At 40.7% G+C, this 72,089-nt stretch overlaps 1 long non-coding RNA gene across 1 annotated transcript; it reads left to right on the top strand.

The window, feature by feature from the left end:
• Positions 1-17,019: 17,019 nt before the first annotated feature.
• On the top strand, positions 17,020-46,932 carry LOC307057248. The gene is made up of 3 exons (XR_013811050.1): positions 17,020-17,151; positions 34,219-34,344; positions 46,731-46,932. It is a non-coding gene; the product is annotated as an uncharacterized lncRNA (long non-coding RNA).
• The last annotated feature ends 25,157 nt before the right edge of the window (positions 46,933-72,089 follow it).

Here is a 72,089-nt window from a genome sequence, read left to right as displayed (position 1 = left end):
CCTGTGTCCCCTGAGTTGGCAGGCGGATTCTTAACCACTGTGCCACCAGGGAAGTCCCTGTGTACACATTTTTTTCCTCATCATTTAGATGGCAAGTGAAGCATAGTCCCTGGCACATAGGCTCCATTTGGTTTTAAGAGTGAGAGTAACAGAATAACCACAGAAATATCAATCAACAAATCTTTTTTAAAACGTTTCTCCACAAATTCAGTGGGGACAGCTCCTCACTGCAGCGGTAAGACTGCTAGTATGTGGAATTCTTCCGAGGTGAAAACTGATCATTGAGAGGCAAAAGCCTTCCTTCCTCTCTCCCATCTACCGCCCATCGGGACCCAGGAGTATAATTTTAATGCACTACACTTCATAACACCAACATCCCAACTGAGAGTTCTGAGGCTGGGCCCACTGGGGTCCTGGTCACATACTCAACCCTTCTTCTTGCCCTACAGTGGCCCTACCTTAGTCATTTTAACATCCTGTGCTCTGTATCCCTCTCCTTAATAACCCCCACCCAGAGCAATACACACACCGTTGGTATTTATCAACGGTATTGATACCAATGCTGTTATTCAAGAGTGGATTATTGAAGGCCTGCTATGTGTTTTCGCATAAATACCAAGGGTGTATGTATTGCTCTATGTGGAATCTAAAAAAAAAATGGTACAAATGAACTTATTTACAAAACAGAAATAGAGTTACAGATATAGAAAACAAACTTATGGTTACCAGAGGGGAAGCGGGGGCAGGGATAAATTGGGAGATTGGGATTGACATATACACACTACTATATATAAAATAGATAACTAATAAGGACCTACTGTATAGCACAGGGAACGCTACTCAATACTCTGTAATGATCTGTATGCGAATAGAATCTTAAAAGGAGTGGATATAAGTATACGTATAACTGATTCACTTTGCTGTACAGGAGAAACTAACACAACATTTTAAATCAACAATATTCCAATAAAAATTTTTTTAAAAGAAATGTTTAAAAATATATATTCTGTAAGTCTTATTCACAAAGGTATAATATGGATAAAATAAGAATTATTAAAATGATTTCCTAAACTGAAAAAAAATTTTTTAATAAAAAATGAAAAAATCCCTTAAGAGCACTCATAAATGAGCAACCCTCCTCAAGGAAAGAAAGTGGGTCACTCACAGAATCCCTACTTTCAAAACACTAGTGAGATGATTATCTCACAGTGTTACCTCTAAAATCTACTCCCCAGGATAATTCTCTTTCATAATCAGTTATAAAATATTCAATGATTTTAATAGACTATTCTTAATATACTTTTTTTTTTTTTTTTTCAGTACGCGGGCCTCTCATTGCTGTGGTCTCTCCCGCCGCGGAGCACAGGCTCCGGACACGCAGGCCCAACGGCCACGGCTCACGGGCCCAGCCGCTCCGCGGCATGTGGGATCCTCCCGGACCGAGGCACGAACCTGTGTCCCCTGCACCGGCAGGCAGACTCCCAACCACTGCACCACCAGGGAAGCCCCTTAATATACTTTTTAATATCAAAGGTCTTTAAGATCATAACAGTGACCTCATCTCTTCCAACATCACTCTGCCTTCTTATATTCGTTCTCCCCACTCCCGTGAAAGACAGGGAGGAGGTATTTCACAAAGTCCTGCCCTGTCTCCAGTCACTAGAAGCAACTTTGGGGACTGTGTGTAGATGAGAAAGATATGCTTGTGGACACTCACCAGGGTGGTGGAGAGGACCCAGCAAGGACAGCGTGAGCATCTGCCCACTCCACACTCCAGCAAGCCCAAGACCAGCCGTCAGCTTGGCTGTGCTGTCCAAGTCAGCAGACACTAGCCACATGTGGCCACTTAAATTTAAGTAAATTAAAATTAAATAAAATTTAAAATTCAGTTTCTCAGCTGCACCAGCCACATTTCAGTAACTCAGTAGACACATGTGGCTAATGTTTCCATATTGGCCAGTGCAGACACAGAATATTTCTGTCACCACAAGAGAGACTAGAACATTCTACTGGACAGTGCTTGAGGGTCCACTGGGCTGCTCACTGATGCTGCTCTCCAGCCAACACCTAGGGGGCTTCATAAATGGTCACAGCCTGCTGGAGCTGTGCTCTGTACGTCCCAGAAACCCAAAGAAAAAGTGGGGATACAGAAATGTCACACAAGGTTATGCCAAACCACTAACAAGACATTGTTTTAAAGGCATTCTTTAACTAAAATGAACAAAGAAATACACAACTTCCTCTTACTTCAGGGAGTTCTGTTGAAGTCCTCAGCTTTCCCAACTCCATGAGAAACTTTTACCCAGAATAAAAATGAGACTTGATCCTCATCTAGATTCTAGTAAAAAGTAGAGGGAGAGGGAACAAGAGGCAAAATTTTTCTGATCATTTGTTCTGAAGTTGGCATCCTTTGTCTTATTTTATGAAGTTCGTTTTTATTATCATTTTGTATCAAAAAAGAAGGCAGAGGCTTTTTTTCCCTTTATAAAATATGACTCCAAGGTTCCAATGAAAGCGTTAAAATACTTACATGCCTTAGATTTATCACCAGGCAAGTGAAGTTGTTCAATAATCTGCCTCTAGGTAACACAGCATACAATTTTTCAGGTTTACTGAAACTGCCATCTCTCTAAGATCCAAGAACAAAAGAAAGTTGCTAATAAATTTTAAATTTCCCACACAGTGACTTTGGAGAACATAAAATTATGAGAGGAATTAAATTCAAATTCCAAGCTGCTTCCTGAAAGACGAGCTGACCTCCCGATAGTCTATGAAACATCTGTTTTGATAAGAGATGTACTTAAAATTCCCCGCATGTCATTTTCAAGTTACTACAAAATATAAGGCCGCACCAGCTGCAGGGATAAGCGGAAGAGGCTGTTGCTCAAGTGTCGGGAAACACTCAAGATTTTAATGGAACTCAAAACTCTATCATTTGCATATCGTGATCCCGGGAAATAGACTGAACAGAGACTAAAGTCCCATCCCTTCCGCAAGCGAGAAAATTCTACCGCGATCTTGGTATGTTTTCCCTTACTACCTTCCTGCTAAGGGGCTGTGGTGTGTTTAATTCTCATACGTTTTAACCAAATGTCCTCTCCTCGTTATTTCTACCCCTGCAAATATTATCCATCTGCAAGGACCAGGTCTATTCTCACACTCTCCATGAAAGCTGTTTCAACTCTTCTGGCCCATACATTCCTAATTCCCCTCAAACAGCTGTAGCAAAAAATAAAGGACCCTACAACTGCCACTTACTTGTGCGCACTCTGCTCTGACAGGCCAATCTGATCTCCTTCCTCATGCTTATGGATCAGCTCCCGTTTCATGGCTTTTGCAGACATAGTGAATTCCCCCAATTATATCTTCAGCCCAGATCTCTCCCCTGAACTCATAGTCATACCCTCAACCACTGACTTCCTGTCTCCACGTGGAAGCCTGATAGGCATCTCAAATGTAAGGTGTCCCAAGCTGATCGAGTCCTCCTCCAAACCTGTTCCTCCTCAGCCTTCCCATCTCAATACATGACAGTCCCACCCTTTCAGTTATCTGGTCCCAAACCTTGGAACCATCTTGGACTCTGCTTTCTCACTCATGCCCCACATCCTACCCTTCAGTAAATCCTGTCTCCTCCACTCTTTCCAAACAGACAAAGAATGCCCCTTTACACCACCTCTACTGCAACCACCTGGGTCTAAGCCAGCACCCTCTGGAATACTGCTGTAGCCTCCTTCAGCCTTGCCCCCTCCCTCCTATTATTGATTCTTACAGTAGCCAGTGATCTTTTCAATCATACATTTAATCAGGTCATTCCTTGGTGCAACTTCTGCCAATGGCTCCCCAACTCACTCAGTCCCAAGAAAGGAAGGAAGGAAGGAAGGAAGAAAGAAAGAAAGAAAGAAAGAGAGGGAGGGAGGGAGGAAGGAAGGAAGAGGGGAAGGAAGGGGGGAAGGAAGAGGGAGGGAAGGAGGAAACATCTCCCAGATAACTTCTAAAGGCTCTGCCTGATGGAAGGGCTGCCGCCTCATGTCTCTGACCTTTTACTACTCTCCCCCCAGCTTATTCCACTCCCATCACTGGTTTCCTTGCTGTTTTGAGAGCCAGTGACTTCATGATGCCACCGTAGCACCTTTGCATTTCTGCCTGGAAGGCTCTTCCTGCAGAGGTCCCCAAGGCTCTCTCTCTTACCTGGTCTAGGTGCTCACGTGACACCTTCACAGCGGGGTCTCCATGACCACTATATTTAAAGTTGCCAACTGCCTCCCACTCACCTCTGACATTCCCTCTCCCTCTTCCCCACTTTAGTTTCTCCACAGCACTTATCACCATCTGGCATACTGCATATTTTCTTATTTATGTCCTTATCTCCTGCCCCTACCCCTCTAGAATGTAAGCTCTATGAGGACAGGGATTTTTGTAAGTCTTATTTACTGCTTTAGCCCCAAAGACTTTTGCTTATTATTTCATTCACTATTGTGTTTCCACCTTGAACTGCGATTGGCATGAGTTCGTTCTCAAATATTTCAAGACAGAGAGAGAAGCCATTCCAAGTTCTATGAGGACAGTTCCCATGTCTTACCCTTTCTTTTTATATCTTTGGGTAGGGCCCAGAAAAGAAGTACTTGTTGCTTAATTATTCCCGTGTTTGCATTGGCAAGTATAAAATATTCAGTCATTCAAATTTGGGGACACGTTAAATGTAGACAGTGTTGAGGCAGTATTAAAAGATATAACTATTTTTTCAAGATTTCAAAGCTCTTCAAACTTAAAGCTCAATAAGAGAGTTTCTTCAGTGCTGCCAAAAAAATGACACAAATACCTGCCCAAAAAAGATGGGAAAGGAAACCTTAGTACTGTCATTTGTTGGGTAGATTACAGCAAATAAAATCAACTTCAATGCCAAGCCCCAAAACAAGTCATTTGAGTTTTGTCATTAGCTTGATTATTAAAATAAGCAAGTGCTTTTCATAAATCAACTTCACTTTGCCAAGTGGTGATGCTGGTAAAGCCCTAGACAAATTGGTAGGAAATTACAGATATTGGAGGAAAGCAACAGAGAAAGGAGGAGACTTCCCCCCTCCTGTTTCAAAAGAGGATATATACCCTATCATCTCTTTTCTTTATTGAGCTATAGCTGATGTACAATATTATATGGTACAGGTGTACAACATGGTGATTCACAATTTTTAAAGGTTATACTGTATTTATAGTTATTATAAAATACTAGCTATAGTCCCTGTGTTGAGCAATATAACCTTGTAGCTTATTTATTTTATACATAATAGTTTGTACCTCAATCCCCTACCCCTGTCTTTCCCCTCCCCCACTCCCTCTCCCCACTGATAACCACTATTTGTTTGTTCTCTATATCTCTGAGTCTGTTTCCTTTTTCAAACAACTAATCTTTAACAAAGGAGACTTACTAGCCAAGAAGTCTAAAAAATGCCTAGGAAGACAATCTTTCTACACATCCAGAGTACAGCCTATAAAGCATCAACAATCAAGTACAGACCAAATGCAAACCAAATTCTTTTTCACATAAGATGAAGTTTATGCTGAAAGTTTTATGGAAATCAGCATCCCTAAACTGACTTTACATTCCAAAGGGGGAATGCTGTAACACGCCAAAACAAACCCTACTTAGTGGTTTTAAGGCACTTGGGTTCAGTCCCATAGAGAGCATCTCATTCCTATGTGAGAAGACTCGGGTCTCCTCCAAAGTTCATTGAGCTTCTGTGGTACAGAACCAACTACATCTGTTCGGCTTTGTGAAATCTGTGCAAAACTTTCTGAGTAGAATTCTTTTATCTGAGTACCTTTCGAAGCAGGAAAATGAACATTAAACACTAATTAGCATCATGTTGGTGGGTTATAAAAAATTTAATTGTTAAGAAAAACAGCCTTGTATGGTAGGTAATGGTTACACTACTGGAATGACAGTGGTGACAATTAACAGGAAGCACTGCTCGTTAACTAATCTGTTCATTTATTCAGCAAACACTGATGGACTAGGGAGAATGTCTGCTCATCAGATATCTGCTGAGCATCTAGTCTGTGCCAGGGCTTGCAACGCGCAATGAACTAAAAGCTCTGTTCGTATGTTTAAGGGAAGAGAAGAGGCAGCCTCTAAAAATAAGAAAGCTGAATTCAAAAATCTAGGCACAGCGCAGCTTGGAATCCTTGTGGAGACAGTGCAAGGAGGTGAGGAAAGTCTTATGAATCAAGCCAATATGATAATATGTATATTATCACTTGGGAAAAAAATAGTTACAAATTGTTCACCAAATTTCAAAACTCAATTTAGAGTATAAAAATATAATTAAATGCGTACAACTAATTCCAACTTTTTTAACAAGACAAGAAAAACTAAATAGGAATATTGATGTTTCATCAGAGATAAGCCTGAATCCAAATAACAGAACATTTGACAAAGATTCTTAAAATTTTGAAATAAGGGTGGAGGATAGACAACCAAACTTTAGAAATAGTGTAACATGTAAATTTAATTTAATTGTAAAAGGGAAATTATTATCATATTTTGGCTTTTGTATCCTAACATTATCTAAAAAATTATCTCTTTAAAAATATATCAAGAAAACTGAACTCATAGCCCACTGAAAGTTGTCTGCTATAGGTTACCTGTAGAGATTTAGATTATTCTAACTGCAGAGAATTCACGAAGTACAATGATGACAATATGAAAAACAGGCATTGTGAATACTTATTCTTTCTAACCCAGAGTTACGGCCTGTTTCCCGCCAATCCCCAACAACCTCTGAAAGGGGAGCTATTTCAGCAAGAGGCGGCACAATCCAGACCCAACCACGCTGTGCCCTGAACTTCTGTTGCCATTCCCTCCTCAAAACACTCCCACTTTTACTAGCTCCTCGTCCAGCAAAGGGTGAATCTGGCAGGAGCCAAATAGAAAATCCAAGATTGGTGTCGGTGAAGCGATGTGTGATAAACGTCTTCTGTAATCCTGAAGATGAAGGGAAGAACAGTGCACATTTTGTATTCGTTCAGTATTCATCTTTTCATATTTATGCTACAGTCCTGTGATTAATTGCACTGCTTTGCTCAGAAATGCCTCTGTCAGAATGAACAGTCGTTTATAAATTGTTCCTTTATGAAATATTATCCCCTCTCTATTAATAAACGTTTCAATATTTTTGTTAGGGTGCGTGCGTGTGTGTATTTGGGGAATTCATTATTTGTGTTTTGACTCTCTGTGACTTTATGTAGTCTAAAATACGAAAGTTAAGGGAAAGTGCATAGCTTGCAAGTTTGCGCTCTCTCAGTGTCTTCTTAAAGTAGACGCAGGGATTTTCTAACAGAGTACATTTTTTAAAAATTTATTTATTTATTTATTTATTTTTGGCTGTGTTGGGTCTTCGTTTCTGTGCGAGGGCTTTCTCTAGTTGAGGCGAGTGGGGGCCACTCTTCATCGCAGTGTGCGGGCCTCTCACTGTCACGGCCTCTCTTGCTGCGGGGCACAGGCTCCAGATGCGCAGACTCAGTAGTTGTGGCTCATGGGCCCAGTTGCTCCGCGGCATGTGGGCTTTTCCCAGACCAGGGCTCGAACCCATGTCCCCTGCACTGGCAGTCAGATTCTCAACCACTGCTCCACCAGGGAAGCCCCAGAGTACATTTTTGATCAAAAGGTTTATACAACATAAAAACTCTTCAAGATAAGAGGCAAGGGGCTAGCTAGAAAAGAAACAAGAAGAGAGACATACTATGTAACTGTAGATTCACAGAATTTAAAACCCAGAAGGACCTCAGACAAAGCTAGTCCAATATTTGGTGTTGCACAGAACACTGACCCAAAATATGCACCTTCAAAATGGGTTCCATTGCCAAACAGGTTTGGTTTTCACCGAAGAGTATACCACCTTTCAGGTATTTAGAATGATCATTCACTTACTAAAAGTTCTGAAAAGTCTTGCAATTGAAAAGCATTTAACCCATTGTTTCCCAAACACTTTTTTTTTTTTTTTTCCGGTACGCGGGCCTCTCACTGTTGTGGCCTCTCCCGTTGCGGAGCACAGGCTCCGGACGCGCAGGCTCAGCGGCCATGGCTCATGGGCCCAGCCGCTCCGTGGCATGTGGGATCTTCCTGGACCGGGGCACGAACCCGTGTCCCCTGCATCGGCAGGCGGACTCTCAACCACTGCGCCACCAGGGAAGCCCTCCCAAACACTTTTGACCATTGTACTTTTATTTCCCTCAGCATCCCAAGGAACCAGTGTCTCTTCCTGCAGATCCTGCTCTAGAAGTGCTGATCGTGTAGTCATTTTACAAATGAAGAAACATTCAAAGAAATTAACTGGCTTGGCCAAAATCCGGTAAGGAATTGGTGGTTGATAATTCAGCAAATAGCCTGATGAGAGTTTAGATTAAAAGTGGGAAATAAGCAACGATCCCAGCATCTTTCTTTTCCACCCATACCTCACCACAAAATCGTTGCCTCTTCTGTGTCTCTGTCTCGGTCCCCTTGGAGACTTAGATTCCCTCAACTTTTAGTTGCCTACTTGCCCAATACGCAGCTGTTAACCAGCTTGGATTCATTCATCAGCCAGCACGTGCTTCCCCTGAGGGAAGCCTTTTAACAGTAATCTTTTAGACTCTACAGTTGAGACTATGACTCAGCACCCGAGTGGCCCTAATGGAAGCTGCAGCAGGAACACAGCTGATAACTTAAGGCAGATAGAGCTTTGTGGCTCTCCTCAAATTTATTTCTGTATATTTTAGGGCTTCCTCAGATTAAGATCGGAATCAGATAGGCCTGGAAAGTTTTCTTCAATTGGTTATAAAGCAGGTGATCCTTTCCCTATTGTAAGTCCTCCAGCTCCTTCTTTTCTGTACTCTTTTTCTTCTTTTCATTTCCCATGTTCAACCTTATTCAGGACACTTCCAGGAGAGATGTGAAACCCTCCTGCAATGTCAAAACCTCCCAGAAACTGTAGGAAATGAGTTTACCCACTTGCCTGCAATGTCTTCTAGGTGCTACAGCATTCAACATTTCTTGAATTTGCTTGGCCTAGCTGAAACTTACCCCTTCTAGCAAAGGTCTCTCTGACATAGTTCCCAAGCTGAGAAGAAAGTACCATTACAAACAGTACCTCTCTTTAAATTGCTATTCCATTATATGATATGCATTGCCTTTCATTTAGAAAGCTGAGCCTCCGAATAGCTTTGATGGGAAAAATATCTCTTGCATCCTGTTGATTTTTACTAGCCTGGTTTGGCTCTACCAAAGAATAACACTATTGGCAACAGTAGAAAATGAACTCTGAGTTATTTCTCAGAACTGGGTGGAGTTGATGCTGATCCAGCCACATCTCACCTGGTGCCCCCAAAACAACATTTTAAGTCAGCTGGCTGTGATTCCAACCTATGACAATGGAACAGGAAGGAGAATCCTGGCTGTTAGAGACTAAACAGATCTAGCCTTGTCTAGCTCTCTGCTTAAAAAGTATCAGCCCGAACTGTGTGTTGAAAACTCATGCAAAGAGTTTTCAACAGCCAAGAAGGACTTTGTATATCTTTACCTATATATGGCAAGTTTGATATGTTGTCTTCTATTTTATTCTATTAAGGATAAAGATCAAACACATTGAACATATGCTATATACATATAGCTAGGTAGCCACCATGTAACCTAGAGAAAAAGAATGCTACCAAGGTAGTAAGAAATTACATATGAATAATTAAATCTGGGTGATGGGAAGAGAAATGATTATTTTCTTCCTTGAACCTTTCTGTTGTTTTTTGTTTAACAGAAATTATCTATATACTTCTAAAAAGCACAGTACAGCTTAGTATAAAAGTGTGAAACAGCCAGCTTTTTATTTCCAGGTGGGAAGATGGCACATCTAACTTGCCCAAGTCCTAGGTCATGGTGATTGATGGCTTCGAGTCTATTCAATAAAGACCCTCAATATCTAGAGGGTACTCCTAGGAAACAAAAGCAGCAAAGGGTCTCTGAGGAGAACAGTCACAGCCTGTGATATTTATTTGTTCTTGGTGGACATCCAGAGACTAAACTTAGATGGCAATTGTCATAAACTACAAAACCCAAACCTATCCCTTCCATCTACGTCAATCTTCTGTGATCCCCCTCCCCTTCCCTACCCCCCAGCCCACCCCCAACCCTTACAGCTTTTTCTCTATGAAAGTAGTAAGTCTATTCAACATATTCTTTGAAGGCTTACTCTGTGCAAGACAATATACTCATGTCAGCATTCAAGAGAAATAAGACATGATGTAGATAAGCTAGAATGTAAAAAACAGTAAGTTAGTACAAAAAGGATTGTCGATTGGGAAATACTGGATAAAAGGACACTCCTGACTAAGGACACATCTGACCAAGAACAAGTCAGAATTGCTACAAAAGTTTCTGTGCATTCATTCGGTTGGGTGACTGGGAATATGAATTTTTAAAATCCCATAAAGGAAAATCCTTCTATGAAGTTATACATAAAAGAAAAACCATGTACTTCTAATACCATTCCTTTGATCTTGTACAGAAAGACCTTACATAAATTCAGAATATTACTTCTATTAAAGTCAGTATTTTTAAGAGTTAACATTTTTAGAACACTTGAAAGTCAACTTTTTTATCTTCAAGATAAAAAGTTCTAAGAAATTAAATGTATTCCGCATGGATAATCAAGTCGAAAGAACAGGAAAGACCTACATAGCAAGAAAAGAACAAATTCCAGGGAGATATGCTAGATATCTTAAATTTTTTATTATAGATCTCCAAGAACTCTGTCTTGTTAACTTAGTTTGTTCTAAATACCAACATTATGCCACACTTCTAGTTGCTCAAAACCATTTTATTAGATCAGCATTATTGGGTAGTTTTAAATGTCAAAAATTATATGTTGGTTCCTCCTCACCTAGGAATTTAAAGTTTAATTAGTGCAACCCCTTGATTTTATAGTTGAAGCAGATGAAGCCCAGACACTGGGTGCCTAACTTGCTAAAGGTCACTCAGCTAGTTAATGGTCACCAGTTAAACTGGAGGAAACTAAATAGCTTTCCTAAGGTCACACAGTTGGCAACTGTCAGGGCCAGAATTACAACATGGGAAATCCCAGGCCTCTAACATCGCTCTACACTGCCCTCTCTGCCAATGGAAGATTCTCGCATAATCCCTCATAAGCAGGTAGAGTCCTGCAGATGAAAAGCCATACAAATGAAAAGTAGAGTAATAAATGCTATTATTGTAAGTGCAAGTAAGTGTATATATTATCTAAATTGCTTTAATGGCATAAAGAAACTAGTATTTCTAGATGTCTTGATGGAAACAAATAATGTGTACATTTGCTAGTTTATATACAATTTGGTACTTTTTGAAAAGGAGGGGAAATGGGATGAGAATAATGCAATCTTTACTTATCCTGCTTTTTAGGGCATAAAAATATTAAGAAATATATTTTTGAAAATGTTTATCCAAAATCCTACCACCCAAACACATTAACTGTATTGTTATTTAATCATTTAGAATGCTTAGAGATACTTGTTTTGATAACTCAAGTAACAATCATGATTTAAAAAAAAAATGTCAGAGATAGGACAATCTTGGCTTTAAGAATTCTTATATCTATGGCTTCTACAAAAAGATGAAGATTTCACGCCCAGTACTTCTGTTTTGCCTAACAATCCATGATGTGGTAATCATTCATGCATACAACTGAATGTTTTTTGGAATCTATTTTTAATTTTAGCCTGCAGCCCCTCTTGGCAAAAGAGAGAGTAAGGATGAGTAAGTGGGGTGCAGGACAGGAGATAAGGGTATTACATAGTCTTTGAGCTTATTACTTCCTGTCTGAACCCCCTTGCTTTCAAATATCAACAGATGTGTTCTAGTTCTAGCTTTTTATTTTCAGGAAAAATAATCCAAGTTCACTGAATTTGTAACTGTGTGCATGAGAATTTGACTTCCAGTATCTGTATTGCTCTTCCTTTGTAGCAACCTCATAAGGGTAAAAATGTCAATTAGGCTACTAGTTATGGTAGCTAGCCACCAGTTATAACTATGACCCCTACCCCTAATTGGTAGACTGAGAGAAAACTAAAATTATCTGATGGGGACATCATACTTGGGGCTTCTCTGAGGGCCATGGCTCTGGAAACTGGGCACATCCCTTATGGGATCCTGGAAGCTTTGTCTACGGAGTTGTTACAAGACATACCAGCTTCCATTAACTCGGTTCTTCATATCCTGATAGTTATAGCAAAAACAGAACGCCTTTTGATTTCCCAGTTCTCACTATCTAAGGAAAGCACACTGTTCATATTCAGCCACACTTTTCCCTAGTACCAAATACAAAAAAAAAAAATTATTTAAACATGCTGCCTTTCATATATAGGGAATTCAGGGGGAAAAAACAGGCAAATTTTTCAAATGCAGATTTACAGAAGACTTAGAAATGATAATCAAATGAGCCTTTGTTATAGTAAGACTATTTGAAATCTGAGATTACAACACTATATATTATTTTCATAATACTTTTTCTTCTAAGAGCAATACATGTTCATTGAAGAAAATTTGGAAAATACTGAAGTAAAGGAAGATAATAAAAACATTTGCAATCCCATAATACCCAGAGATAGTCACTATTAATGTATTGATGCATTTCCTTCTATAATAGGTAGATGAACAGATAGGTAAAGAGGATTTATACAAACTAACTCAACTACACACTTTTAATGGTATCACACTAATATAGAATTTTATATCCTTTTCTTAACATTAACTTTAACTTGGTGGACACACTTTTTTTTTTAAGAAAGCTGAGAGAATATTATCCAGCTATATTGACCTCTCATGGGAATGGAATCCAAAACCATCTCCTATAAATGTGCTTTTCCCAAATACACTTTTCCCAATTACACTTTTTTCCCAAATACACTTTTGCTTTTCCCAAATTGCTTTTCCCAAGTACACTTATCTTCAATCTTCCATTTTGACTTTAATCTTCTATTATTTTTCTTCCCATTTAGGGTGTCTTTTTAGTTATTCCTATGGTTCAACTTTATCAGTGTAGTTTTCACTTACCCATAAGAACTACATACCATCTACAGACATTTATAAACGTTTAAATAAAACCATCCCCAAACTAGTTCCTGGAAGAGCTTATTTGTCCACTCAGAGAAGTGTCTATCTCCACTCTCTGTTTCTTGTTTCTTGGTCAAAAAAAAAAAATTCATGAATAGGGAGGAACCAGGATTTGAAATCCAGTCAGGCTTTCTGAAAGTTTAAAAATATCATATTTTGGGCAACACTTTAGCCACAAATATATTTCCTCCTTAAACTCTAATACATTATTCCCCCTTTCTCCAAAATAAGTTGTATTACTGTAAACTGTGTTCACTTTGAATACTGATCTATAGGGACATGGATCTGGCCTGATGGCTGCAGGGTCCCCCCTGAAACTCCTCCCCTGACAAAAGCCCCGCGAGGCCGCCAGCCAATGCCCCAGAGAGCTGTCATTTACACACTAAGGTTCAACACACTTGCGTGATGGCCGTCTTGGTGATTTAGTATCTAGTCTGTTGACTGGGTCTGGAATATCCTGAGCACTTGCCATCTCTTGATCTATTACCTCCAGTGTGTTTATTGCCTGAGAAAGCCTGGGTATAAGAATATTACTCAGCAAAAGCAGAAGCAAAGAATTCATTTATACTGTGTTCTCTTTTTATCTCTGAGTATCTGTTTGATAAAATGTAAGCCAAGTATTTCCACAATTCTCCTTTCACAGTATGTAAGAGTCTTTCATTATTATTTTGGGACTCCATTGCAAGAATTTTTCCACATTCATTTTTGGCCATCTCATTTTTAGTATGCTTGGGATCTGTCACCCTTCAGGGGCTTAATTTAATAAGCTGACCCTTCAAATATTTCTACCTACATTAATCCAAACAAAATTAATTCTACTCATCTTAAAAAATATTATGCAATGTCATAAATAAAGATCATGAGCAATAGTTTTCCAAGAAAAGATGTGCAAATGATGGGTTTTTAATAAATAATCAGATAGGCAAATAGCTGTAAGCCCCTTATTGCTATCTATGCAAGTGAAAACATGATTTCTCTTTAATCAATGTCTTCTGTTGCATTTGTAAACTAGTTAACGAGGATTTCAGGATTTTTGATGAGTGAGTTTTTTTTTTTTTTTTTTTTTCCAGAGTGGCTCTGGGTTTATTTAAGTAATCTGTTTTGTCAATTCTTTTTAAAATTCAAATGACACTAATGAAATAATCATTTATTAGGGCTTCACTGTAATTGTCTATTGAACTTATGAGGAGTTTCTGCTTATAGAGTGGGAGACTTACATATTTCTCAAACATCTATGGCACTACTAGTCACTTGATTTTTCTGAAGCACTACCATAAGGCCATCATTCTTTAGGGTTTTGATTACTTGTATATTTAACAACACATTAATAAAAATAATATGCCCCTTGGAAAAGGATAGTTCTTTAAAATCCATTATTAGCTTTCTCCTTAAATGTTTATCAACCCTCACCTTACAGGGAGCTTTGTGGTACTTTGCAGAGAGGAAAGTCTTTTGGGAATGGTACATAATGGTCCGGAAGCTATGCGCTGAATAGTAAAAAGAGGTACAGAAATTAGAACTGGGAAAGAAGGAAGCCCAGCATGAAGGAAGGGAGGGAGGGAGCAAGGGAGGGAAGAACTTGGAAAAAAAATTTGACTTGAACTCTGCTATTCACCTTGGAAAAGTCACTCAACCTCTGAGAGCCTCAGTTGTTCCACCTGTAAAATCAGGGTGACTTCCTCACAGATACTTTAATAGTATATCTCAGTGTGCCATGTAAACTGTACATATGATGCAAAGTATGGTTTTTTACTTGGCATTATTTGCTATAATCAGTCCCGTTTATGCATTCTGTGCTATAAACATTCATCTTATAAAGACTGTCGACAGCTTCAAAATGTAGACCTATGCATTGTAGCTACGCTTTTTGGTCTGGAAGCATTTCTGATATTTTTAACCCCAAAAAACTAATTCACAGGTCTTAACAGCCTTTGTGTGCCTACAAGCTCGAAACCGTACTGTTTGCTCTCAGGACTAGAGTTCTGTAAAACCTCTTTTTAAACAAGGAAGCCTCTTTAAGTCCTGTTTCAGTCTGGTGCCTTTGGTCAAGGAGGAAACTAAGATTGAAAACAGATAGATGTTTTACATTTAAATGGGTTTACCATAAATGTGTATTAAGCCATTTCATGGACGATTGCACAAATATCTTTTGCAAACTTGGTACACATGAGCACATATACAGTAACTATTAACGTCTTCTAGAGAAATAGGGTGCAGATCTAAAATTTTAAAGAGCTACTTCGAGTAAGAAAATGTAATGGCTTTAAGGGAATTGCCCTAATAATATCAAGGCATCTGCAATGGCTGGCCAGAGAAGAGCAGAACAGAGCATATGTCACTGTAAGTCAATTTAACAAGAAATAACCTTCCCCCTGGAGAATCTAAACTCCCTAGCCTCCCACAAAGAAAACTGAATTTTGGAGGTCACACCTTGGGTGAGTTACCAGAGGGAGAAGCTTAACATTCTTTTTGTCATATGGCTCTGGGAGGTCAACGCTATTCTACCAACTAATTCCCTACCAAAGAGTTGCTCCCTCCTCAATGTCCCGCCCCGCCCCCCCCCCCCCAAATTACAACAAGTCCTTGGAGTCCCCTAGGAAATGGCAAATGATTGTGACACCTGAGATGCCAGGGACCACGCCGGATACAATCATGCTCAAACATCAAGTTTTCAACCTCACTGTGAGGAATAGGGTCGAGGCAGGGGGTGGAGGAGTGGAGCTGGTGAGATCGCGGCGGGGGTCAGAGCGAGTCAGACCGACCGATAGAGAGCTTTAGGCTAAAATAGAATGTTTAGCCAAATGTAATCAATGGAACTGCTCTTACTGGAGAGAACAGCGGGTCGCCAAGTCAAGCCCAGGCGAAGCTCTGGCTCAGTGGGTGAACGCCACCTCGCCGAACCCCCATAGCGGGCGGTCGGAGGGCCTTGCGCGTTAGCGCGACGGATGGAAGCGCCCCAGCTCACAGCCCCACCGCAGCGGTTCTGGGTGGGCGCAGCCGGGCCACGGCCGCCGCCCACCGCCACCCCCCGCCTGCCCCTCAGCAACATGTGGGGCGCTGCCACTCCGCCTCCCCGGTTCTCCCTCCGGCTGGAGTTTCTGGTGGACGCACGCCTGGCCCTGGGAAGGTGATGAATTACTCTTGGGAAAGATTCCTCCAGCGGTGAACTTGGCAGCTCCCGACATTTCCATCCCACCCCCAGAGCACCAGCACTACACACACGCACACACGCCCCTCCGTACCTGCCCAGGCTCCGCGCAGTGCGGACTGCCCACTCGGGGGCAAAACACTGGAGCGGGATGCAGAAGCGAAGTCACCAGCTCTGCTGGCCAGGGGCTGTGGGGGGAAAGACTGTCCTAGCACTCGGTAGTTCCAGGGACTCAGCCCACTCCGTGGTTGGCCCAGGCCCCGCATAAGCTCGGGCCGCTGGCAGGAGCCCCGTTTCCTTTTGTGCTCTCCCGGGAAGCCCGCCTCTACTCACCCGGGCTGCACGCGGATTCCGGCCGCCAGCGGCAGCCCGCTGCTCCATCCCACGAACACTGCGGCGCCCCCGGAGTGTGCAATGCGGAGTCCCGCCAGCGCGCGGCTGGAGCCGGGGAGTGCGAGGAGGGAGCGAGCGAGCGAGGTGGGGGAGGAAAGAAGGAGGGAACGCGGCGGGGAGGGACAGGGCGGCGGGGGGCGCGCGCCACTCCCACTCGCGCCGGGCACTCGCTGCCTCCCGCAGCCACTGCTGGCCCGCCCGGCCTAGCCGACAGCGGGACCAATCAGCGCGCTGGGGTGGGGAGCCGAGCCCTCCGTGGGGCGCGCTCATTGGCTCGGGGCGCGCTCATTGGCCCGGAGCGCGCGACCCAACTCCGGGAGAGTCGGCCTGAGCGCCCAGTGTCCAAACTCCGGCGGGCAGGAGCTGCTGGCCTGGCGCAGCTGGGGTGCCCGGCTCCGCGCTTCGGCCGGCAGGGTGAGTCTGCCAAGTTCCGCGGACGGAACCGGGAGGATGTGAGACCTGCCCTTGAAGCCCGTTCGCGGTGAGCGTTCAAAACTAGCAATGTTTGCTCAGGTTGCACTACCCCTTTCCTGTGAGCGACTCCCTGCGCCGCTCGCTTCACCCTGGCCAGTAGCTGAGTGAGGGAAAGCCTGGCCGTGTGAAATGGCCCCAGCCAAAGCCTACTCCCCGCCACCCCCAGGGCCGTGCGAAACCCCCTGCACCTAAGAACCGGAGCTGAAAAGCACGTCGAGCTCCTTACCCAGGGCAAACCTAGACCACCTGACGTTTGCAATAGAAGACGCACACCGCGGGGCGGGCGACGGAGTTGGGGAGACAGCCGGGGTTGGTGATGGCAGATCCTCGTGAAGAAGTGGGAGTCGGGTTGTAGGTTTGGTGGGAAAAGCCCAAGGCAGAATTCTCCCACCCTCTGCCAAACGTTTCCCTCAAGTAACCGCCCCCCCCATCCCCAAACCTCTCTGGAGGTATTGATTTTTCTCTTCCCTGTTGTAAATCATGCTTGACTCTCGGGGACTTTTCAATCCAGAGCCTCAGAGTGGAAGCGGACCCGCCTACCCTCTGAGCACCGCTGAGGGCAGGCGAGGACCGGGGCGGGGGCGGGCGTGACGAGGGAAGGTCCCCGGGAAGGTCAGGAGGAAGGGTTCCGTCCGGGAACGGGAGCTCGCCCCCAGCTGCAGCACCTCCGCCTGGTACCTGGCCTGCAGGCTACCTTCGCTAGGACGGCCCGCCCCAGTGGCTACATTTGTCCGTCGTTGAGTCCCCTTTCTCTCCTCCTTAGCTTTTCTATTGTTCGAGCTTCTTTTCAGGCAGACGTCCTCTGAATCTTCCTGACTCTGCTCCTCCCCGCTCCTCTCAACATAAAAATATCCTTTTCTTTTTCTTTATTTTTTTGCGTTACGCGGGCCTCTCACTGTTGTGGCCTCTCCCGTTGCGGAGCACAGGCTCCGGACGCGCAGGCTCAGCGGCCATGGCTCACGGGCCCAGCCGCTCCGCGGCATGTGGGATCCTCCCGGGCCGGGGCACGAACCCGTGTCCCCTGCATCGGCAGGCAGACTCCCAACCACTGCGCCACCAGGGAAGCCCCATTTCTTTTTTTTTTTTTAACTGCCTTCCCATTTCCTCTATCTGGAAGGGTCTCAAATAATGTACGATAATTTCATAATAATTTTGAGATAATTTCATAATCTCAAAAAATGTGAATTTTTGATTCACAGCTCCTGGACCTCAGAAAGTTTTTCTCTTACTTAGTTTATGTGCACAAGTTCACACAAGCTCTAGGTTCAAGTGGGCAAAAATAATTAGCACTCCAAACATTTGGACACGGGAGGTGATCGCTGCAGAGCTGCCTTCCTGCAGGGATCAGCACATTGAATGAATTGAACATGAATTAATGAAACGGAACATGGAAATGTCCCTCAGTGACTGGGCAGGTCACCTCTGAGAATCTGGTACGAATGAGGGCATGTCCTGGGTGTTATCGCTGCCCCTTATTTAGTTTCCAGGGAAGAAATTCTTTCTTTGGAAGTTCCCACCCACGTACCTAATTCACTTGATTTTTTTAAAAAATTGACTCAGCTCACAGTATAGTCAAAACTTAACATTTGGGTTCAAAATTAAATTCAATATATTAATGTTGTTCATGAGACCCTGAATTCCTTGTGGAGATAGAATCCTTAGGATCTATTTTAGAAGAATGATAGGATAGGCACTCAAAATATCAGCAGTGGTTATTTCTGTGTGCTGAGATAAGAGCTGATTTTTTTTTCTTCTTTATGCTTTCGTATATTTTCTAAAGAACAGGTAATACTTATTAATCAGGAAAAAAAAATAATATGTCAACTCCCTACCTACGATACTCTCCAGGCATCAGAAGAGCTAAAACTTTAAATTCTCCTTCTACTTTACCCTTCACATCTTATCAATCACCAAGTCCCATAAATTTGGTCTCCTGGAATAGCTTTCAGGTCTGCCTCTCCTCAACATCTCTGCTGCCACTGCCACACCCTTATCATCTCTTATCCGGGCTTCGCCATAGTCTTTACTGCTCTACTGCTCATGTCACTTAAAAGCTTAAAATCCTTCAGTCTCCCCAACTCCATCGCTATGAAGTTCAAACCTATCCTGGTTGACAAGGCCTTTCCTTCCCATCCTGACCCCTGCCTTCCATTTCGGCTTCACCTGCTGCTCCCCACACTTCCCTACATAGGATGATTCTACCCTACTGGGACTCTTTGTCCTTGCCACAGGGGTTGTGTGACTTCACCTGCCCATGGCTAAGACTGTACAGTGCTGCCCTGCTGCCCTTCTCTTCCTCCCCAGCCTCACCCCACCCCCACCAGCAAGTTCCTACCTCTGCTTCAAGACTCACTTCTAACGTCACCTTTTTTAATGCGATCCCAGGAGCAGATTTAGCAAAACTCTTTCTCTCTATACTTCAATAGCAAGCACTTTATTTATTCAATGATTGTTTATCCAGCTCGTATTGTGTGCCAGCCACTATGAAGAAAACATAAATTGTATTTATACTCCTGGAACAGACCATGAGAGAGACAAACATTAAGGCCCGTCACACAGAAAAATAATTGTAAACCGAGATGTGTGTGATGAAACCACCACCTGTGCAAAAAGAAGCATGGTTTACTTTGAACAAATGCCAACTATAGTTCTTACCACATTGTGTTATAACCTGTTTGTTTATTTGTCCAAAGTTCTATCTCCATTCATATTCATCTGTGTACCATCACCATCCAGAACATGGTGTCTGGCTCATTGTAGGTGCTCAGTAAAAATTTTTAAAGAAATAAATGGGTGAATAAATGAATGGGTTTTTGAAGCCCCCATGAAACATTTTATTTCATGTATTTACATACTACAATGGTACAGAATCTAAAAGTCTTTAGTTCTGTGTTTTAAAAATTGATATTTAGATCCTTGTCTCATCTTTCATAACTGTAATCTAGTTCTCCCAGCATAAATTATGTAATTTCTTCTTGTTTGATGTCACATTTAGGAAACATAGCTAATGTACTATTTGTAGATAATCTATTGGTGCCAGGAGGAATTTATTCTTTTGGTTTTTTTATAAATTTGGCTTTTAATATAAATATACAATTTTAAGATACAAAGCACAATCCATAAAAGAATAAATAAATTAGACTTTATCAAAATTAAAAACATTTGCTCTGCAAACAAAACTGTTGACAGAATGAAAAGACATAGAGAAAATATTTGCAAATCATATATCTGACACAGGACTTGTAGCCAATATATATAAAGAACTCTCAAAACTCAACAAGGAGAAAACAATCAATCAAATTTCTTTAACGGACAAAAGATTTGAACATACATTTTACCAAAAAAGATATACAGATGACAGCAGCACATGAGAAGATGCTCAGTGTCACTACTAGTCATTAATGAAATGCTAATTAAAACCACAATGAGATACTGCTATACACTTAATATAATGGTTAAAAAAAACCTGATGATACCAAATTCTGATGAGGATGCAGAGCAACTGGAACTCTTGTATATTGCTGTTGGGAATGCACAATGGTACTGCCACTCTAAAAACAGTTTCACAGCTATTATAAAGTTCAGTATACACTTATCCATGTGGCCCAATTTTCCACTCCTAGATATTTACCAAAGTGAAATGATAGGCCTAAATTCACACAAAAACCTCTAAACAAATATTTATAGCAATTTAATCACTAAAATCTTGAAACAACTCCAAAGTCCCTCAACTGGGAAATAGATAAACAAAATGTAGTACATCCATAGAATGGAATACTACTCAATAATGAAAAGGAATGGGCTGTTGATACGAACAACGTTCTATATCCCAATGCCCTATGCTAAATGAAAGAAAACAGACTCAAAATCTAAATGCCTGTACTGGTTAGGAATGGCAGAGCAGCAAGATAAAAATGCTTGAGGTTTATTAGGATGATGTACCCTCAATTTGAGGTCTGGATGATCTATATATTTTTTTAAATTTATTTATTTTATTTATTTATTTTTGGCTGCATTGGGTCTTCATTGCGGTGCGCAGGTTTATCATTATGGTGGCTTCTCTTGTTGTGGAGCACAGGCTCTAGGTGCGCGGGCCCAGTAGTTGTGGCACACAGGTTTAGTTGCTCCACGGCATGTGGGGATCTTCCCGGACCAGGGCTCAAACCCGTGTCCCCTGCATTGGCAGGCAGATTCTTAACCACTGTACCACCAGAGAAGTCCGTGGATGATCTATATTTAGATGAGGCAATTGTTTAAACCATTGTTAATTCAAGTTTCCTGTCACACAGAGCTAAACCTCATTTTACCTAATATAATGAGTGCATGAATTAATCATTAATGAAAATTCCACTAAACACTGTTTGTGAAAGAAGAAACTGTGACTATCTTATTTACTGAAATATCACCAATGGCTTACACAATGCCAGTACAGAGTGGGTACTCAATAAATAATAGTTAAATGAATGAACAGATAAGAAGGAAGATAAAGTTGGGATTTTACAGGACTGTAACAAAAAGGAGTGTTTTCTCCTTCAAGGTAGCTACTTTGTCACATTACATTTTTCATTCCAGTGATGCTGCTCCTATTTCAAAATATGTTCCCTTCCCCTTTCTACTTATTAAAATATTGCGCTTTCTTTAAGTAAAATTATTTCCCTAAATAAATTATTCACTTCCTTTCTCTTGATGAGCAAACAATAAATTTAGCATGTCTTAACATTCTACTCATTTTTCAATATTCCAAGTAGTGTCTAGTTTATCTTCTTTTTCTCTATAACAAATATCAGAAGTTTATATAACAGGCACACAGTAGAAATTAAAATCCAGATTTTATGCAAAGCTTGAGAGATTTTGGCTCAAAAAACCATCATATTTCCAGATGTATCACTAAAAGTAATTTTCATTTATTGGACACTGATGGTTGACATTAAGCTTTTGAAATATCATTTAAATACTTCTATTCTAACCAGTTTGCACAGGCAAGTGACTTTTAAAAATCATTTACAGCTAAGCAGTTATGGAATTTATTATAAGAACTCAATTTTCTCCACCAGTTTTTCTACTAGGTGCTTTAAGACATCAATCAGTTTTATATCTGTTTCTATCAGGGAGCACTTTTTGCATAAACACAGATGCCACCTTACATAGAATTGACATTGTAATTCTTCCCATAAATAAGGTTGTCTCCTAATTACCATCTGACAATTAAAATATTGGAGGTTAAGGAGAGGAAGTTGTGAGAGATGGGCAGGTATATGTAAGCTAAATAGGATATTGTAAAGAATGAATCCAAAAAGGTCTAAAAGTTTTATTACCTTTCTTTTCCCCAGTGTCTATCACTGTACCTGAGATAATCTAGTACTGGTTGAATTTTTGCTTCTGATCTTCTGTACTCAGGGGCAAGAAAAAATGAGATAAAATTTCAAGAGATTGGGTTTCCATCATTTCATCAACTTCTCTCATCCCTATTGTTGATGCCTATAACTCCACAATCAGAGCAAATTTCCTTAGCCAGATCACAAAGAGGGTTTATCTTGAATTGTGTGTTAACCTGAGTGGTGGTAATGGCTGCCTGGAACACTGTACCAACAAGGATCATAGGGCCAATCTGATGGATCGATTAGCAAACCTTTGGTGAAGGAGAGCAATTACAATTTGTGCAGATTGGCACAGTTGTAGAATATCCAGATAAGGTTACCCAGGGGGTAGTTGGATATGTGGGCCCAAAGCTCTGTAGAGGTATACATTTTTGAGACATACAAGTTTAAACTCTCTCCACTCTCCACTTGTGCACATAGCAGACACGTGCTTGTTCCTTCTGAGACCTTACATGGCCTCAGCACCCTTCTCAGTTCACTGTTCCTCCTAGTCACCACCAACAGATAGCTGTTGGAACAAGAGATGAAAAACAATTTCATCACACAGTGTAGAATTAATTCAGGTTTAGCACCTTGTGGGTTAGTACAATAGGACAGTAGCTAAGAAAGTTGTTTATGCTAGTGACGGCATTATTCAAGTGACTGACCTTGTTGTCTAGGTTGGATAAGAAAAGAAAAAATCAAGGATGGACTTAAAAATGAATATTTTTTCCTCATCAACCTCAAGAACTGGAACCAACATAATTCCCTGTCCTTGTATTAACCAATTCTTGAACCAGGCGAACTTTGTTCTCCCTATGTTAAATATTCCTGGGACCAAACAAAAATATCCTAGCTCTTTGCCCCAGGGAATACCTGCTTCTGGAAAATAAAACTGTGAGCCTATTAAACTGCTCACATTTTAAGGCTAACTTCTCAAGTGAGTACTTCCAGACTTTCTGCTAGCTGTGCCTTCCAAAGTATTATGTCATAGACTCTGCCCATTCCAACTAGTCCCTACTTTTCAAGACTTGCCTAAAAATCCCAGCTCAGGCTCTACAAACTTCATAAATACCTATGGGAATGAATGAAGGGAATCCAGATGAGAACAGGGGCTATTTATTCAGCGTTTACTATAGCAAGAGATTTAAGCCACCCTCACTTGCATTTGGTAGAGACTAAACCCAAGCAGAAGAGTGGTAAAGCTTTATAATTAAAAAAAAAATGGACAACTTCTGGTATGCTCTAATTGGAAATTGTTGTCATGGAGAGGCTGGAGGTAGGGTAATTAGAAGGCATATTTGACTTTCTCTGCTTAGTCCTGAGTTGAGGGGGGAGGGAGCAAAATTAGGGGAACTGTCAGTCATTGACCAGTCTTGACCATTTTAGGCCAATTGCTGCAGAGGTTGTGGTTTGGCTTCCTGGGCTGGCTATCACCGAGGCTGTGGGTCAGAGCTCTATTGCTATATGTGGTCCGGCCATTTGTGCATTTGTACATTCAGTCTCTCATATCCTTCCCTAATTTTCTGATTCTGCGTCTCTACTAAGATGGTCCAGGAGATGTTGTCCATATTGCAGTAGAGCTAATAAATTTAGCTTTGCTTGATCTATAAGTGTTTCTGGTGGTCTTTTGAAGAGTCACCAGTGAATAGTCCATATCTAGTACTGCACACTGCATGTTATATAGCTATCTTCTTCCTCTTTCTCCCAACGAGTTTACTTCCAAAAGAAAACAGGATTCTCCAATAAGATCTCATAGTTCTCTAGGAAAACATCTCTGCCCATTGCCCTCTGTGCAGAGTCTGGTTGTCCAGCCTTGGGAGACTCTTGAATTTTAAAGGCTCCTGGGATCCCAGCAGCCAGTCCTTCCTCTTTGGGGGAAGGCAAAGGGCACAATCTTGCAAGTCTAACACAAAAGTGCCCCTTTGCCAACATTCTCCATGACGGGTAGATTGGGCAAATGTAGGGGTGTCCTAGGACAGACAGTGTGAAAGTACATAGAATAATCAAATCAGGAAGTGTTGAAGTTCCCTGGAATGCTGTGTTAAAAGAATAGCAATGCATTTTGCAGACAGAAAATTCATTCTTTTACCAAACATTTATTCAACAAAACGTACATACTAGAAGCTGAAAAGACAGTGATGAGCAAAACAAAAACATAGCTGGTGCCATGTCTCATTGAGCTTTCAGTCTAGTGAGGGACAAAGTCATTGATCAAATAATCTAACATATAAATGTGAAATATGAAAGTGTTAACAGGGGAAACTGGGAAGTCTCAGAAGGTATGCTTGAGGGACTAAACACCAAACTTACTTCTTCACATAATGTGCCCATGCAGAAGGTATCCATAACAAGAAATTAAAAAACTCATCAAAAAATCATTAGTAGATCTCTGCTTCCAGCTAAGGTGGAACAGCAGGGACTGAATTTACTCTCCCAGTGGAAACAACCAAAAAATGGACGATATCTACACAGGTTAACCCTGTGTAGGTTTCCCAGGGTTTCCATAACAAAGTACCACAAATTGAGTGGCTTAAAATAACAGAAATGTAGTCTCTCACAGTCCTGGAGGGTAGCAGACCAAGATCAAGGGCATCCTTCTGGAGACTCTGTAAGGGGGTGTGTCCCATGCCTCTCTCGTAGCTTCTGGTGCCTCCAGCAATCCTAGCAAGTCCTTGGTTTGTAGATGTGTCACTCTGACCTCTGCCTCCATCATTACAAAACGTTCTCCCTGTGCGTCTTCTAAATCCTCCGTTTTCTTTCTTAGAGGACAAGACAAGTCACTGGATCAAGGTCCACCCTAGCTCAGTATGACCTCATTGTAACTAACTACAAAGACTCTATTCCAAATAAAGTCACATTCTGGGACTTTGGGGGTCAAGACTTCAACATATCTTTTGGGGGGCACAATTCAACCCATAACACTCCCCATTGTAGGAGATCAGGTGGTGGGCTTCACTGAACTCTTCCAAGTCCCTGGTTTTTCCCAAGTCAAGGAGCACTGGCACCCTGCCTTTCAGGTCTTCTCTTTTTAGAATCTAAATCTTCTGGCAAACATATTCAACAGTAAGTACGCTTTTCTATGACTACTCTCACACGCGTTAATATACTTCACCTTTGAGTACTCCCTTGTAAAAAAAAAATTAAAATATCTCCCAGTGTTCCACCCTTAACCCACAAGTGTCTTTAAAATCTGCCACTCAGTTTTAAGTCTGTTTTACAGGGATTTAGGAATGTAGTAACTTTCTAGTTTGTCTTTAAAAGCCCAAACTAAAACTTGAAAGAAAACCTAGAGTATAAGGATAACCTTCCACATACTTAGCAAATAACATTTTTGTTAAGTATTCCTCATTTTCTCATGCAGATACATGAACACACATGTCTTATCATGGATTTATAGTCTTTGCTGCTCTAAGCCAGGGATCGCCCATGTGTGCAGGAGTGTGTGTTGGCAGCGGTGGCCTCACACAAATTTCACGACCCTTTCCCTATTATATAGTTAAAATGCCAGTACCATCAGGTGGGTAGAGTTCTGAGTAAATAGCCTTTCGAACATAAGACAAATTTCTACTGTTGTTTTGTGAGTGAGCCCTCTGTCTACTGGGAACTACGGGGTGGCTCAAGTGCTTGACTATATTTCTTCTGCAGATGTCACACCTTGTCACCAGCCACCCCCGCCTCGCTAAGAACACCCTGCAGGCATTTGTTCCCTTTGAGTAAATGCCACTCTCCAAAGAGCCTTTCTACAGGATAAAACATGTTTCACACAAAGTCCATGCCTGATTCAATGAAGGGGCATAAAGAGCATTCTTCCCAGAGGTAAATGAATGATCTAAAGTGTAGAGGATACAAAGTTTTGCGTTTTTTTCCCCACTGGCTGCATCTTATCAAAGTGAAGATTCCTATTGCTGAATCATTAACAGCTGATGGTGTGTATTACAGAGTGGAAAGAAAAAAAGGGAGAACTAATAAGTGTTTTGGTCCACAGACACAGGGGTCTTTCCTTTTACAACAGAGTGAAAGAGACAAGGAAAGATGTAATTTTCTGTATTTCTTTACTCTTTGCCTGGGGCAGTGCAACCCCTGCCTTTGAACAAGGTCAGGTGCATTGTGCATGTCCATGGTTTGAAGAGCATTGAAAGATTCCTGGAGGGGGTGTATCCCCAGGAACAAATGGCTCTATGGGGGAGGAGAAGGGACCCCACACAGGCTGCCTCTTTATCTCCCCAAAGTAGAAGCCCTGCAGGCTCTTAACTAGCTGGGGTGGGTCAACACCTGCCTGGAGAAAGAATGTACTCGCTCTCTGGTCACAGGTAGCTGATTTCCTAATGGGCAGGGCTGGAGGCCCTTTTCTCTCTCCATCTCACTGGTAATTTTTCTGTCTCCGTCTCACTGGAAAATGGATAGTAGACAACTATGCAAGGTTTCCAAGTTGAAAGATCAGGAGGCACTAACTCTCAAAGCACATAGCAAGAAAAGAAAAAACTGAAAATATCAAATGTGTACATATTTGTATTGATATATTGAATAGAGCTGTCCATTTTTGTATTTCAACATTATTTTGGGCATATAAGTATTTTTGTTGTGTCATGATGCAGTCGATGGAGGAATTAAGGAAATTTGAGATGGGTGGGGTAAATCAGTCTGGTAATTGGTATTTATTGAGGTTTTCTGTGTGTGGCTATCAGAAAATGTGTCATTTGGTTAATACTTTAATGATAAATCATGGTCTCTGCTGTTAGGCGGTTAGCAGATTATCTTGGAGAACAGGACACGCACACACATAACATTTCTAACAAATGAATAAGCACCAACTTGTATAACATACCACAAGCATTAATAGAAGATTTAAATGCTCAGGCTGTGTCAAGTGGAAGAGTAAACAGGAGTCAATCATGATAGGGAGTGTGGATCTTACTCCAGAGACTTGGGGTTGGAAAAAATATCATTTCTTTACCTTTTTTAAATGAATTAATTCAGATTTTTATAATGATCAAGAGGCAGTGAGTTCACCTTCCTACTCTGAACGCATAGCAATGACAGATGAAATATTTAAAAGGCAGGAAGAAAGAGAGAAAGAAAGAAGAAGGAAGGGAGGGAGTCAGGGAAGAAACCAGGAAGACCCAACCAGGCTCTGGTATAAGATAAGATCTCGTGGACCAGACACAAAGGGAAAACACAAACTGTGGGTTGTTTGGGCTCTGGAAGTAGGCACCAGTGACTGGGAGCTTGATCCCTGTGGGACAAGGATTTCTAAATGTGAATGAGAGTTGGAGCAGAGCCAGGCTTCCTGTTGGATGCCAGAGGCAGACAGTGCTTTCACTCTACTGGGACTATGGCTTCAGATGAAGCACTGTAAGCCTGGGGAGACAAGGCGCAAAGACAATGTGTTACTCTCAGGAACTGAGCCAACTACCCACTCTGTAAATGGATCGGCCATACCGCTCGATGACCCTTAGGGGCAGTACATCCTATGCTCAACTGTAAAACCTGGTTCTGGTTTAGGAATAGAAGGGCTGGGCTAGGCAGTCAACCTGTCAGGAAGGGAAAAGTTTGGAGGGAATACTCAAAATAAGCCTGCAAACCAAAATTCCAAAACACAGGAAGAAAGGCTAATTTCTCCCAGGACAGCCAAGAAACAAGAGACTTGGAAGAATAGTTCACTCCAAATGAAACGCATCTTAGGGAATCGTCTGTAAAGATGTCAGCATAAATTTGTTGAGGTTGTTCAAAGAGATAAAGGCATTGATGCTTAAAGAAATAAATTATGGAACAGAAATAGGCACAAATAAAATGAAAATGAAACATTAAATCATACCCTAAGCTAGAAGGGCTGGGAATCCGACCTTGATCATAATCAGACTCCTTCCCCTACTGAATACCACAGAAGCTGAGGCTTCTGTAACGTTATAACATGAATGGAAGAGCTCTACTGTTAGTCCATCCCGGTCATTGCTAATATTCTCATTGTCCAGGCCCTTATGTTCCCCATGATGACTTGGCTACTTGAGTTACAGGGCAGGGATCACGCTGAAGCTGAGAGCCTCCTGTCTAGGGCTGAGCCTTCCTGGCTGGCACCCCCTCAGAAGTCATGTCACCGAACAGAGTGCCACCAAGGAGAAGGACACTGGTCCTACCACTCCGGACATTCCTATCACTTCTGTGTTTAAAACGCACAGGTTCTCAGGCCCTACCCAGAAATTTTGATTCCCTAGATCTGGGTCAGGGCTTAGAAATCAGTGTTTCTAACAGGCTCCCTTATGATTCCTGTGTGGCGGACCCAGCATTTGGTGAACACTGATATTGTTTACAGTCCTCATTTGTCAAATGATGAAACCAGGCAGAACCAGAAAGAACGATGCTGGCCCAGGTCACACAGCTAACTGTAGCCAGAATAAAGCCCAATCCTTTCTTCTGCTTATTTTGGGTTGAATTCCATCTTCCTTTTCTAGTTTCTTAGGTAGAAGCTGAAGTTGTTGATTTGAGATCTTTCTTCTATTCTAATATAGGGGTTTAGTGCTATAAAGTTTCTCTTAAGTTCTGCCTTAGTGGAATTGTACAAATTCTGATATGTTGTGTTCATTTTCATTCAGTTCAAAATACTTTGTAATTTCCCTTTTGAATTCTTCTTTGATCCACAGGTAACAAAGAAGCATGTTATTTGTTTTCCAAATACTTGGAGATTGTCTGGCTATCCAGACAATACCAGGGTTATCAATACCTGGTTTTGATTTCTATTTTAATTCCTTTGTGGTCAGAGAACACACTAGGTATGACTTGAATCCTTCTTAATTTATTGAATTTGCATTATACTCAGAATACAATCTCTGTTGGCAAATGTTCTGTGTGCCCTTGAGAAGAATGTGTATTCTGCTATAGATGGGTGGAACATTCTGTAAACGTCTGTCAGGTCATTTGGGTTGGGACTGGTGTTCAAGTTTTCCGGCTGATTTTCTGCCCACTTGATCTATCAATTATTGAGAGAAGGATGGTGAAATCTGCAACCACAATTGTGGGTTTTTCTATTTCTCCTTGTGGTTCTATCAGTTTTGGCTTCATGTGTTTTGAAGCTTTGTTATTAGGTATATAAATGTTTAGAGTTGATATAGTCTTTTGTTGAATTGACCCTTTTATCAGTATGAAATGGACTTCTAAAAAATCCCTGATAATATTCTCTGTTGTGATACCTACTTTGTCTAATATTAATACAGCCTGTCCAGCTTTCTTATAATTAACATGGCATACCTTTTTCACCCTTTTACTTTTAACCCATAGTTTCTTTATCTTTAAAGTGGTTTTCTTACAGACAGCATATATTTGGGTCTTGTTTGTTTTATCCAATCTGATCATCTCTACCTTTTAATTGGGATGTTTAGTTTATTTTTATTTAAGTTGATTATTGATATGGTTAGGTTTAAAATCTATAAACTTGCTGTATGCTTTCTATTTGTCCCTTTTTCCTCTTTTTCTTCTTTTCTGCCTTCTCTCAGATTATTTGTTATGATCCCATTTTATCTTCCCTCTTCGCTTATTTAGATATAGTCCCTTGTTTCATTTTTTGAAGGTTTCTTTAGGGGTCATAGCATACATCTTTCACTTATCAAAGTCCACCTTGAATCGATATAATACTATTTTACATATAAGAACCTTAACAAAAGCAGTTTTATTTTTTTCCCCTCCCAGGCTTTGGGCTATTGTTGTCATATATTGTACTTTTACCTGCATTAAAAACCCCACATTATGCTATTTTTGTTGTCAATTATTCATCAAAAATATATAAATAATAAGAAAAAAACATTATATACTTAACCCATGTAGCTACCATTTGCTCTTCATTCCTTTGGGTAGATCCATAGTTCTACCTAATATCATTTTCCTTCTGTCTAAAAGACTTCCTATAATATTTTTTGTACTGTGGTTCTACTGGTGATGAATTCTTTCCCATCTTTGTATGTCTGAAAGAAAATTATTTTTTGAAAGATACTTTTGTCATATATAGAATTCTAAGTAGACGGTTTTTCTTTTAGCACTTTAAGTATATTTCTCCACTGTCTTCTCACTTGAATTTTTCCCATGAGAAATTCATTGTCATCTTATCCTTGATCCTCTGTATGTAAAGTGTCTTTATTCCCTGGCTGTTTCTAAGATTTTATCTTTATCACTGGTTTTGACCATTTTGATTATTATGTGCTTTAGAGTAGTTCTATTTCTGTTTCTTGTGATTTTGATTCTTTGAGCTCCTTGCATTTGTGCCTTTATAGTTTTCACAAAATTTGGAAAATTCTCGTCCATTATCCCTTCAAATATTTTTTTGTCTCCTCTCCTGCCCTTCAGGGACTATAATTGCTAGACAGCTTAAAGTGTTCCAACAGCCCCCTGAAGCTCTGTTCACTACTTTAATCCTTTTTTCCCCCTCTGTGTTTCATTCAGAGTGGCTTTGTCTTCAGGTTCATTAGTCTTTTCTTCTATAATGTCCAATATGACATTAATCCTTCCCAGTACATTTCTCACCTCAGCCATTGTAGTTTTCATCTCTAGGAGTTCAATTTGCATCTTTTTCATGTTTCACTTCTCTACTTACAATCTTTAGTTTTTCCTCTAGCATTTTGAACATACGGAATATGGTTATAATAACTGATTTAATATCCTTGTGAACAAATTCTGTAATGGTGTCAGTTCTGGATTGGTTCTGATTGATCGATTTTTTTCTCTTCATTATGCTTCTTTGCATTCCTGGTAATTTTTGACTGGGTACCATAAATTGGAATTTTACTTTTTTTGGTTCTGGCCATAATTTCTTTTTAAATAGATATTCTTGAACTTTGTTCTGGGATGCAGTTAGGTTACCTGGAAACAGAATGATCCTCTCAGGTCTTCCTTTTAAGCTTTGTTAGATGAGACCAGAGTAGAGTTTAGTCTAGGACTAACTTTCCCCACTGTTGAGGCAATTCCCTTCTGTATACCTGATGCCCTGTGAATTACGAGACCTATGTGGTGAGAATAGGCACTATTTCCTGCCCTTTATGATCCCTGCTGATTGTCCCCTCTAATACTTTCAGATGGTTCTCTCCCCAGACTTGATAGTTTCCTCACCTGCATGCATGATCAATACTCAGCTGAATACTGGAGAGAAACCTTCTTCAGATCTAGAGTTTTCTCTCTGTACAGCTGTTCACTCTCCAGCACCCTGGCTTCCACTGACTCCCAGTTCCATTTCCTCAACCCAGGGATACTGCAAGGCTCTGCTGGGATTCCCCTTCCCTGTACCACAACTGGAAACAAATGAAGTGAACCCTACAATTGCCCCAGCTTATTGTTTAGAAAGATCTGGAAACTCTAGGCAATAAGCTAGGGCAATTGTAGAGTTCACCGCATTTGTTTCCTCTCTCTGGGGTACCACTGCCTTCATTGCCTGATGTCCAACGTCTTGAAAATTCTTGCTTTGTATATTTTGTCCGTGTATTTAGTTGTTTCAGGTGGGAGGGTAAATCTGCTCCCTGTTATTTCATCTTGACCAAAAGCAGACGTCTCCTCAAATACTTGTTAAAGTGAAGAGTGGAGTTTATACAAATGAAAGTATTACAAAATTATTGGCCTGATATCACATGAATATAGCAAAAATCATGAAAGTGCTTTGTAAATAAACGAAGTCTAGAAAATACAGTACCTGTTCACTCCAAATCATTCACTACATGAGGGAAGTAACTGAGGCCTGCATGGGCCAAGAGATGCAGTGAAGCTCACACAATTCCTTAGTGCTAGAAGTAAAACCAAGTTCATCTTTCTCTCCCTGCGTCCAGTATTCTTGCCAGTATTCCACTGTTTCAAGCTATCCCAAACCTTCTCATTAAAAAGAAGAAATTTCATATTCTTATAAAATATACCTGATCAAATCATAATGCCTTTGCATTTGGAAGCCATGAAAAACAGCCACTGGTTCAATTTATTTTTATCATTAGAAAAACTTTTTTTCAACCTCTTTATAGACACATTCCTTCCACTGAAATGAAATACGTTTGCAGTTCACCTGGAAAGGAAAGGATTGCTGTGCCATGTTAAGTGATAGAATCTGACACTGGCTTAAGGCCATTGCCCCTTGTAAACTGCTGTTTTTATGAGGAGCAGGACAGGTCAATTGCCACAGAAAGCATACATCTGACCACTAGCTCTCCATCTGTACAGGTCCTTTAATCTATTAGGCACCATAGGTTTGATCTTGTGGGGCCTTCAAAATTTCCAAGGATCTGTGGAAATATTAGAGGTATGGGGGGAAATTGATTGGTTCCAAATACTAAAAAGAAAATCACAAAGTTAAAACTAATGTTTTTATCTTTAAAAATGCAACATGGGAACCTGCGACTGCAAGTCAACTCCTACATTTCTGTATGCATTTAATTAAATGTGGTTATCAGTTCATTTTAATATACTTGATATGATGTGAGTGAGAAATTCACAAGAGTGCTCATGGGCCACTAAAGGTCTTTAAAATACCCCATATTTAGTGACTGAAATTCCAGAGAAGTATTCAGTATTGCTTGTCACCTTTGCTTGGAAATAGTGATGAATTCCACTATATCCAAGTTTAGTTAAGGTTTTTCTTTTTTCATTTTACCAAATGGGAGTGTGGCTTTAGTAATTCCTAATTGGTTTGCATTTTTGCTTGTTAAATTTGCTTTGCCTGTGAAGCCAGTTCTCAAACAAGATCAGAGAAATCCATATCCCAACAGAAACAGGTCTTTTTTTCAGTGATCTTCTGTTGAAGACTTGTAACCGATCTTAATTACCCCATGGCATCTGGAATGCAATAGCATTTATATTTCTTAATTTTTCTAAATAAAATTAAAGCTGCTTCCAACACTCCTTCACCATGGTTAATGAGAAGTTTGTTTATCAGGGCTTCATCAGCACCCTTGGATCTTACAAGAACCCCAGACTTGCGTCATCCAGGAAAATGGAGGATAACCCAATTGGGATGGAGTTTTTTTCCTTATTTCACAAACCTTTAAGGACATAAAAAACAACTAGTACTGCTGACAGTCCCTCAAACGATCCTTCACACTGTCACCAAACTCAGCCAAAGAAACCTTTTCTGGGACCCCCATGTTTAAGCCGCTTGGTTTCTAGTTCCACAGGCACAGAGCCACTCCCATCTGAGGTTCTGCCACCTCTAGAATACTCCATGGCAGCCACCTCCTGCCTCTGCCCAGCTTCAGGAAAAACCAGCCACACTCCAGGTTCAGGCTTCTTCCTTCTTCCACTCATATAGAGCGTCAAGTCCCCATCTGATTCTTTTTCAGGCAAGGTAGCCCATGCCCTTGATGGACCTAGCACAGTGTTTCTCATAGTGTGATCCAAAGAAAGCTGGTGATCCCTGGTACCCCGTCAAATAATCTGCTTGTGCTCTACCAGTTTCAGATGAAAAGCAGCATCCAAGCAATTTTGTTCCCATCCACTTCACAAATTGGAAATGTAAGATCAAGTATGAATTTTACAGAAATCCCTTTATCAGGTCCTTAACAATAAGCCCAGGCTTACCATGAAGCCCCTGATGGAATAGGTGCCAAAGGGAATGAGATGAGACAGAGTCTAAGAAAAGACTAGTGTAAGAGCTAAGACTTTGGGGGTCTTGTTGATAGCATTAACTAATGAGAACTCTTCCAACGGGCTGCCCCATTCTCCTTTAACCGTGTTACTCATATTGTCTTTGTTTTTTTCAGCTTCCCTAATGAATAGAGTGCAAAACAGCTAAAGAAGCAGCCTTATTGCTCAAAAGGAAATGTTGATACATCTTGGGAGATGAAGGGCCCAGCTTTATGCCACTTAAAGTGGTAACATGGTTGATGGTAAGTGAAATCATGTAACAGAAATCTACTTTTTTTAAAAAGCCCCCTGACACTAGTCCTCATGAACATTGTGAGACATTTTAGGAAAAGCTAGGAAACATTTGTAAGAGAGGAGAAGGAGCTTAGTCAGTGGGTCAAAGCAATCTTGTAAAAGCTTAAATTTGCACCCCTTTTCCCACGGTAAACCTTCCCAGGAACATTCAAATTCCACCTAACACATTACAGAAGTATTGGTATATTCCTTTTCTTCCAGACATTAAGGTAACTAATAGATCTGACATCAAGAATAATAAACTACCTGCAGAGCAATGCAATACAACCAAGAACAAGATTTTGTTTTTAATTGGGGTATAGTTGTTTTACAATGTTGTGTTAGTTTCTACTGTACAGTGAAGTGGAGTTCCCTGTGCTGTACAGCAGCACAGGGAACTCATTGGATATCTGTTTTATACATATTAGTGTATACATGTCAATCCCAATCTCCCAGTTCATCCCACCCCACCCCCCTTTCCCAGCTTGGTTCCATACATTTGTTCTCTACATCTGTGTCTCCATTTCTGTCTTGCAAACAGGTTCATCTGTACGATTTTTCTAGATTCCACATATATGCATTAATATACAGTGTTTGTTTCTCTCTTTCTGACTTACTTCACTCCGTATGACAGCCTCTAGGTCCATCCACGTCTCTACAAATGACCCTATTTCGAAGAACGAGATTTTTTAAAAGCTGCTTTCTCCTCAGTTCCCTAGCAAGCGGCACCATAGTCGTCCCTCTGTAACTGCTTTTGCCTTTTTAATCCATCCTATGCAATTAACATCTCATCCTACCCAACTCTGTTCTCTATACTTGATTCTTTAGCACTTTATTTTGTCAGTTTAAAATACAGTTAATTATCACATTGTCTACTCACTAATTGCTATTTGAGATTATTTTGTTTCCCTAACTAAATTTTAAACATCTTAAGAACAAAAAGTATTGAAACTCTTTGGCATTCCATAATAACTAAAGTAGGCATATGTATCTAATAGCTACACAGTTATACAATCAATCATTACTTGACTCTTAGGTTTAAACCACACATCAAAAATAAACAAAATTGCATTACTTCTTAGGTTTTTTCCCCTCAAAATTAGATATAGCCTTAGAGGTACTGCAAAATATTAGATTATTTGTTGTGAAATCTTTTTTTTTTTTAAAGTCCCTTTTAAACGAAGTGAGAGAGTAGTATTGATATATATACACTACCAAATGTAAAATAGATAGCTAGTGGGAAGCAGCCGCATAGCACAGGGAGATCAGCTCGGTGCTTTTTGACCACCTGGAGGGGTGGGATAGGGAGGGTGGGAGGAAGACGCAATAGGGAGGGATATGGGGATATATATGTATACATGTGGCTGATTCACTTTGTTGTACGGTGGAAACTAGCACAACACTGTAAGTCAATTATACTTCAGTAAAGATGTTAAAAAAAAAAAAGTCCCTTTTAGAAAACACTGGTCAGGAAAGTGCAGTACCCCCAGAGAGATGGTGACATCACAGGACAGCAATGCTAAAATGGACTTTCGCATAGAAATGGAATTGCTTTAGTTCTAATTTGCGTTCTTAAATTGGATTGATTCTCTTAAGAAGGATAGAACCATTTCACAGGCCTGTATGGAAGAGTTAAATTTGGGGCAGTTGGAAGACTAACCACACAAAGAACAAGACTCAGGGGCTTCCCTGGTGGCGCAGTGGTTGAGAGTCCGCCTGCTGATGCAGGGGACAGGGGTTCGTGCCCCGGTCCCGGAAGATCCCAAATGTCGCGGAGCGGCTGGGCCCGTGAGTCATGGCCGCTGAGCCTGCGCGTCTGGGGCCCGTGCTCTGCAACGGGAGAGGCCACAACAGTGAGAGACCCGCATACCACACACACAAAAAAAAACAAGACTCAGGTCAAAGGTCTTCCTGAGAGAGAGGCTTCCTCACTCTGCCTGATGAAACCCTTAGTGTCTGTCATGACCTTCAAAGCACAGAGAAGTGCACAGCCCCACACAGGCCCCTGGTCCTATCAGCTCTGTGATTAGAGTCCAGATCACTGAATTGCAGGCAGATGACCTCAGCTGCTGACTGAATCTGTCGGGCTCACTTTTCAGCGTCTTAGAATCCTTTTGTGAATAACCAGAGTCTCCTTCCTTCCCTTCCTGTCTGGTTTGCATCACTGACAAATTCCACTTTTCCTCTCTTGAAAAAGATATTCTTCCTCGGCCCTGCCCCTGTGGAAGAACACAAACCACTCGGAGATGAGCTGGTATGCAGCCTTCATCACAAAACAATGATAAGGGGTTGAGCTAAAGCATCCAATAAAGCAGCTAGAAGGAGGAAAAGGCAGAAAGAATGTGTGCCTTCTTCAGAAGCAATACTCCCCATCCATCAGCTGAAAAGGAAGTCTGGGACATGGCTTCAAGTTTTCATTAAAATGCAACAGGGCATCAGGAAGTCGGATTTGGACCAACAAGGAGATATTTTTCTTACAGTTCCTTTGCTCTGGACAGCTTTGCTGTGGGCTTCAGAGTTCTCTCTCTGACCAAATTCAGTGAAGTTGCTTTCTCCTCTTCTCTTTGAACCCGGAGCTTTGGGAAGGGCAGCAAAGTAAGCCGAAATGAAATTGCAGAACTTATGGTTCTCCAGTAAGTGAGATTTTCTCTAATGCTTACCAACGGTCACCAAGTCAGATGGATTTTTCTGCTTGAAATCCCTTGATGCATTAATTTCTCTGCCGTCTTAGGGTATCCTTCTGAAAGCAACCCCAGCAGCCATAAAAACATAAAAAGAAAATGTATAGCATAACTGGTGCACAAAAGGACAGTAAGGAATAAAAAGCAAGGAGAGGGCAGGAAGAAAGGTCTTTAGACAAGCATGTTATTTGCTTGGTTTTTGATTCAGAGGGCAATTCACACAGAGCTCTACTCAGACCCACCAGGAAATGCATGAGGTGCTGGGTCTGGGTCAGCCAAACAAGAAACCCTGAAAAGCAGCTGCATATGCTCTTTTCTTGATTCATCTAGTGCGGTGACTTTTTTTAAAAAAAAACCTTTTGAAGCAATGAAACCACAGTATATAAAACAGCTGACAGTGGGTCTCTCTCCTCGGGAGCAGCCCATACGAGCTTCCAAACAGGTGTGGGGTTGGAGGCATGAAAGTCACCATTCTAGCGGGTTTTAATAATCCAGGAAGTGGCAACACAGGATTTCATTTTTTTGAATACAGAGGGCTAACATCTAAGTTAGAGGGCAAGAAGATATTCTCTCTAAGGCAGTCATGTACAGTTTCTTATTCTTTCTGGCTTCTTGAGCTAAAAATTAACATCACTTTTAATAGATACCACAAGTCATCACCCACCATCGAACTGCCCTCATCTTCCTTCCTTCAAAACACATCTCAACAGATATTTATTGAATGTCTCTAGTGTGCAAGGTGCAAGGCACTAGCTGGTTATTAAAAATATAAATAAGGACAGTAGTATTAGTAGCAGTAGTAGTAGTGGTAATAATAATAATAGCAAACACTTCTATAGTATTTATTTAGTGCCAGGCACGGCTCTAAGCTCTTTATATGTATTTAGTCATTCAGTCATCGAAACAACACTCTAGGAAAGATATGATTATCATTTACAATTTACAGATGGGGAAACTGAGGCACATAGAGATTAAGTAATTGGCCGAGGTCACATATCTAACAAGTGGCAGAGCTGAGATTAGAACCCAGGCAATCTGGCTCCTGAATCTGTGCTTTAGGCATATTTGCTTTATGTGCACTGTCTTTGGGGTTTATTATCTATGCTGCAACAGAGAAGTTTCTGCTCCTAGAGCTTTCAAGGTCTATCTGTCTCTTTTCTGGAACTCAATAAAGGACTGTGGACAATGTATACATGGGAAAGGCTAATGACATCTGGGGACACGAGGGGAGAGAGGGTTGTGGGACAAGATCAGATATCTTGCCGATTAGGCAGGCAGGGGCTTTGGAGCATCGAGAATTGAGCTATTACTACAAATGTGACACATGTACAACCATCACTGTGTGAAGCCTGGGACTTACAAATTAACATATATAACATTTGAATTTTAGTCCAAATAAATGTACAGTCTGTTATCTGGAAAGGAATGATGACAGAGTTATATCTCAGTAGATAGATCTTTGGGGCCTCTGTAATTCATACTCTTCCATCTTCCTTATTTTGGCAAACATTTATTGAACATTGTCATTCTTTATTTTCTTTCCCCTAAACAACCACTGAATTATCTTGGGACTATGAGCCAGTTAAGAGTTATTGCAGGCCCAGAGAATAACAGGTCTCTGTTATTGGAACAGTATATTCCATATTCCTGCTCAAACACAGACCTTCATGCCATCTAAGACTAGAAAGAGAACCAAGTGTAAGAGAAGACAGTTCTTTATTATTGAGCACAGTACATTTAACATAATAGGATATTACTGGTGGACTGACTGCTCTAAAGCAGAGATACTTAGATAAGGTCTCCAGCCAGCTCTCAATGAGACATATTATAGGTGCGCTGAACCAACCCCCATTCCCAACACCTTTATCCCTTGTCAACCTCTATCATGGAAAGTAGGAAAGCTAAATACTCATTTTACCCACTTCCCTTGCCTAATGGACATGTGATGAGATTCTGGCCAATACAATGTAAGTGGAAGTCTGCTAGGGGGTTTCTGGGAAAGATTTTGCATTTCTGATAAAAAGGGACAATTGCAGTTGGCATCATCGTCTCCTCCTTTCTTCCTGGTATGAATGTGGAAGGGCTGTCTAGAGCAGCAGCAGCCATCTTGTAAGCAGGAGGAAATAACTATGAGGACAAAAAGGATACAAAGAAATTGGATCAAAAATGGCATTGCTGAGCAGTTAAAAAGAACAATGGTTCTACCTCTACCTTTCTTGTTATGTTAGATGCTATTTAGGCTACTACTCGTTGAGTCATCTCTTCTTACAGCCAAACACATTCTTAGCTAATACACAGGAATCACAGAAAATCCATAGCTATTTGATACCTCTCATTTCTCAATTAGAATCAGTGTTTTTTAAGACAATAGCATGTGCTTGTATAATGAGCCAGTATTTTTTTTTCCAGAATGACCTTGACATGTCTCTTCACAGAAATTAATGTTGCCATCACAACTGACATACATTTGGCAGGAACAATAAGTCCCCTTCCATTCTTGTCCAGCTTAGATTCCATGATCATCCTTACAATCAGTTTGGAAAAGACCTTCCTCTCTAACCCCTACTCCCACTCTCATACTCAATTGGCAAAACCCCAACAATAGAGAAATGCAACCATCTCCCTCTCCTTGTGGGCAGCCAAGCTATGAAATGTTGTAGACTGGTTTCTCATTAGGTTCATACTTGCAAACCTCAACTCTGCCCAAAAATTTAACTACATTTCTTTAGGGCTTACTTTTCCCCTCTCGGAGATGGCTTGTATGCCCTCTTTTCTCTTCTCCATTTTTTCATTTAAAAGCATATCCCTTTTTGCTCCACCCTTGCTACTCAAAGTGGTCTTTGGACCAGCATCATCAGTATCACCTGGGAAACTGTTAGAAATGCAAAATCTCATCCCTCCACCCTCACCTCCCCCCACCCCGCCAGACCCGCTGAATCAGAATCTGCCATTTCACAAGCTTCCTGGGGGGATTTACAGGCCCACGTACACCAACATTTGAAAAGCACTACTATTGACTTTATCCCTTCTTAAGAATTTCATTCTCTTTGTCATTCTCAATCTCCTGAGTCCTTATTTACTTTCCCCCTAATTCCTTAATTCCTATCAGTAAATACTGTCTAGTACTTCCTATCTAAGAAAATCAAAACACTTCAGGCCCCACTTTTTTTTCCAGTGACTACTCCCTTTTCCTTACTTCCCTTTACAAAGTCCCTGAATTAATTCTCCACCTTTGCTGTCTCGACTTCCTCCTCTCCCATTCACTCCTCAACCCAATCTGACTTCTGTCTCTTCTATTCCACCAGAAAGAACCCTTGGCGAGGCCACCCATCACCTGCGTGTGGCAAAACCCAGTGCTCACTTCTCTGAGCTCTTCTTCTAGCTCTCACAGCTAAGCTCTCCTTCATCTGAAGATATTCTTTTGCTGGCCTTTCAGATCCTGTGTTCTCCAGTTTTTCCTCCTTAGCAGCTTCTCCAGAGTCTGTTTTGCCAACTTCTCTTCCTTTACCTCACCATCAATTATTGGAGCTCCTAAGGCTTAATCCAGGGCCTTGTCCTCAGGTGATCTCATTCCCATTGCATGGCTTAACTATCACCAACATGCTGAGGTTTCCCAAATAATCTCCAGGCTCTGAAATGCGCTCTGGTCTGTTCACCAACCTATATGATGTCTCCATGTGAATCTCTTGTATCTCAAAATTGTCCTTAAAACTGAACTTTTGATTCCTACCCCCTCTTTTCAAAACCTTTTCCTCCCCTGGTCTTCTCCCTCTTAGGAAATGGTACCACCATCCATCCAATGGTGTAATCCAGAGACTTAAGAATCATTCTTCATGCCACTTTCCCACACCCCCTACAACAAATAATCAATAAAATGTCTCTTTTACCTGCAAAATATCTCAAATCAGTCTCCATCTCTCCATCTCTATTTCACCACCCTGGCCAAGCCACCATCATCTTTGACTTGATCCACTGCAAAAGCCTTTTCACTGGGTTCCCTTCTTTACCATGTTGCCTCCTCTTATCCATTCTCCCTACAGAAACCAAACTAGTCTTTTAAATGCATGAATCTGATTAAGTATCTGACCCATGTAGAACTCTTCAATGGCTTCTCATTGCATTTAGAATAAAATTCAAACATCTGTAAACTGTTTGCATGATGTGACTCCTGCCTACCTCCCTACCATTCTCTCTCTCTCCCACTGTACACGGCTTCCCTTCACCTTTTTGAAAATCTTGAGTCTCTTGTACTTCTGGGAACATAATGTTTTCTCTTCCCAGCTCCTTCTACTCCCTCAGGAACCAGCTTTGATGTCTCCTGTTTAGATACCCCTTCTTTGATGACCATACTTACATCCCGACACACATTCCCTTTACTCTCTGCACTGCACCCTCTTTCGTTTTCTTCAAGCTCAATTCTAGGCAGTGTTAAGGAGTGTGTCTTAAGTTGGCAGCATGAAGACTATAGTATATGTTAAGGGGTGATCTCCACCTCTTACTGGGAGAAAGGCACTGGAGGAAGCAATTCAACAGAACTGACTGGATTGGACTGGCGCTGTCCCACACAAGGTGTCACTGAAGGCTGCAGGTGCTGGTGTTGGTCGGTACGTCCTGAGTCATTAGCCCACTGGGGCCAGTGAGCAAGACCATGCTCTTGTGCGTGGCGTAGGCTTTCCCCACATGGAGAAGGCATTGCCTCTGTCAACGATCTAAGTTGCTTCTGGAACAGGAAATAAGGCTTGGAGAGGCAGGCCTTAGACTGGAGGAACTAGAAATTGCATGCTTTCCCTGGGTCTTGGCTCTGAGGGCTGGACACACCTAGAGAACTCGGAGCGGCCTGGCCTCTCCACGCTGGGACTGTGGGCTATGAGGACAGCCAACCCACACACCAGTAAGGTAGGCTCTGCTCACAGTTGTGGTGTCCAGATCAAGAGAAGGACCTTCTCTCAGTCTTGAAAAGGAATGGTAAAGGGAAGAGCAGCCTCCATTCTGCCTCACAAGGGCCAGACTGGTGTTTGAGACAGAACCTTGGGGCTTTAAAGAAAAGTGATGAGGCAGCATCATGAGGAACAAAAATGCTAGGGACCCCTTCGAGCGACCTGTTTCTGAGCACTGGTGAAAAGCACTCAGCAGGACCAGGTATAACTAGGGATACCTGGGCTTGTTGTCCCCACCTTCTGGAGGGTAAGAAAGAATCTAGTCCCTCTCATTCACAATTCGGTACTAAATATTTGTGAAATTATATTTCTAGTCGTAGGCTAGTGAGACCTTCTCTTGTTTAAGGTGACATTTCTTGACTTATAACTGGCATTTTGTGTTTGTGGTTTAGTCAGAAATCTTTTAGATGCTGGGACAGAAACTCCAAGTAGCTTACGCAGAAAAGGGAACTTATTGGCCCGTGTACCTGAGAAGGAGTGGCTGGGAGCCTGGGGCTCAACCAAGTCAAGGACTCGATGCAGCCCTCTCTCTCTTGGCTTTGCTTTTCTCTGTGTTGGCTTCATTCTGAGGGAGACCCCCCCTGATGTAACAAAGGTAATACTTGCCAGTCCTAAGCTTTACTCTCCGTACAGTTAACTATCCCAAAGAAAGCATGAAAATGGGCCACTTCCCTGAAAGATCTCACAGAAATCCTGGAAAGAACTATGACTGGCTTGACTTAGGTTACATGCCCATACCTGAGCGAATCAGGTGCAGACTAAAGGGCTGGACAAGCCAGAGCTGGGTACCAGAGGAGGTGAGACCAGGTGGTCAGACAGTGCCACCAAATAGGGGAAGGGCAGCTAGCTCCTGAAAGGAAAAGATGCAGAAATGACAAAAAGTAATGTCTTTTTCAGTGAAGAGCATATAAATAGTTGAGAATTTAACCAAAAGCCTTTACCAGTAGGAAATGGAGATGATACACAGATATGCAGACACAAATGGTACAGAGGAACAACTAGAGAGAAAGAAAACTCCTAGGGACAAAAAAGAAAAGTGATGACAAAGAGCAGAAAAAGGTAAAAATGTATTGATTCCAAAATAACCAAAGACCCAACCACACAGTTGAAAATATACCATAGACTATGTCAATCCCCATGGTTTCTGGGAGGTATAGAAATGATTCCCAGAGCTGAAGCCCTGGGATATTCAACCCAAGACAGCATCACCTGCTTCAGGCCCAAGGGCGGAAGGGAGGCTATTCACAGACTGGAATTTGAGACACCAGGAGAAAAGTCATGCATATGAAACTCACAGATTTTTAATTTGTCCTCTATTACGTCCTGAAAAGTACGTTTCTATGCAGGATATCCATATTTTAAGATATTCATAGGAGTTCTGGAAAAGGCAATAGGCCAAGAGCAGCAACTTTCCCTGAAGCAGGCTACCAGTGGAACTTATATATGATCAAACTAGTATACTGTTTTTCACGTAATATCCAGATGGCCACAGACAGAAAGAAAGTCTCTGGTGATGATCTTGAGACATGGTCTGGTGAAATCTTACCAAAAGTCTTAAATCAGGCCTCAAACTGCTACCTCACCAGTCAGTCTCTGAAACAACAGCCTGGCTGTGGAATCCTGTTACAGATAAGCATCTGGAATGAAGGCAGATTTCATAGACCAGAAACCATCCAGTAACGAATATATTTTCACTCTGAATTCCTTAAAAATAAGAAAAGGCATACAAATAGGGAGAGGAATACAGAGGATGAGAAAGATTTTAGAATATATTGCCATGGACACCTTATTTTTACAAAGAAACCTGAAGAAATTAACAGCAGCACGGTAGGCATGGGACTCTGTAGGCACCTCATCACATGACAGAAGGGTGGATGCTAAAAAGACACCATGGCTTTAGCTGAAGGACCAGCATAAAGATGTATTTTATTTTCAACATTTCCATTCATCATCTTCCCTCCACAATCCCTTGGTCCCTTTTCTACAGCCATCTTCATCTACAGCATCTGCAGTGCTGGGATTCCCCCTGGTCAGCAACTCTTTTAGCTGACAGGCCATCTAGCAATGTGAAAAAGAGCAAAAATTCTAGAATGGGTGAGGAGCATCCATGGGGCTATGTGAGTGATGGAAAGGAAAAAAGGAGAGTACACGTGTCTCTCTCTCAGCCAGCCCCTTGGGGGTCTAATCAGTTCTACAAGAAGTCATCAAAACAACTATTTCATTAAACACCAGCCGTCATCACTGTTAAATCATTTTCTAGGCACCACTCATCTTTCAACTTCAAGAGCTAGGACACTATATCACTTGGTTCTGAAAATACAATACTAATAAATACCATACCTTGCAGATTCAGTTTAATCAGCCCTGTCTTGAAATAGCTGTTTACTAATTTTGCATAATATAATTAAATGCCCAAACACTGTATTTAAGAAACATTAAAGCTATCACTTATGCTGATGGAAGTTGGGAAATTCCAAATTTAGAATGTCTAAAGGTGTTGCAATAATAAGATTCTCCATGAGGACAGCAAATTGGAATGGGAATTAGAAAGTACAGTTCCCCTTCTAGTAAATATTATGATTCATGAAGAATACAAGAGGCAGGAGCTCAGGGAGGCTTAGAATCTGGTTCAACACTTCCTCCCTTAGTGAATTGAATCCTCAAAAACTGAATTTGGTATGAGGTTTCAGAAGCTCCTAGCTATGAGGGTTTTCAGGAAGAGGAAGAGGGATGTGGTAGAGCAAGCTGGTCATTTCTTCCACTTTCCAGACTGTCCATTCCTTCTCTGTCATCTGCTATCTCCCCACCCCCTCCACCATCAGCTAGGAAACCTTGGGGTCTTCCTTGATTTCTCCCTCTTCCCTAATGCATATCTTTGACAGGCTCATATCTGAACATTCCTCTCCAGTCCACATGGCCTCATCCTAGTGAGGCCCATGTTATGTGATGTCATACCTTCTCTGGCCTATTTCAAGGGTCTCTCAACTGGTCTCCTACCTTCCAATATCACTTTACTCCAGCCTTTGCTATTCATGCTATTGAATTAGATCCTAAAATGTATATCTCACTCCCACTAGTCAAATCCCACAATCCCAAACACTTGTTACTGAAATTCGAATTTCCCTGGTGGTTTTTAATATATTTTGAAGTTTCTCTACTTAAATACTCTCAGCCACACCAGTCTACTTCTTCTTCCTTTACAGAGTAGGTAATTAACCTAGCACAGTGCTTGGTATATGTAAGGGAGGATAAGAAATATTAGCTTAACCTACTTGGAACAAAAGAAAGCTATTATACTCCTAGACTTTGGCCCATACCATTCCACCTCTCTAATGCTCTCCCTTCTCTTTGCCACTTGTCAAAATTTGATCTTTCTTCTAGGAGATCAAGTTCCACCTCTTCCATGAAGCCTTCTCTATCCAGACTACTGTGGTTATTCTCTCTCTAAACTTCTGCAGCAGTGGCCTGTTGAAAGGATTATTTCGTTCCCTCCCAAAGGAGAGGAAGCTGGGGTATTTATCCACCAGCTTCCATCCATCACTGGTTGAGATCTGTTTCCAGGAATATCGATGCACTGACATTTTGACCTGCCTCATGCATGAGCCAAGAGGGAAACCCTCAGACAGAACGCAGTGGGTCTTGCAGTAGAAAGCTGCAGGATTGTAAGGGAATGTTGAGTGCCCGGGGACATGGAAGGGATCATCTTTTCATTGTGCTAGGTGTAGAAAAGCTTCCCCAGTGACTGTCTTGAATTTCAGATACACTTCTCCTTGCCCCTGTGTTGCAGAAGTAACCATATCCCCTCAAGATAACAGTGTTAGTAAGTAACTCTAGTAACTCCTTTCTCTATCTACTAGGCTACAGGCAGAAGGAGCTCAAAATAACTCCACAGCAGTGGATTCGTATGATGTTCTGTGGAATATCATGGTAACAATGTCCTTTTGAATTATATTCTGTCAGAGAGCTGACTAGTTAACGTAGCCCTTGGACAAGACTCTGATTGGTTATACCTGCCCATCTTTGGATTTCTACTTCCTGATACAGCCTGAACTTATGTGTAATAAATAGTTACATACCAAGTACAAGAGGCTCTGTTGCTATGTTCTGGTAAAGACACTGTATCCAGCACAGTTAGTGTGATTGAGACTATTACTTGATTAAGTTTATGGTGGTCCTCCATAATTTGCCATGATCTACCAGGATTTTTCAAGGACTACGTTAGTATAGCAAATGTAGAAAACAGTGTAGGAAACACACAGAATACCCTGGGTTTATCCTCTGTCTGAAACATATCTACAGAATCTTTTTTTTTAACATCTTTATTGGAGTATAATTGCTTTACAATGATGTGTTAGTTTCTGCTTTAAACAAAGTGAATCAGCTATATGCATGCATATATCCCCATATCCCTTCCCTCTTGCATCTCCCTCCCACCTTCCCTATCCCACCTCTCTAGATGGTCACAAAGCACCAAGCTGATCTCCCTGTGCAATGCAGCTGCTTCCCACTAGCTATCTATTTTACATTTGGTAGTGTATATATATCCATGCCACTCTCTCACTTCGTCCCAGCTTACCGTTCCCCCTCCCCGTGTCCTCAAGTCCATTCTCTATGTCTGCGTCTTTATTCCTCTCCTGCCCATAGGTTCGTCAGAACCTTTTTTTTTTTAGATTCCATATATATGTGTTAGCATATGGTATTTGTTTTTCTCTTTCTGACTTACTTCACTCTTTACAGAATCTTTGAAATCTTAATGGAGTTACTAGGAATGAAAAACAAAGCTTCCTTCAACTGGCAAGAGTTGGAGATTGGATCCACCTTGATGCAATCTGTGGGTTCACTATGGGAAAACCACCAGAATGCAGAATAAGCAGAAACACAATGTCAACACACAGAATGAAGTTGGGAAACTACATTAAATTGTTATACTTTATACAGTAATAAATCTTAAAAGAAGCAAATTGATTCATGCTAATAATAGACACCATTACTAGAAATAAGGTCTTTGAGATTCTCTGGCTATACCTTGCTAAACTGTTAAAAAGTTACCCATGTCAGAAGCAGAGAACACTGAAGAGTTTTGGGGCTGAGACCTCAAAGTATGAAGTGAAAATGGTACAAGCCTAGATCCTAGTCTCACTCAGGAAGAGTATTCTGTGGTCACCTCAGGACCAGGCTAAAGCTTAACCTTTTTCCCTTCTGTGAAACTGGTTCGTAGGATTTCAGGCTAAACTGTTGATGTCCTACACATGGTGTTAAGACTGAGTAACTCAGACTTTGGGGAATATACCTGTACATTCTGATATCATTTTTCTGGTGGAGATAAAAAGCCAGGGTTGGGCTTTCCCTGGGGGGATGGGTTGTTTCCACCCTTAGTCGTCCTGAGAAGAGTCAGCTCCTAAGACAACATAAAGACTAAAGAGACAGGCTCTCAGGGAACTAATACTTTGAGAAGGAGATAAGCATACAAACAAATGATTATTAAAATAAATACTTATAAGCAAGAATAGGAGAACTGGGTTATTATTATTTTCATCACAAGTTTAGCTGCTCAAACAGGTTTAGCCTGAAATCCTACAAACCTGTTCCACAGAAGGGAAGCACATAACCCATATCAAGGACCCACAAAACTAGAAAGCAACCATTTTATCCTGTAAAATAATCTCCAGGGTGATGGAAACTATGCCAAGAAGAAATGGGCTAAGGAGCAAAAGAGATCAAAACAGAAACAGTGGTTATATTGGGTTTACGCCTCACAAAATCTTTGATGGAAAAGACCAGCTCTAATTGACTGTGTTTGTATTAATGCTGCTGGAGGCTTCCTGAGATGCTAAATAGCAGGTTGCTACCTGACCAGCCTTAGGGACTTGTTTGAAGGGACACGTCTGTGACTAGTGCTCCCCTAATCATAACCTCCTCCTACTGCTCATGACGGCCAGTGGGGACCTCCACAAGGCATGGGTTTCTATAGCCCATTCATCAGAATGGGAAGTTTTCTCTCTGCACATCTTAGGGAACTTTATCTTGCAACATTATTTGATTTTCTGAGTCCATTGATTTCTAAGGCAAATATACCTATTAAAGCTAGTTAGAAAAGCAACAGTTCGTGCAGTGACATCATCACCCCTACCTACAGAGCATACGCTCATAGACCCAAAGAGCACTCGTATTATTCTACCACCACTAGACAGATCCTAATTATTGCTGTCTGTCATAATAAAAAGTATATTAGTCCCATCTTTATGTCACATAAAAAGATGCTAAACATTACACCTGGGGATTGGGTACCTGCTTTTCACAAATGTGTCCCTCTTTCCCTTTGTCCACAGTGCTGCCAAATGTTACCCTTTAGTCTGAAGCTAATGGATAATGCCCCCACTTCATCTAGGCTCAGCAGCTGTGGCCATCATCTAAATGAATACATGAGTTGAATTAATGTGCAATAAGTGCATACAGTGCCCTGAACTATATTAAAAATGAGGAGTGATGTCCCCAAGGAATCAGTTCCTATTTTCTTTGAAGTTCAGAATCTGTGTGAGGAATAGATTAAAACCATCTAATACATAGTTCGCCTCCCAACTGGGAACTATAAAGATGAATAACTCATAAGAGTACTTTACTTTGGTTCTGGGATTTATTTTTGTGCTAACCTGTACAGGTATGGATGAAATTCTAGGAATTCGTAAAACTTCAGTCAAAATAACAAAACCAAAATGTGAAGCTCTAACTCTGCCAGGAAGGTGTTCGATTTCCCCTTGGCAGTCCATTCCAGACTGAAGAAGCCATCACTGTATAGTCAGGGGCCCCAGGAAACAGAAGGCATGGTGGGATCTGGAGAGACTATAACGAAAGGATTCTTTAGGAAGGTTTGGGTATAATTAAGGAAACTTACAGGCAAAGTTGAGGATCCCAAGGATAGCACCTGAGGAAGTCATTACCTCCCTGAGAACTGAGATGGGAGGAGGAAGGGAATATGTTACTGGAGCCTGGATGAGCTTAGAGAATGGAAGGATTTCTCCTGGGGAAAAGCAATTGTCATGCAGGGATGCAGCCACAGACAGAACTGCAGTGAGATCAGGGGGAGAAGGAAAGAAATTCCTCTCTCCTCCTGCCCTTTCATCTCTTGCATTGCCTCACATTGGCCAAATCCAACCAGAAACCAGAGGCTGTTAAAGCCCAGATGATGGAGCCTGTAAGGTCAGCGTAGAAGAAGGTGGAGAATGGATTTGGGGAAGGGTGGAAGGTGAATGACCAGCACAATCACCACCTAGACCAAGGTCACAGCCCAATCTCTATTGAATTGTTTTTCTTGCTTTAAGATAGTATTTCCCAAAATATATTCCAGATGGGGGTTGGGGGGTTGGGGGAGAAGAGTAGGTCTGTGCATAAATTCAATTAAGAGACACTGAATTAATGCATTTAAACAGGCTTCACTACTCCAGGAATTTTTAAAGCTGCAATAGACTAAGGGTCATAATTTTTCTTCAACAAATAATTGTTCAGCGCTGTGATGAACCAGGCACTGGGCTGGGTGTTGGTGATATGGTGGTGAACAGGAAAGACACCTACACCTGCAGTATTTACAGTCAGATGGAGGGCAGGCAATAAACAGAAATCAGAAAACTACAAAATGTTTATGACAACATTCTCAGATGAAGATAAACTGTGTGGCATGTCCCAAACGAAAGTTATTTAGCTTCAGAAATACATATTTCTGGAAATTTTTTAGGGAGGGAGGGGCTCTTTGATAAAGGCATTCTGAGATTTGCTTCACTATTAGTTAGATATTTTTGGTCTGAAATTTACATAATTAAATGCCTAATACCTAGTTTTGATGAGAGCTTTTCACCCTGCTGGCCCTAGACAGTCAATCAGAGAGTAAATTGGATACTTATGGAAAATGGATAGTGGGAAGGTAACATGAAAAAGGAGAAGCAATATCTTAGTTGTCAAAGCCATTTTAATCAACTTCACATTTTCCTTGCAGGGTAGACCCTGTACTGCAAGATGGTATTGTTACTGAAACAGCCATGGGCTGGATATGTGTGAGAAGATAAGCCCGCTTACCAGGTTCTAAGGCAAAGTCCAAAGTGGCTTGACTAAGATGAGACAAAGAGCAGAAAGTAACTTTCAAGAGAATTTGTTTGTAATACACATTTACCTGACTTCTGTTAGAGAATAGCTTTTTGTAAGAAAGTGTATGGCAGTTGTGGTAGATGCTGTTTGGTGCTTCACCTAGGAGCCCTTTGCTGGCTGGTGCTCGTCACCCAGGCCACTGGCAATGTCACCCGCTAAGGGCTCACAGCTGACCCTTCTCAGGCCTCCCTAACCCCTCCACCAAGGGCAGTAGTCGTGAGGCCAAGGCTCAACTTTACAGGAACCCATTCTGACTGACTTTTCCCCCTTCGCCCCGCCTCTAATAAATTTTTCCTAAAGAGTACTTCATAGCTGTTATCCTTGTCTTCATCAAGCTTCACAGGCAGCTGGGAATCAGAAGGGATTTAGAAGATATCACACAGCAAGTTGACAGAGCAAGAAAGACATCATTATCCTCTTTACTACCTTCTCTATGCACTGATCTTTCTATTGTGCCTCTTTGAGTTCTAGACACATTGGCTATTTTAATAGTTTTCCATTTTGATTCATTTTCAGAAAGAATATATGTGTAGGACAGCTTATTGAATTCACTCTTTCTGTTACCCACATTTATGAGAAACTAGGCTATTTAGATGATTAGTCACTAATATCCTACTGTAGACCATTGATCCAAATTATAGGCATAAATATCTATGAAGAAAATTAAAAATGTGACCATGACCAGCACGCTAGTGAGCTCTTTACAGTAATAGCAAAGGTTACAATCCTTAAAGAACTTTTGCCATGTGATGTTAAATATTGTTAGAATACTATTTGTACTGCGCATTATGGTTTTTAAGTACACTGTCATAAATATTTCATTTGTCTCCACAGTAACCCTCTGACCTGAGTAAAATATTGGGATCTCTGTTTCATAGATGAAGGAACTGAAGCTCAGGGATATTAAGGGACTTGCTCAGTGTCTAATAGTTATGAAGTTGCATGGTGAAATTTGACAGAGTTTTATTTTTAGCAGATCTGGAGCCTTTCTCTTTTATTGCCTATTTGATCCACTTTATCATGTTTTGTCATTTCTTAAATTATTTGAGTTTATAACATCAGTTTATGGTTTAGTCATCATAAAACTCTGTAGTACTATTTGTATTCTAGAACACGAGACCTTCTAGAATTTCTACAAGGCAGCAAAATAGGCTGCCTAATTAAATACTTACCTAATTTTTACGAAGTTGATGTGTCAAGATTTTTATTTCTCTCCACTTGTTATAAATGTGACTTGTGGTTCTGTAAAATTAACGTCCATTGATTTCTCAGAGAACTGTGCATTTGCTACCCAGAAGTTTTGGTTTTTAGGAAACCAAACAGTACATCATTATTGATTATGCACTGCCTTCCTTTAAGAGCTGTTGAGACTGTGAATACTCTTCTAAATGGGTACTCAGACATACACTTTATTTAATTCATTTTCCCAACCCAGCCTGTCTCCTTGCTAGTTACAGCACAGTTTACTTTAGAAATATCAATATACTTTTTCAGCCAAAAAAAAAAAAAAAAAGTCAAACAAGAAAATACTGCCCCAAGCGTTAGCTTTTATACTTGGAGCAAATATATGGTTTCAGCTTAGTGGTAGAGAATAGAAACCATCTCTTCTCTGTGGCTTAAAAGAATATACCCTCCATTTTCCTTACCTCCTTGAGTTTGTGCAATTAAAACTGACAATAGGAATATTGATGACCCAGAGAGGGAGCACAGAGCTATTGAGGGGCTCAGGCATATCTTGGAAATTATCATTCCAAATGCTTTATGCACTTATTTCTAACTCTGGGCATGCATGACAGAGCCAAACAGATTTCATGTAATTGCCATACTCCAAGGGTTCCAGAGGGAAATTACTGATCACAATTATTTACTTAAACACAAATGGGAAACTCAAGTAACCTCAGGGTCACACCAAAACAGCTCTGGACTTGGGTTACAACTTCAGAATTAATGGGAAAGAGCAAGCAGTAAGACCATCAGGGTGCACTAAGCAGTCTCACCGTGATTAAAGACCGACTTTCAGCCAAATGACATTACCTGCCACTCTGGGAAGAGAGAGGGTCTATCCATTCCAGCAAATCTCTAAGCATCAGGTGCTTGGCACACAGTTCTATGCCTTTAAGAAAGCACGCTTCCTTCAGTGTTGTTGATGAACTGATTGTCATGGGCTGTCATTTTACTTATACTTCTTAATCCTCAATAATCATGTTATCAAAGGATGTAAATACCATGCCAGGCCTGGCGTGGGGCTTCCGGCACCACACACAGAAGGTGTCTGTGTACAATTAGCTCTAATGAGCATAGAGAGCTGAACTCTGCAAGCTGCAGACAAACATAACCCGCAAGCTGATCAAGTCACTCAGAGCTGGAGATCTAACTGTTAGATTCGTGGAAGGTACAACGCTCTTTGGAAGGTTATTATAATAACAAGATGAAGAAAGGTTAAGGATGGATCAAGAAACACCCATGGGGAAAAAAAAAAGAAACACACGTGGAGCCCCAGTCCACAAAATTTTACTACTGCCAGCTGGACACAATCAAGCAATGACTTAAGCCTGTGGACGGACTGAGATCATTGTCATCGTCTGGCTATTTCATTAAAGCTGGTTTGGGTCACTGTGTGGGCCAAGCCTTTCCCCAGAGATGGGTCTTCACACCAGGAAATAGACAGCTGTGCTCTGTGGCATCCATAAAACTCTACTTTGGCTACTAGCCCTAGAAGATGGAGAGGCAAGAGCTTATTTTCATGAAAAGTGTAAAAATAAGAAAAGCAGAGAACTGAGGTGACATAACAATAATAGAGAAAAAAATTTTATAATATTTCCTCTCAAGATATCTGATGAAATTAGCTGCCAGGAATGAAGGGTGTTTTTGTTTGTTGGAGTTTTTTTTGCAGAGGAGGAGTTTAGCTTTATCTGCATAATTGCTTCTGATTCCATCTGCCAGGTCTTGATAGTGACAGACCAGACATCCAGGCTCCTTCTCGGGGTCCAGAGGGATCTCATTAGAAGCCAAGGTTGACATAGCCAGAGGCAGCTAGCTTGACCATGACCAAAGCCACTCATTCCCTCTGCTAATCTGGTTTAGAAGAAGCAATAGCAGCCATAAAAATGAGAGATTTCATTTTCACTGCACTTTCCCATAGGACATTTGAAAGGCATAACTATTCTGAGAAGTTGGACAATGGGGAAACTGAGGCAGAGTTGAAGAATTACTTACCCCAAATCAGAGAACGGAGAGAGCCAACTGTCCCAGGTGCAGTGGCACATCCTTGTCATCAGAGGCGTCTGGGGTTAGTCTGTCACCCACAAAGACGCTCACTGTTCAGTTAAACTGATTCTCAGCCACCACCTGAAAATAATGTTTGCAAGTCTCTTTGTGACTTACAAATGCCTTCCTTTGTCGTGGATTTCTACTTCACACTTTTTATTTATACGTTATCAAATTGACTACAAATACTTAGAGAATTAGGAATATCTGGAAAACTTGAATTTTTAAAGTTTCCCATTCCCAAACATTAATGTTAAATCTATTTCCCTGTATATGTCGGGACTTATTAACTCAATCAGACTGTAATAGATAAGACTAGGATTTAAGGGTTTTTTTTCTGATACAACAAAATATTTTATATTCTTGCTCTCCAATTATCAGGCATTGTATTAATTTTATAAAAACTAGAAATATTTAAAATTTATCTAGATTATTAAACGTGCAGTGCTAGCCTACTTGCTGCTAAGGAGAAAGGTAACTTTAAGGCACTACCTTGGGGCGTCCCTGGTGGTCCAGCGGTTAAGACTCTGCACTTCCAATGCAAGGGGCACAGGTTCGATCCCTGGTCAGATCCCTGAGATCCCGAATGCCGCACGGCCAAAAACAAAAAACAAAAAAAAACCCCACTGCATTGATGAATGCAAGTGACTATTAAAAAAAAAAAAAAAGGCACTACCTTGTTGGTTAAGCCACGTGTGCAGGAGACAGCACATAACAAACATTCGAGATATGTTGCCTCAGGCTCAGGGTCTGCAACCCGCTCCCTAGGTAGTAGGATCAGAAGCCTCTGATTCCTTCCAAGATCTTCTGTGGCTCTTGAAATCAAAGCTTTAACATGTATACAAATTAAGTTACATGCAGAGAGAAGCATTTAAAGAAAAGAAGTGGAGGACCTACCCTAATATTCCACCATTCTTGTTCTAAAGAAATCCATCATATCCTTTTATAGTTTAAAATAAAGGAAATTACTCATTTCAGAAAAGTAAGTCAGTACTTGTCTTCATGTATTCATGTGCTCAGTGACTGTAGGTTTGTTTCTTTTTCTTAATGAACGTCCTTTTTGTTTTCTGAAATGAATTCAGCTGTTCTAAATGTAATGCTTTATTTTCAATTATTCCAAGAACTGAGAGCATTAATTATCCCAGCAGCAAGTCAAACTAAAACACTGGTTACAGACATTTAAACTTTGACCCTAAGTAGTAGTTGCCCTTTGAGATGATTCATTTGAGATTTTCCCTCTAGAGGTCTAATCTTTCAACCCTTCCCAGACAACCTATAATTCTGCTCCTTTGCCCTCTCTAAAATTACCCAAGTGCTGTCTGCCCTCAAGGGAGATTTACTGCCCTAATGGCAGAAGCAGTGAAGGTCAGCTGAAAACTTCGGGTCTATCTGCCCAGGGACAGGGGATTCCTAAATAATTTCAGCAGTCCCAGAAAATAATGATTGGTTTCAGTAACGGGGTAGTAGGTTAAACTACTACCCCGTTGTAGCAAGGAAGTTTGTTTCTTCACTGGGAAGAATTCATTCACTGAGTCCCTGTGTATAATAACTAACTGTGGGACAGAGTAAACATGACTGTCTCTGAAACACCATAAATAAGCCATTAAAACAACAGCTGCAGGAGTTTTTTGGGGGGTTGTCTTGTTGCCCTTTAAGTGCAGACAGAGTTTGACTCTCATTCCACCTCGCTCTCTTGCTTTCCTCCGGGGCATGCCATGCAGCCACCCGTGTTTTATCATTCATCATGAAACCTCTTCAGACCTGGTTTCCTAACTTACCTGAAAAGATTTATGAGATGATTTCAGCTAAGTTCTTTGGAGGGTTTGCTCTCAAACTAGGTTAATATCCATAAACTTTGGGAGCTAGAAATGGCCTCTGATTTCTCCAGTCAATTCTCCATTACCTGAGAGGGGCTTACCCCTGGCTCCCCACTACTTCCTGCCTGTGGGTCAGCCCACCCAACGTCAGAAGGAGGCTCAGTGGCGGTTGAGAGGAGAGTGTGAATGTCCCGAGGTTGGTGTGTGTGCCTGTGGCTCAGTGCCCTTCCCATGGCGTTGCTGAGGGAGATATTGACAGCCATTCACTCGATATGCACTAAGTCCATTTGTGACTAACTCCTTCGTATTTTCTAGATCTTTTCCCCCACTAATTGCACATTTAAATTCTAAATAATAAAACTTGTCACAGATAGGACACTGTATCGCTGGACAAATCCATAGGTATTTGTCTACATAATGGTCCTCTGAATCAATTTTCAATCTCAAGTGGACAAAAAGTAGAAAGAAAAATATACCAGTAGCATGGGGCAAGGCTCTGGAATATCAAAGAGTTGAGTTCCTAAGACTTGGCTTAATTTTGTAGCTGGCATCATAATAAGCATTATATTCAAATAATAGAGAAGTGGAATTCCTTTAAATCCATACCATCTCCTTTCAGGTTTCAATTTCTGGAATTAGGATAATTCAAAAAGCACCAAATGAGTACCCCAAACACATTACTAATGCGTACTAAAAAGGCATGATGTCAGCTCTCAAGGAGCACATAATTGGACGGTTTTCAATAAAACTGTCTTCACAAATCATTCTCTTCCATTCCTTGGCCCACATTTGCCATTCTCAAAGGGTGATATTGGCTCCCTCCCTTGGTCTGTATGAAGTCAGAGATTCTCATCTTAGTCTAAAATGTCTTCAAAGAATGGTTCCCTCTTAAATCTCCTTACACTGCTCCTTTTATGTATTTTTTCCTTTCTTTCAAGCTGGATTCATGAACAAATTAAATGATATATATGAGCTATTTGGCTTATGTTTGTCCTCGTTTTAAGGTAAAACTCCTTCAGTTTTAACAACTAATAATTTTATATTGTTGTGTCAGTATGTCTACACCCAGAATACACACAGAAGAAAAGTTATTGGTTTTCTAAATCCTAGGCCATTACCTCACTAATTGCTATTCTTGTTTGGAGCTACTTATGCAGACTTGAAGGACATAATTTAGCCTGGCTTCCTTAAATAAGTTTCTGCCTCAGTTTTCTTCCTTTATTCAAACTTGCCTTGTCACTTTTTCATCCTTCAGTTTGATTATTAATCACTCCTCCTTGTTTTCCACCAAACTTAGATTGAATTTCTTAAAAAAAATCTCCCAAATACTAAATCAGCATTTTCTATGCAGCCTAAGACACAATCATTCACTTTGTGGATGAGGATTTGCCATCTAAGCCACAATAACATCTGCCTCCAGAAACAAAGTCAGACATATTACTTGTGTTGATTTTTATATTTTCATTTTTGGCTTCCTCAGAAGCACTGAATTTATTGCCCCATTACCATGATTTGGTCCTTTCTTCATCTTTGTGTTGTTGACCCTTCTATCTATTCACTGATACAATTACTTTCCTTCAAAAATGGAAATAAATCTGCTCAAACTTGGGATGGAATTATACTTGATGGCTTGGATTGACTTCCTTGCTTAGTTTCTCACTTTTCTTTAGGAGTCAAGGATGAATGTGCACACCGTCTCTGTCTCTGGCCTTGCTTGTCTACTAGAGGCAATGCCCTGGAGTAATTCGATAAGAGGTAGTGTGGGTTACACATACATTTTTTTCCAACCCCCAATAACTTCTGCACTAGTTACCTAAGGTTTCATCAAAATAACCTGTCTAGGGCTTGGCTAAGCAAATGAACCTTTCTTAAAGTTTTTTAAGGAAGGGAACTAGCATTTCCTGAGTACCTTCCACGTGGCTGTCATTAATACCATGTTACCTCATTGAAGTGTTGCAAACAGCTTCATGAGTTATGTACTGTTAGCCCTGTTTTGCAAATAAGAAATGAGCAACTCACAGGTGAAGTGTCTTTGCCCAAATTACACAGCTGCTAAATAGCAGAGATGAAATTAGTGCCCAAGTCAGCTTGGCTTCAAAATAGCTCTTTTGTCTACAATACAGTACATCATTCTGTCTCTAGACAAATTCTACTCTTCCAAGAAACAGAAGAACAATACCTACCAACCCACTATCTCTCCAGGCCAGAAGAATAAATATATAAAATTCACATTTTTTGTTAATGGTCCCCTGTATATTATTCCCAGGTGAGTGGAGGCAAGCAGGTCATTCCAGGAGTACTCATGATAGAAAGACATTATAAAATCATTTTTAATTCCTAAAGTTTATTTAGGGCTGTATCAAAATTATCCTTACAATTTAGTATCACACTAACTAGCTCTTGAATCTAGTCAAAATTTATTAGCTTGTTTTTGAATATTACTGACCCTGAGCATACATGGCATGTTTGAGTCTACAAAATAGCCATCAAGTATCAGAAAACAAAGAACATTTTTAAAATGTGGATGTATGGCTCATCTAACATAAGAACTGAATATGTAATTGAGAATATCTGTGTTTCCAACTACATGTCTCCCTCCTCTCCCAGCTGTTTAGCTTTGTGAATATAAATGCTGTCTGTCACCATCTCTTGTTTGTTCTTCCCTCAAAGAATTCCTTGGTTTTGCCTCTTACTGTCCATTCTTATAAGCGTGGTCTGTGGCTTTTCATTCTTTTGTTGCTCTGAAACCTTCCTAAATGCAGTCTCTCTGCCTCCAATTCATCCAACATACCATAATAGCCAGACTAATCTTTTTAAAGCTTTGCTTTCATCCTTTTACCCCTGTGCACGAGCATTTCTAACGGTTCAGCCTATTTTGTCAAATATAAAATTGCTCAGTCTAACTGCTGAGGCTCTCTAAAATCAAGCCCTGTCCCCATTGGAGTCCTTTCTCACTATTCTGCAGTACAAACCCATTGCTCCCATCAGGACAGTTATTTCTTTGGGCTCCATGTGAGCTGCAGCCTGTGCTGCAGAGCCTGAGTCCCATCTCTGTGCCATGATTACATGGATGCCTTGATCTGGCACCTTCTCCACACCCTACTCATGTTTCATAACCGAATGTGTGTGATGGAATGACCTCCCAGTGAACAGCCAGAAACTAAGGGCCAAACAGACACCAGATAACCTGAAGAAGACCCTGGAAAAGTCATGGAAACTGTGCTGCCACAGGAACTGAATTTCAGCAACTAACCTAGGAGGGACAAGGAGTGGAAAGAAATGGGAAGAAAGGAAGAAACTAATGGAAAGAGTTAAACCAGTGTTACAGTTTCTGGCGTAAGGGTCAGGGAGAAACTGGGTCTGGGAAAACAAAGCATGAGCTCATTTCTGGAACTTTGGGAAGAAAGTGGAGATCATTGAAAGTCATGAACCAAATGGATGGGTTCTATTCTCCTCACGTGGAAGCACATTTACAGATTCCAAAGACAGGCCTACCTGTAGTGGTGGGCAAAGTAACTAAAGCCTGCAAACATCAGAAAAAGGTATTATCAGGGTGCCAGCTAGAGCATCAAGGCTTTGAAACTCCCAGGGGTGGTTCAGCAGCTTTCAAGAGCACCCAAACCTGAGATTAACTGCTCCTTCACAGAGGGCATATTTGCTTAATCTCACAATGCCCAGCATCTTTCTTGTAACTCCTGGAACTCTTTCTAAGATCCAGTGCAACTTATCTCTTTGCTTATGTGCATTTGTGGTCGAGGGTATGGGGAGGAGCCATTATTATAAATCCTAAAGATAGCACACCTGGACTAGAAAGATGTCTTTGGATTTTTTTTTTCTCTCTGTCTTACTTGAAACTCATGCATCTTTTCCAACTGTGTGCGAGTCTGGAGATCTGTGGGTGAAAATTAATCTTCCTATGGCCTTCAGAGTGCCCAGGGGATTTTCCTTTTGGAGTAGTTGGATGGTAGCAAGGTAATACTGGAATTGCTATTCATATTATTACACAATATTTTCTCTGGTAGAGGGGAGTTGGGGTCAGAAATTTGGCAGCAAATACAAAATCCCTAACAAGAGACTTAAGAATAGACTTAACAATAGACTTAGAATTTGCCCACATTCTAATGGGACAGGATGTTTGAAGAGCCCCTTGACTGTGCATTGGGCACTGAGAATTCAGAGAAAGCTTATTTTCAATGTGATGATCCTGAGGAAATATATGGGCAGCAGTCAAATTAACCTCTTTAAGTTTCAAGTTCCTCAACTCTAAAATGTATGTACTTTTAGTACCAGAGTCTTATAGTATTAGTGTGAGAATTAAATTAAATAATACATGCAAAGTCCTAAGCATATGGCCTGGCATCCAGCAGCTATATAACCATATTGACAATGCAAATAATAACTCCTTGTTTTGCAGCATTGTTTGGAAATGTGATGCATTTTGCAAGTAACTAGAGCATAATTCTGTATTAAACCTTTAAATTTTTGATCGTTTTAGTTGAAAATATTTCTGAAATATGTTCAGTACATTTCTGTCTTACACTTCCTTAAACTGAGACAAGTTCTGTTTTAGGAAAAGAGCACAGGGGGCTCCGAGGGAAGGATGTTGTACTTTCACTTTAATCCCTGCATTTTCTGTTACTATTTTAGTTTTTAGAAATTAGATCCAAAAGGGATTCTGACAGACTAAGAGTCTCAAGATTAATAGAAAATTTGTTTCAGTCTGAGTCTTTATTTCCATACCCCAAAACACCTTGCAACCCCTGGTGGGAAGGAATTAATTTGTCCATTTAACAAATATCCATTGGGTGTCTACTATGTTCCAGGATGCTAAATAAACAGTAGGACACAGACAAAAATTCCTGCTCTCATAGAGTTTACATTCCAGTTGGAGCTATATTCAGGCAATAAACAAAGAAAATAAATTTTATATAAGATATTAAAAGGTGATAAGTGCTGGGGAGGAATATGATTTTAAATTAATAGTCAGGTGAAACCTCACTGGTAAGGTGCAATTTGATCAAAGAGATGAAGGAAATGAGGGAGGAAACCATGAAGAATTATGGGGAAAAAGCATGCCAGGCAAAGGAAACAGCTGTTAAGATGCTGAGGTGGGACCCACGGGCCGTCAAGCACTGGGGCCCGGGAGGCTGTTGATGAGTTAGAGTAGAAGGGACTGGTAGGAGATGAGGCCAGGAAGGGTTTGGAGGATATGGAGACCATTTTCAGGTCCTTAGCTTTTCTCCTGTGCAAAGGGAAAGTCCTTGGAATGTTTTGAGCAGAGAAGTGATTTGACTTAAGTTTTCTAAAGTTCTTGAAACTCCAGATGTTTGAAAGTAGGCTCTAGGGGCAAGGGTGGGAGCAGAGATCAGTATTGTCATGATGGTGGCTACAGAAGTGGTCAGATTCTGGAGTTTTTTGAAAGTAGACTTACATACTTTGGAAATATAAGGTACAAGAGAGAGTATCCACCATAACGCCAAGATCTTTGGCCTGAATAATTAGAAGAACGGAATTATGACAAAGTGAGATGGCGAAGGCCACGTGTAGAACAGGTTTGAAGGGGAGGAAGGAATTCGGTTTGGGGATATGAGCTTGACATGTCCGTTAGATATCCAAGTGGCACCATCAAGTAAGGCGTTTGGATATCTGAGTCTGGAGTTCTAGAGAGAGATCCAGAAACAGCCTCTCACATTATCAGTTTTTACACAGGAACCAAAATAATTCAATCAGGAAATTGAAATAGTTTCAATAAATGCTGCTGGAAGTAGATATTTATGTGGAAAAACATAAACCTGGATCCCTAACTCATACCATATGTATACATTGATCTGAGATGGAGCATACATCTAGTCAAAACTAAAAGAAACATGAGGGAATATCACCTTGAAGTAGGCAAAGGTTCTTAGACTTGACACACGCAAAAAGGATTAACTATGGAGGGACTGAGAATTTAAATGTCATCAAAATGTTTAAGGGGCTTCCCTGGTGGCACAGTGGTTGAGAGTCCACCTGCCAATGCAGGGCATGCGGGTTTGTGCCCCGGTCCGCAGAGTGGCTGAGCCCGTGAGCCATGGCCGCTGAGCCTGCGTGTCCGGAGCCTGTGCTCCGCAAGGGGAGAGGCTGCAACAGTGAGAGGCCCACGTACCGCAAAAAAAATAAAATAAAATAGAACTCTAAAACTGTCCATGGCCTCTTCCTCTTCCACATAAACATTTTAGCCCACTGTTCTCTCAGTGCTATTACAAGATTTCTCCTCAGAGCAATGAAAAAGTGCACAACTGTGAGTAAGAACATCTCAAGCTCTACCAGGTGTTGCTACTTATCCTTAGACCTTGCATTGATGGGAGAGAGAGGAGGGAAGAATTTTTAGAAAAGGTAGAATTAGTTGTTATGGGCATGTCAAAGGTGAGTTATTTCTTCCAGGCTTCCAGCTGTCCCATTTGTACCCTAGGTTAAAATAACATGGTTTATTTAGGTAGTTATGCATTCTGTAATGTTATCTTTACAAAATTTGAATTTTCCCACAAGCAGTTTTCCAAAGAGAAAAATACACACTTGCCAAATAATGGATGCAACTATATTGTGAGCTGATTTAAATTTTGATTCCAGTTTACATCTTCTATATTTTGCACTGCTCATAAGTAAGGACTGAAATCTATTACATAAAATGCAGTTGGCAGAGCAGGGTCTGAGTTTTCTCCATTCTTCACTCTGACCCAGTTTAGTCCAAGAGAGTGGTTCTAAGTCTGTGAATATGTGAAAAAAAAATTTTTTTTGACCTTGCTGCACAGCTTGTGGTATCTTAGTTCCCTGACCAGGGACTGAACCTGGGCCGCAGCATTGAAAGTGCAGAGACCTAACTACTAGGCCACCAGGGAGCTCCCATGAATATTTTTTATAACCTGAGTTCTTCATGAATATAAATCACTTAGTGAAAGTCTCAGAGGTGTTTAAGATCTTTAAAGAGTTTTGACTTACATTAAGTAATCCCAAGTAACTTTGATTGAATCTTCAAGACTACTTTGTAGTGTTTTCTGCCTCCCACCTTTTAGTCAGGCTGATCACAGTCATTTCTTGATGTGCTCATGCTCCCTTTAAGAGCCTTGAGGTTGCTTCTTGTAATTGGCTAAGGACAGAGAAACTAGAAACCTAGTCCAGTATTGCATAAATAAGTAAATCAAGTGTATACCCAACAATAATTGAAACTAGTATAACACCGATGAAGAAATGTATTGATGAAAAACCATAGAAATTGCAGAAGTTGTTGTATAAATCAGAAATTAGAATATTTCAAATAAATAGAGAAGGGATGGATTATTCACCAAATGGGTGGATTAAAAGACTAAAACTTTGGGAAAAATAGGGAAGGCTTTCCATTTTATACCAAACACCAAAAGCAATTCCAGTTTGATTAAAGTTTTAAAAGTACAAAAGAGATACTATAAAAACAATAGAAAAAATATGTGTGAATATTAATATATACTTAAGATGGGAGTGTACCTTCTAGCATACTCAAAGAAGAAATAATAAATAAAAGGATTGATTGATTTCACTACATAAAACTATAACAATTTCATGTGTAAAGAATGAATAAAATTATAAAGCAATCAACAGATAGAAAAATAGCTGTACATTTATGACAACCCAAGGATTAATAGGCTTAGTATGTAAAGAGTTCCTGCAAACCAATTTAAGAATGACTCAAGTGAAAGATGGACAAAACATGCAAAAGCAATTCATGAAGGAAATGTGTCTGGCAAGAGTAAAGTATTAGATGGATTCTCCTAAATAAAGAGATGCATGGACATAGGCTTTATGACTGCTATTTGTGTAACTTTATGGTCTCTCTAGTCCCCCTTCTTGCTTCCTGAACGGTTAAGTTTGTCAGTTAAATGTGCAGGGGTAATGAAGGATTTTCACTGGTGGAGCCATCTTTTCACTGGGTTTCCATTAAGCCATGACTACCCTCACAAGACAAGTAGCTTGGGCTAAGAATGCAGTCTATGAACAGGGAATAAATCAAAGTTTCTTGGTTTTTCCAGCCTGGAATACGTGACTGCCTTTATTTACATAATTGTCCAAAGTTCCTGAGGTAAGCAGCCATAGACGCCAAACATTGTCTTCCATCTCTTTCGTGCAGGGATCAGGTGGTGGAGGCAGTTCCATGGAGGGGTCAAAGAGGAGAACCTGGGCTGGTCTAGAGTCATGGCTGCCTCATTGGGAATCTCGGCTCACAATTTACAACCTGAGTTCTTAACCTCTCTGAGCCTGACTTTCCCAGCTGTAAAATAGAGATAATGATAGTACCTACCTTACAAAATCACTATTAATGTTTAATGAGATTATACATATAAAGCACTTAGCATTGTGACTATACATAGGAACTACTCAGTCATTGTTGGCTATTATCTTTACTCTGGGCAAAGGACCTTAATTCTCAACCTTCTGAATAAAAATGCACTAAAACATTGAAGGATGATTTAGTTTCCTTTTATGTGGACATTCACGTGGTACATGGGGAAATGTATAGTACAGTTGGCCCTCCATATCCATGGATGTGAAACTCGTGGATATGAAGAGTCAACTGCTTTCATTGTACTATGCCATTTTATATAATGGACTTCTGGCATTCGAGGGGACTCCTGGAACCAATCCCCTGCAGATACCAAGGGACAATTGTACTGGCATTAGAATATCTGATCCTAGTCCTAACCTCGCCTCTAACATTAGAAGTCACATGACCCCTCTGGGCCTCAAGTTCTGTATCTGTTTTTTTTGCGGTATGCAGGCCTCTCACACTGTTGTGGCATCTCCCGTTGCGGAGCACAGTCTCCGGACACGCAGGCTCAGCGGCCATGGCTCACGGGCCCAGCCGCTCCGCGGCATGTGGGATCCTCCCGGACCGGGGCACGAACCCACGTCCCCTGCACCGGCAGGCAGACTCTCAACCACTGCACCACCAGGGAAGCCCAAGTTCTGTATCTTTAAATAAAATAGTTGAATTACTTATTGCTATACCCTTTTCTGTCCAACATTCTGCCCTAGAGAAATACAAACTGGCAGCTGAACTGGGGTCTTTAAATATGGTTATATATACACTAGGTAATAATGAGGATCTTTGAGCTAAGTCATAGTTTTTAAAGGCTAAAGGAAAGTAGGTATTAATATGCCAAACAGCTGGAATTATATCAATTTATTATAGCACTGATTATGTCTTGTCAGTCAGAAGCTCCAATTGGCAGTTAAGCATTTTTGATTAATTTTTTAAATTAGTTAAGAAAAGGAGTTCATTTAGTGTGCTATAAAAACATGGGAAGTTTTTAAGTGGTGAAAAGTTTGTGAAGGACTATCCTGTGTGCTCAGTATCAATGAAGATATCCCAACCACTAACGGTTTTATAGGAGAGCCAAAATCCATGCTAATTTACTCTATAGAGCATATAACAATAGTAATAATGAAGATACCTAATACTGTTAGGGGTTTATAGGGAGCCAAGAACTATTCAAATCTCTTTATGTGAATTACCTCCTTTAATCCTTACAACAACCTGTTTATTTCCAAATCACAAAGAAGAAAATTGAAACTTAAGAATGGGACCTATTGTCACCTAAATAGATGAATCTGCAGAATGGCAGTGTTTCAAGAATAAAGGAGTCTACAAAAAGTAGTTTGAAAACATTTGTAATTAAACCCCTCCTTTTATCGGACAAAGCATTGACAATGTGCAAGACACACATGAGAGGTAGCTCCTTCCATTGAAGTCCAAATGTTTGGGAGGGAGCAGAAGTTGGGGAAACACATAGGTAACATATGCTGGCATTTAGAAAAATTAACTGGATTACCCACTTAAGAATTATTACTGGAACATTTTTAGTTTACTCTTGATGTCTCCTTGCTATTCAGCTCCCTCTAAGCTTGTAAATTCACATAATTTGTGTGAAAGCACTAAAAAACATGAATTTCAGTATTAACCCAAGCGAAATGTAATTAAGGAAGTAAATCTATAACAGAAAAAAAGGGTAATTCTTTGCAATGTCCAAGAAAAATGGCTTTTGGATTATCTGCTATTAGGAAGTATTTTATTCATAAGCTCTTCTCTTCTCCTCATTCATTTATTCACTCTGTAGTTATAGGGAACATGCTAAATACACAAGACTTAGACCCTTATTTGAGGCAGATCATGGAAAACTGATGCTGCTGAATCGATGTTGAGCAGCTGTTATCACCATTCACCTGTGGGTCTCCTTCCAGAGGTTTCCTTTGATCTTTAAGAACAGCCGCAGAAAGTAAAAGAGAAAGAAAAAAATGAACATTGGCCACACTTAGGGCTTTGTCTTTTGGGCAGAGAGTTCAAGGTGGATTTACAGGTAAATCTTTCACAACCAGATGCCAGTTATACATCTGAGTCTCACCCTCCGTGGGTCTTGTCCTAATCTCCCCCAAAATACAGAGGTCACTTTGAAAGTGCCTCAAACACACTCTAAATTACCAGGATTACTTGCTGTTTCTTTGAAAATGACTTTCATGGGAAATGCTTCAGAAACATAAAAAGATAATCACCCTCTATCATTACTTGCATCTAGCAGCAGAGTAAAGAGGAAATTAAATTCTTCATTCTTTCCTACAAAGTGAACTAGAATCTCCCTCAATCTTCTCCACATTATATGTAGGAATGGAACACAACACAATGCTCCTCTCTCTCTCTCTCTCTCTCTCTCTTTCAAAAAGGAAAAGGTAAAATACAGCCTGTTCTAAAACTTTCACAGTTGGAGAGAAATTCCAGGGAGAGTTCTATTTCTACCAGAGGTTTTGATATATTGTGAAGGTCTGAAAATATTTACAAGTTCATGAGAGGTTAGATGTCTAGCAAATGAGATGTACCTTATGAAATATTCAACAAAAACGGTTGAAGCCTTTATAAGTATGTTACCCTACGTATTTTATCATCAGTGTTCCGCAAATCCTTTATGCTTCTTTTTAATAAGGATACTCAATCCCAACATTTCCCTTCTATTTCAAACTTTTCCATAGGCTGGCCTGAATGTAAAATAGAAACCTTGTGTTTTACTAACTGCAGGGTGCTCAGCTTGAGCTCCATGAATAAAATATGACTCTGATCATTAAAATGTAACAAAAGCCAGTGCTTTGAAACCTTAACCTAAACAAGCTTGCTCTCGGCTCCTGGAGGCGAACTTCAACTGTTCTCTAATCAGGGGCTCCTCTGCAGAAAGCCCAGGCCTCATACAAACCATTGGAACCTGCTAATCCGACGTGCTGCTAAACACACAGTCAGAGCCATTGCCACAGTAGGGATCTCCCAGTGGCTCTCAGCACTTTGTCATTTTCAGGCCACCAGAGTCTTCCTACTCCCACTCTCCTCCCACAAAGATTAAATCAATAGTTAAGAGTCAGGCTCAGGTTGTAGAAAGGTTACATTTGTGGTTGAGTGTCCCTCACCTTGTCTCTCCAAAAATCTCCTTGCAGGAAAACAGACCAAGGAGACTTCGATCAGCTCATTCTTTAAGGGAAGTTTCAGCAAATGTTCACCAAGATTAGCCAATGGGATTGAGAGGAGAAGACCCTCAAGTAAGTAGTGTGGAAACAGCAGTCAAACTGTGCTCTTGGAATTTCTTTTTTACTGGTACAAATGTAACCCGCACAGCAGTGGGTGGGAAATAGCCCTAAACTGCTACTCCCACCAGGATTCCCCAGAAAGGATGTTTAACTCCCAGAGTTAAACCTTAAGGCCTGTGTTTCTACGCTGGGGTGAAAAGGCCAATTTCAGCTCACACCCCAAGATGGAAGTCACTTTTTCTGTTCAAGAGAACATAGTTCAAGATTTCTCTCCTATTACCACAGAACAAACAGAAAATAGAACTGCCCAACTAGAGGGAAAAGAGATTTTATTGAAGAAAAAGGAAGTAAGTAAATAACAATTCCCATGTAATATGTAACTGATGTCAGATTTCTTTGCAGTGCTTAATTTTATACTTAAAGTGAGTTTGGGGCAATCATGTAAAAAGAATGATAACTTCCTGGTGGGAAAAAAAAAAGGACTGAAAGTCTAAATGCAAGATCCCAAATATCCTTGTGCTGGGGAGGTGTCACTACAACAAAAAGATGTGTTTTGATTCTACTGAAACACTGATCACTGTAAGTTTTTACTCATAAGACATGGCTAGCAGCAGAGGGAAAACTAGCTCTCATTTTTATTCTATGGAATGCCTCGACTCTCTCACTATCTCTTCCCCTTTCTCTTATACTTTGCTCTCTCCCTCAGCTTTTTTTTTTCTGTTTTCTCTTTCTCTTCTGTTTCCCTTCTTATCATTTCTGTCCACTCCCTATAACCTTCTAGAAGTATAATGATTTTTGTAGTGTTTTTCTGTAAGTCATTGGGGCTCAGTCTATTTAAGGGCTATATATGGAGGGAAATGTACACGTAAGGATGTTAAATGAAAAATAAGTCTTGTCTTCATTGTGTGCAGAAGAAGAAACATTTCAGAATGACATATTAAAATTCCCACTCTGCCCTCCTTGGATGCATTGTCACAAGGCACCCTGTTCTTGACCTTCCCTAACCAACAAGCCAAGCTTGTTTCCGTAAATTACCTGATTGCTTGTTCAGCCAAAGCCATGTCTGGCCGCTGGGCTGCTCCCTCCTCCTATGTCTTCCATCCACACTATCTACCCTAGTCCCAAATTTTCACAGCCTTGGACAAACCTTAGGACAGTCATATCCCTTCCAACTAATAGCAGCCTAATTCATGAAGCTGAGTCAGCAGATTTCAAGGGGCACTGCCAAGCCTAGTAGATGACATGCACAAAAACAGCAGAGATTTTCCAAATAAAGCAAAAGAGGATTGTTAGACTGCCCCACAGCACAGGTGTCCCAAGTATACCTTGCCCTCCTGGGCCTGTTTGTCTTAGATTGATTCCCTGCCCTTCCCCCACCCATTCTGCTCTGTTTCCCAGATCAGTTGGTTTCTGTCTGGGTTCAGCCAATGGGAGACACCGACTGGAGGAAGGACGAAGCCAGTGTGTCTCTCCTCTTTCCTTCCTGCTCTGGACTATTTTCCCCCTACTTTTCTGCTTTAGACAGGACTCTAAGTTGACAATCTGTTCCTCAGTTGTTTTTTCAGCCTCTTCCATCTCCAGGGAAACCAGTTCCCTGAATTAAACTCCCTCTGTTTTCTGGGCATATACCCAGAGAAAACCATAACTCAAAAAGACACACCCCAATGTTCACTGCAGCTCTGTTTACAATAGCCAGGACATGGAAGCAACCTAAATGCCCATCAACAGAAGAATGGATAAAGAAGATGTGGTACATATATATATACAATGGAATATTACTCAGCCATAAGAAGGAACAAAATTGGGTCTGTAGAGATGTGGTTGGACCTAGAGGCTGTCATACAGAGTGAAGTAAGTCAGAAAGAGAAAAACAAATATCATATATTAATGCATATTTGTGGAATCCAGAAAAATGGTACAGATGAACCTGTTTGCCAGGCAGAAATAGAGACACAGATGTGGAGAATGAATGTATGGACACCAAGGGGGGATGGGGGCGGGTGGGATGAATTGGGAGATTGGGATTGACATATATACACTAACTAACATGTATGAAATAGATAACTAATGAGAACCTGCTGTATAACACAGGGAACTCCACTTTGCTGTACAGTAGAAACGAACACAACATTGTAAAACAACTATACCCCAATTAAAACAAAACAAAACAAAACTCCCTCTGTTTTAAATGCTCACAGTAGTTTCCATTTTACTGGATGGACCTTGACTGATACATCTCCTTAGGAGCAACCACCTTTCTAAAAGGCAGCACTACTCCTGTCTACCCCAACTCCTAACATACCCACTCCACACATGCACATGCATTTCAGCCACCACCTACACAAATGCGCACCTTCCATTCTGCCAGTCTAGTTAAATGCCTGTCACTGCAGGAACTGCAGATCTAATTTTCCTCCACCAGAGGAAGTAGAAGGGACTAGCAGGTCAGCATTCAAATCACGGAATAGGAGCTGTCTCCCCAGCACCCAGCATCTGTCCCTAATCCCAGCCCATTCATCATAAACTGAGCAGTCAAGTGACAAAAACTTCCCTGGAGCTTCCCAGATGGATGCCAGGGAATCAGAAAACCTCATGAGATGCTACATGAAACTTCATATGAATGCATACATGTGTTTTATTTTCCTTGAGAGACAGTCTATTTATTTCGTTGATTTCTCAAAGGGCCCACAAGCCTAAAACTGATTAAGAAGAAGGTGACTACATCAAAATTTAAAACTTTGTACATCAAAGGACACAATCAACAGAGTGAAAAGGCAACCAACCCAATGGGAGAAGATAGTTCCAGATCATATATCTGATAAGGAGTTATGTCCAGAATATATAAAGAACTCCTATAACTCAGCAACAACATCAACAATAAAACCCAGTTAAAAATGGGCAAAGGACTTGAGTAATACACTTCTCCGAAGGCCAAAAAACACATGAAAAGACTTCACTAATTATCAGGGAAAAGCAAATCAAAACCATGAGATACCATTTCACCCCCGTTAGGATGGTTACTATAAAGAGAAAAAAAAAAACAAAAACAAAAAACAGAACATACCAAGTACTGGTGAGGATGTGGAGAAATTAGAACACTTGTGCACTGCTGGTAGGACTGTAAAATGGTTAAAAATCTATGAAAAAGTGTGCGGTGGATCCTCAAAAAATTGAAAATAGAATTACCATATGATCCAGTAATTCCTCTTCTGGGTATATACCCAAAAGAATTGAAAGCAGGGTCTCAAAGAGATATTTGTACACCCATATTCATAACAGCAGTATTCACAATAGCAAAAAAGTGGAAGCAACCCAAGTGTCCATCAATAGACAAATGGATAAGCAAAATGTGGTACATACAAACAATGGAATACCATTCAGCCTTAAGAAAGAAGGAAATTCTGACACATGTTACAGTGGATGAGTTTTAAGGACATTAGGCTAAGTGAAACAACCAGTCCCCAAAAGACAAATACCCTATGATTCCACTTATATGAGGTACCTAGAATAGCCAGATTCATAGAGACAGAAAGTACAATGGTGGTCGCTAGAGGCTGGGGGAGACTGGAGATTGTTTTTAATGGATATAGATTTTCAGTTTTGCAAAATGAAAAGAGTTCTGGAGATTAATTGCACAGCAAGTTAAATGTACTTAACACTACTGAAATGAACACTTAAAAATTATTAAGATGATAAATGTTATGTGTATTTTACTGCAATTAAAAAACTTTAAAACAATTTTTTTTTAAATAAAGGTGAAACCTACCATATACTTGAGATCCTATTTTTATTGCCCAAAAGGATGGATTAAGGAAGATTGGATTCAGGTCACATTATATCTTTTTATCTCCACAACTTGTATAATTTATTGAGTTGGGATATAGTTCACTTAGTTTAGAGGTGTGAAACTGACCAGAATTTCTTAGATGAAGATGACTTTGAAGATGTGGTTCAGAAACGTTGATTTTAGATTTTAATGGACATCACATGATAAATGGACTTACTGTTGTGTAGCTAATGCTGGTAGCTCTGCCCTCTGGTGAAAGAAAGCAATGTGATATGATGAGAGGAAATTTAACCTGGAGTCAGGAAATCTGGGCATGAATCTTTGTCCCATCGCTGGTGACCTAGGGCAAGTCAAACAACCTCTCTGAGCCTCAGATGTTCTGTCTGTAAAATGAGACAGATAATCCCTGTTTCTTATTTCCTAGTGTGTTATGAGGTTCAAATAGGAAAATAAATGCAAATACATTTAAAAACTGTAAAGTGTGATCCAGAAAAAAGGTATTTAGTCTAATTCTCACTTATGATCCTTGGTTATATTCGCCTTCAATTATTGTTACATCACTTTTCCAAGTCAATCTATTATCTACTAGTTCTGTTGACTTAAGCAACGTAGCACACAACGAAGAATATAATAAACACTTAATACCAGCCTTGTGAAAATTATCTTCTAATCTTTATTAATGTGCAGGCATATAACTCTATATTGGAATTACCTGTTGTCTGCTACTTTATGTTCTGTTTTTTCCACTTAACATCATACCCCATTCTCAGGTATTAGAGGAATTATGAAAATATCTCTGTTATGGCAAATATTAACATGCTATAGTTTGTGGCATCATTCCTCAAGAGGCCCTAGTCTTAAAATATCAGCCAATAAACAGAAGCCTGTAGAGACAAACTGATGTACAGAATATGCCCTTGCACAAAAGTGCCAAACTATAATCTGACAGAATTGGGAACACAAGGGTTGTCAACCTTTTTGGCTGAGAGAGTTCTGAGACAATGCCCTAAGGAAGACAGAAATGATGAATGTGGTAAATGACAGTCCTGGGGGAGAGAGACCTAAATTCTGCCAAGTTTTTAACCAAGAAGCAAGACTAGATTTATCACAGGTGAAAAACCAGAACAGTCCAGTAGGGAACCAAGAGCAGGGAGACAGTACATAAAGTGGTTCACGATTTCAGTAGCAGTCCGCAAAACTTGGGTTTGAGTTCTGATTCTGCCACCAACTGATGCCACTTACTTATCATTGGGAAGGATACCTAACCTCTACAAGTCTCCATTGTCCCATCTAAGAGAAGAGAGACTAGTAGCATCTAATTCATAGGATTGCTTGGAAAATTGAATGAGATAATACATATAAAGCACTTCACACATGCTCAGAAATCACAGATGTAAGATTAAATTTGGCAATACATTTCTATATCTTAAACACTCACAATGTGAAGGCTAAATGAACTCTCTGTGGAGTGCTCAAGTCATATCAACCTTGCAGGAGTCAGATATATCCAACTGG

This window comes from Hyperoodon ampullatus (assembly GCF_949752795.1).
Source record: "Hyperoodon ampullatus genome assembly, chromosome: 8".
NCBI lineage: Eukaryota > Metazoa > Chordata > Mammalia > Artiodactyla > Ziphiidae > Hyperoodon > Hyperoodon ampullatus.
This window is presented reverse-complemented; position numbering and strand designations above follow the sequence as displayed.